We start from the raw sequence: 72089 nt of genomic DNA on the forward strand, positions 1-72089 counted from the left end.
GAGTACCCCGGCAAGGGACGGCGCACAGTAAGGTGAGGGTCTGAGTGCATTCCTCTCCACATCCCTCTCCTATTCACTACACCAACTCCTCTACAAATTCCCCCACTCTCCCTGCCTCCCACTTCTCCTCTCGCTTTACACCCCTCAGGCTTCTCTTCCTACACTGCCTCCCTCTCAGTCTTCCTTTACTCCGCTCTCTTTCAATCTGCCTCCTCCTCTTCTCTACCTCTCCATCCTCATGCTTCTACCTCTCTGTGCCGTTCTCTCTCCTTCCCTACCCACCGTCTACGCCCTCTCTATACTTTTTCCTTCGTCTTTCTCCATACCCGGTTCATCGTTCCCCCACTGTGGCATCTGCGTCTCTCCCTATCCACTTCCTTTCTCTAACCTTTGCTAAATTCATCTTCCCCTTCTCCTCCCATCTCCCTTTCTATCGCCTCCCTTCTCTCTTTCGGAACACCCTCACTCTTCACTCTCCCTTCTATTTACCTCCCTGCCTCCCTACCCATCTCTACCCATTTGCCCTTTCGCACTCTCGCTCTCTCTCCACACAGTCCTTCATTTTCTCTACCCTTCCCTTTGCCCTTTACTACTCTCTCCCTCTGTCGCTATCCAGCTGCTCAATGGGGACAGAGTTTGTTAAGTGTGTCCAGGAAGGATTCCTGTCACAGTGTGTTGACAGGCCGACTAGGGGGAATGCCATACTAGATCTAGTATTAGGTAACGAACAGGGTCAGGTCACTGATCTCTCAGTGGGTGAGCACCTGGGGAACAGTGAACACCGCTCCCTGGCCTTTAGCATCATCATGAAAAAAAATGAATTAGAGAGGCCAGGAAATTTTTAATTGTCGGAAGGGAAAATTATGAGGCTATGAAGCTAGAACTTGCGGGTGTAACATTGGGGTGATGTTTCTGCAGGGAAATGTATTATGGACATGTGGTCGATGTTTATGGATCTCTCGCAGGATGTTATGGATTAATTTGTCCCGGTGAGGAAGATAACGAATAGAAGGGTGAAGGAACCATGGGTAACAAGCAAGGTTGAAAATCTCGCCAGGTGAAGAAGGCAGCATACATGAGGTTTGGTAACAAGGATCAGAAGGGGCTATTGACGAATATAGAGTAGCAAGAAAGGAGCTTAAGAAGGTGCTGAGGAAACCACGAAGGGAACATGAGAAGGCCTTGGCGAGTAGAGTAAAGGAAAACCCAAGGCATTCTCCAAATTATGTTAGGAACAAAAGAATGACAGGACTGAAGGTAGGACCGATTAGGGATAAAGGTGGGAGGTTGTGTCTGGAGTCTGTAGAAGTGAGCGAGGTCCTCAATGAATACCTCTCTTTGGTATTTACCAATGAGGGGGAACTTTATTACGGTGAATACAATATGAGCGAGGTTGATGTTCCAGAGCATTTCGATATTAATGGAGAGGAGGTGTTTGAGTTGTTAAAGTACAGGAGGGCGGACAGGTCCCCGGATCCTGACGGAATATCCCCCAGGTTGCTCCACGACACGAAGGAAGAGATTGCTGAGCTTCTGGCCTGATCTTTATGCCCTCGTTGTCCACTGGAATGGACTGGAGAATTGGAGTGAGGCGAATGTTGTCCCGTTGTTCAAAAAAGTTTGTATGGGTAGTCCGGCTAATTATAGACCAGTGAGCCTTACGTCTGTGTTGGGAAAGCTGTTGGCAAAGATTCTTAGAGATGGGATCTATGGGCATTTAGAGAACCACGGCTGATCAGGGACAGTCAGCATGGCTTTGTGAAAGGCGGATCGTGTCTAAAAAGCCTGCTGCAGTTATTTGAGGAGAAGATTAGGCATATAGATGAGGGTAGTGCAGTGGATGCGATCTAAATAGATTCTGGTAAGGCATTTGACAAGATGCCAAACAGTAGGCTTATTCAGAAAGTCAGAAGACATGGGATTCAGGGAGGTTTAGCCAGGTGGATTCACAATTGGCTTTACTCTCTGGAGAGAAGGCGGATGAGAGGAGACATGATAGAGGTGTACAAGCTATTAAGAGGAATAGACAGAGTGGACAGCCAGCGCCTCTTCCCCAGTGCACCACTGCTCAGTACAAAAGGACATGGCTCTAAGGTAAGGGGAGGGAAGTTCAAGGGCGATATCAGAGGAAGATTTTAATTTTACTCAGAGAGTGGTTGGTGCGAGGAATGCACTGTCTGAGCCAATGGTGGAGGCAGATACACTAGTGAAATTTAAGAGACTACTGAACAGTAATATAAAGGAATTTAAGGTGGGGGGATATATGGGAGGCAGGGTTTAAGAGTCGGCACAACTTTGTGGGCTGAAGGGCCTGAAATGTGTAGTAATATTCATTGTTCTATTAATTCCAGTTACAGAGGTTGGATGGGCAAGCCGGTGTTTCTAGATCGGGGCGACACGGGTGCTGGTGCTTGAGAGGAGAATGAGAGAGGGGCAAATAAATGTGGGTGGGGTAAATAACGCGGAAGCGGTGAGAGTTGGGTAAGGTGGGAGAGAAGTGGCGAGAGGAATTGTGGAGTGAAAGGATTGAGAGAGTAGGGAGTGAGCGAAAGAGAGAGAGAGAAAGTCACGGAACAAAGAAGAGAAGATAGAGTGCACCACTGAAAGGAGAAGTTGGAGAAAGCACTTTACAGCGAAAGGGGGATCCCTCACCTCGGCGGGGTTTTCGGTGTTTGCCTTGGGGTTTGGTTTCACGCAGACAGAGCGTCTGAAGCCCCGCCGATGAGCAGGAGCAGTCCGACACGTAAACCAGGACCCAACAAGGGGATGCGAATCACCAGGGCAATAGGGTGACACAAATCCCTCCGACATTCCATCCTTCCCAAATCCCAATTTCTTTCAATACTTCCTTCCATTCCTTTCCTCTCTCACACCCTTTGACTCCTCACTCCTTCTATCGTCTAAATTATTTTCCCTCAACCCTTCCCTTCTGCACTCTTCTTTCCTCTGTACCACACCCCTACCCTCCTCTCCGTTTCCTATCATTCCTTCTCTCTCTCTTCCTCCCATTCATGCTCCCCACCCTACTTTTCTCCCTCACTCTCACAATCGCCTCCTCCACTATTTATCCTCCCATCTACCTCGTCCCCCCCGGTTTCCCCATCTCCATTACTTTTACTTTACCCTCTCTCCCAACACTCCCTCTTCTCTCCTTCCCTCTGCCTACCCAGTCCACAGCCACACAGTTCCATCTCTCTCTGCCGAAACCCAATCTCCCCCCTCTCTCCCTCTCCGTCTCTCTCCCCACTCTTACTACAGTTACCCCCGCCACTCTCGTATCACTCGAACAGCCACTCGCACACCCTCATACTCCCTCCAGCCCCACTGCCGCTTCCCCACCCCCTGCTCTCTGTTCCTCTCTCTATCAGCTGTTCATCTTGTGTTAGTTGGTGTTGGTCTGCCTCTTTTGTCAACACGGGCTTGCTCTGACAACTGTTGCTTCCCCTGTTCAGCTCAGAGCCACTGAGAATCCTCGACAGGATGGACGACAGTGAGACTTATATGAATGTGGAATTCGCAAAAAAGGACGCACGGTCTCCTTCCCGAGGTGAGTGGGGGCAGAAAACCGGAGGGAGAGAGTTTCAATCTGTGTTAGACCACGAGGGCATGTGATGGGTCGGTGTGGAAGAAACCGCACTCTGTGTCTAACCCTGCTCGTGCATGATGGTACGGTGTGGAGGAAATTTCACTCTGTCTCTGACCCCGTGAGTGTGTGATGGGACAGTATGGCGGGAAATTGACTCTGTGTCTCACCTTGGGAGTGTGCGATGGGGCAGTGTGAATGGAGATTCACTCTGTGCCTGACCCGGGGAGTGTGTGATGGGACGGTGTTGTGGGAGATTCACTCTGTGTCTGACCCCGTGAGTATGTGATGGGACGGTGCGGAGGGAGCTTTACTCTGTGGCTGACCCCGGGAGTGTGTGATGGGACGGAGTGGAGGGAGATTCACTCTGTGTCTGACCCCGGGAGTATGTGATGGGACGGAGTGGAGGGAGGTTCACTCTGTGTCTGACCCCGGGAGTGTGTGAAGGGACGGTGCGGAGTGAGCTTTGCTCTATGTCTCACCTTGGGAGTGTGCGATTGGACAGTGTGAATGGAGATTCACTCTGTGCCTGAACCGGGGAGTGTGTGATGGAAGATGCGGAGGGCGGTTCTCTCTATGTCTGACCCGAGAATTATGCGATGGCGCAGTTCAGTGAAGTTCACTCTGTTTCTGGTCTAGCCCTGGCGATGCTTCACTCGAGAGGGAAGATAACTGTGTCTGACCCCCGGAGTATGTGATGAGACAATGTGAAGGGAATTTCACTATGTGTCTGATTCCGGGAGTGTGTGAAGGGACGGTGTCCCCGGACCAGAGAGATGGAAGTCACTTTCATCTGTTAGTTTGACGGTGTTTATCTGATGGGTCCACTCCTGCCGTGAGATTTTCGGGCAAGAGCGCCATGAATCCTGACGATTCCCTGTTTGAGGATGTCGGAGGTATTGCTCGGACTGGCGACTGGGAGGGAGCACTGTGAGGGGTTGGGGATAGTGGCTTTGGAGGGGCGGAGTGGAGGGAGCGCCCTGGGTGGGCGGTATCGAAGGCCGCTGTGGATCGTAGTGAAGAAAGTGGTGAGGGATGACAGAATGTCATGGGAGGGGCAGTACTGTGGTAGTGTCGTGGTAGGGGCTGTGTGGTGGAAGTGTCACTGAGGAGGGGGTGCTGAGAGGTCGAAGGAGGGAGCGCTGTGGGTTTGCAGATGAATAAGGAAAGTTGTTTAGAGGCGATGATGAGGGAGCGTTGTGTAAAATTTTGTAATCATCTCTCTCCGCTTTTAATCTCCATAATCTCTCCTCTCTCTCCCTTCTCTCTCCTCTGCCTTTTCTCTCTCCGAACTCAAGCCATGTCCCTTCCTTCCTCTTTTTCACCCATTCTCTCCCATCCTGTCTCTCCTGCTCTGTCCCTTCTTTTCCCCATACCACTCTTTGCCCTTTTCTAATCCACTCTCCCCTCCCTCGTCATCATCTCATCGTCCCTCATCTCATCCTCTGTTCCCTTCTCTCCATTCTCCCCTCCCCCCTCAGTACACCTCCTCTCTATCGGCACCTCCTCTCTACCTTCCCGCTCTCTCCTTCTTCTTACCTCTCCATCCCCTGCGCCTGACTCTATCTTTCCTCCCTCACTCTCCACACTCGCTCGCTCTTTTTCCCCACTGTCTACCCATCTCTCAACCTCTTTCTCCGCTTCCCCTTTCTCCCATCCCTCTCTGTTTGCCCGCACTCTCAATCCTCTCCCCCGGCACACTCACCCGGTTCTCCACTCTCACTCTCCCCTTTGCACTGTTCCCCTCTCTATCGCTCCCTTCGTCTCTCCCACTTCGCTCATGCACGGCTGAACCACCCCATCGATCACTTTTACACTCTCTCCCCGTGTTTCTCCCCTCTCTTCTCATTCCCCCTCATTCCCTCTCGCAATCTCCCACCCCACTCACTCCTTCACTTACCTCCTCTCCCTGTATTCTCTCTTACCCTCTCTCTGCATCTCGCTGTCCCCCATTCTCAAACACTCTCTCTCACATTCTCTCTGTTTATCTCCCAGACGGTCTGACCTGCACCTACTCAGAGCTGAACTTTCGGAAAGACAAACCCCTCATCGTGAAGGATGAGGATCCTCCCATCGCCTCGGGACCGGGCGAGTTGCCAATCACTGCACTGACAGGTCAGAATTCATCAATAATGACGTTATTTCCGAGGTGTCACGTGTCATACCCCCTCGTGCCCAAGTTTCTAATGCATCAGCCGCGACTGTTTCTCTGTCAACTCCTCCCATAGACTGACCACCATCACTTTCCCATCTCATCTTAGACCTGTGTGCTTTTTCTCCTCTGTTCCCCAAGCCCAGAGAAAATAACTGTGGGCATTCGCTTTGTCTGTGCCCCTCATGGCTTCAGAATCCCCTGAAAGGTCATTCCAGCGCTACAGGGAATAATGTCGCTGCCAACCCACCCTCTCTTCATAACTCCGTCCCTGGAGTGCAGGCAAAATCTTCCTCTGCACGCTTTCCATAGAACCATAGAATATTACAGCACAGAAACAGGCCTTTTGGCCCTACGAACCATTTTTCTGCCTAGTCCCACTGACCTGCACCTGGGCCATATGCCGGCGGACACCTCACATACATGTACCTGTCCAAATGTTCTTTAAATGTTAACAGTTAGCGCGCATTTACCACTTCACCTGGCAGCTCATTCCACACTCCCACTATTCTCTGTCTGAAGAAATCCTCCACTAATGTACCCTTTCAACTTGCTCTCCTTCACTCTTAACACATGCCCTCTGTTTTTTATTCGTCCTACCCTCATTGGGAAAAGCCTGCTTATATCCATCATAAATTTATATACCACCGTCAAATCTCCCCTCATTCTTCTACGCTCCAGGGAATAAAGTCCTAACCTATTCAACCTTTCTCTGCTTCTCAAATCCCGGCAAAATCCTTGTAAACATTCTCTGCACTCTTTCAACCTTATTAATATTCCTCCTGTAAATCGATGACCAAAACTGCACACAACACTCCACTTTCGGCCTCACCAATGCCTTATACAACCTCATCATAACATTCGACCTCTTATACTGAATACTTTTATTTATTAAGGTCAATAAACCAAAAGCTGAGGAGGGGGCGCTGAGAGGTCGAAGGAGGGAGCGCTGTGGGATGGCAGATGTATAAGGAACTTTGTGTGGAAGCGGTGATGAGGGAGCGCTGTGAGGGAGAACTCTACAATCTTTCCTCTCTCTCTCTCTCCCTTCTTTCCCTTCTCCCTCCTCAGTCTCAAGCCATGTCCTTTCCCTTCTCTTTTTATCCCTTTCTCTCCCACCCACCCTTTTCTGCTCTTTCCGTCTTCTCCCCTCTACCACTCTTTGCCCTTTATCATTAATTCTCCCCTCCCTTGACATCATCTCATCCTGTCAATTCCCTTCTCTCCATTCTCCCCCCTGACTACACATCCTCTCATTCGCTCCTTCTCTCTCTCCTTCTTCCTATCTCTCTGTCTCCTGCCACTGACACTATCTGTTCCACTTTCACTCTCACTCTCCCACTCACTCTCTCCATCCCGCTTTCCCACTCCTTGTCCTCCCTCACTCTGCTCCTCGCTCGCTTTTTCCCCACTGTCTACACATCTCTCAACCTCTTTCTCCGCTTCCCCATTTTCTCTTCCCTCTCTGTTTGCGCACTCTTTCAATCCTCTCCCCCTGGCACACTCCCTGGCACTCTCGCTCTCCCCTTTGCACTCTCCCCCTCTCTATCGCTCCCTTGGTCTCTCCGACTTCGCTCATGCACGGCTGAACCACCCCATCGATCACTTTTTCTTTCATTCTCATTCCCTCTCTTCTCATTCCCCCTCACTCCCTCTCGCTATCTCCCATTCCAGTCACCCCTTCACTTACCTCCTCTCCAGGTACTCTCTTCCCCTCTCTCTGCATCTCGCTTTCCCCCATTCTCTAACATTTTCTCGCCTTGTCTCCCAGACGTTCTGACATCCACCTACTCAGAGCTGAACTTTCGGAAAGACAAAGCCCTCATCGATGAGGATGAGGATCCTCCCATCGCCTCGGGATCCGGCGAGTTGCCAATCACTGCACAGACAGGTCAGAATTCTTCAACAATGATGTCATTTCCGAGATGTCGCGTGACATACCCCCTCGTGCCCAAGTTTCTAATGCATCAGCCGCGACTGCTTCTCTGTCAACCATAAAACATTAGAGCAAAGAAACAGGCCTTTTGGCCTTACTTGGCCGCGCCGAACCATTTGTCTACCTAGTCCCACTGAACGGCACCTGGACCTTATGCCTGCGGACACCTCTCAGACATGTACCCATCCATATTTTCCTTAAATGTTAAAAGTGAGCGCTCATTTACCACTTCATCTGGCAGCTCATTCCACACTCCCACTATTCACTGTGTGAAGAAATCACCCACTAATGTACCATTTAAACTTTCTCCCCAATTTTCTCCCCAAATAGCCCTACCCAATTTTAGGTTTTACTATTGGGCTGCCAATATAAGGAGTATTACTTTCTGGTCCTATTATAGTTATCGTAAAGATTGCCCATCATGGGTCTCCTGAGAAGTTAATTCTGCAAGAAAATTCCTCTATTGTCTCTCTTGTTGGATAATACTTTTCTTTTTCAGCAAATAAAACAACAGATAACATAATTGTTAAACAAACTTTAAGGATCTGGTCTCAATCTAGAAATTTTTTTGGTTTACCGAATTTTTCATTATCATCTCCCATTCTCCTATTTTTTTTTTAATCCCTTCCATGACTGATAAATTCTTTAAAGATTGGGATGAACTAGGTATTAAGTGTTTTGGAACTTATTTATCTCAGGATCTCTTGCTTCATTTGACTAATTGTCAAATAAGTTTGCACTCCCAAAAATACATTTTTACAGATACCTTCAAATTAGAGATTTTCTACGTTTCCAATTAGCTACTTTTCCTATAGGTCCTGATATAAATTTACTGGACGATCTTTTAAATTTAAAATCTTTTGTTAATGGTTCTATTATCCGTATCTATAACTTTTTGATTGATTCTAGACAAGACTTTTTAGATAAAAAAAAAAAGCTTGGGTGAATGACCTAATTTGTCAGATTTCTGATGATAGATGGAATTAAATTCTTAAACGGGTTAATAAATCGTTTTTTCTGTGCTCGTCATTCTCTTCGACAATTTAAAGTGGTTCATAGAGCTTACATTTCTAAACAGAAACTGTCCAGTTTTTATCCGAATGTTTCTCCACTTTGTAATAATTGGAACTCTGCTGATGCCTCTTTAGTTCATATGTTTTGGTTTTGCCCTACAATTGAAAAGTTTTGGCGGGAAGTATTCCATACCTTCTCACAACTTTTTAGGGTTCAATTTGACCCAGATCCCCTTGCTGCCTTGTTTGGTATTATTGCAAATGAAGATATAACTTTAAATACTCCTAACCTACAGGTTTCAGTTTTTACCTCTCTTTTAGCAAGAAGAGCAATCTTGCTTAAATGGAAGGAGTCTATCCCTCCTACATATCTTCAATGGCTACGTGATATTATGTCATTTAAATTTAGAAAAGATCTGCTGCTCAGTCTTAAATTCGAAAAAATATTTTTATGATATTTGGGGACCTTTCCTAAATGACTTTACCAATTTATACAGTTTAAAAGTGCACAGACTTTTAAGGATATTTTTATCTTCTGTTCTTAAGTGAATATGTTTTTTTTCTAATTTTTTCCATTGTCATCCATCAGCTTTTTTCTTTGGTAGTTGGTAGGGGGTTGACTTTTTTATATAAAAAAATTATTTTATGATGTATGACTTACCTTTAATTTTTTGATTACAGAGTGGTATACCATTATGTGTTATGCTACAACATTTTGATCAATTTTATGACAATATATGAATGTACACAAGTTATGTTGAGATGGATCTATGTGTTGCACACAGTAAATCTTGTATTTTTTCTTCTGAATAAAAATGTTGTAAAATTAAAAGTTTCTCCCCTTCTCCCTTGACACATACCCTTTGTTATTTTTCTCTCCACCCTCATTGTGAAAAGCCTGCTTGCATTCACTCTACCTATACCCATCATAATTTTATACACCTCTATCAAATCTCCCCTCATTCTTCTACGCTCCAGGGAACACAGTTATAACCTATTCAACCTTTCTCTGTAACTCAGTTACTCAAGTCTTGACAACATTTTTGTAAACCTTATCTTCACTCTTTCAACCTTATTAATATTCTTCCTGTAAATTGGTGTCCAAAACTGCACACAACACTTCATATTCGGCCTCACCAATGCATTGAACTAGGTTAACAGAACATTCCAACTCTTCTACTTAATACCTGGATTTATAAAGGGCAAAAACCAAAAGATCTCTTTACGACCCTATCTACCCGTGACGCCACTTTTAGGGAATTTTGTATCTGTTATCCCAGATCCCTCTGTTCTACTGCGCTCCTCAGTGCACTACCATTGACCTTGTATTTTCTAGCTTGGTTTGTCCTTCCAAAGTGCAATACGTCACCTTTGTCTGTATTAAACTCCATCTGCCATTTCTCAGACCATTTTTCCAGCTGGGCGAAATCCCCCTGCAAGATGTGAAAACCTTCCTCGCTGTCCGCTGCTGCTCCAATCTTTGTATCATCAGCAAATTTTCTGATCCAATGTACCACGTTATCATCCAGATCATTGATATAGATGTGGCACACCACTAGTCACAGGCCTCCACTCAGAGTAGCAATCCTCCACTACCACTCTCTGGCTTCTCCCACGGAGCCAATGTCTTATCCAATTTACAACCTTAAGGTGTATACTTAGCGACTGACCTTTGCTAACCAACCTTCCGTGCGGGACCTTGTCAAAGGCCTTACTGAAGTCCATGTAGACAACAACCACTGCCTTCCCTTCATGCACTTTCCTGATAACCACCGTAAAACACTCCGATAGGTTTGTTAAACATGACCTACTACACACAAAGCCATGTTGACTCTCCTTAATAATTCACTGTCTATCCAAATACTTGCAGATCGTATCTATCAGTACTTATTTCAATTATTTACCTACCACCGCGGTCAAACTTACCTGCCTGTAATTTACCGGTTTACTTTCAGAGCCTTTTTTTTTAAAGAATGGAACAACATGAGCTACCCTCCGGCACCTCACCCGTAGATACCGACATTTTAAGTATATCTGCCAGGGCCCTTGCAATTTCAACGCTAGTATCCCTCAGGGTCCGAGGGAATACCCTTTCAGGTGCTGGGGATTTATCTACTCCGATTTGCCTCAACATAGCAAGCACCTCCTCCTCTTCAATCTATATTAGTTCCATGGTTTCACCACTTGTTTGCCTTATTTCCTTTGACTCCATGCCAATTTCCATTGTAAATACAGACGCAAAAAATACATTTAAGATCTGACCCATTTATTTTGGTTCCATACATAGCCGACCACTCTGATGTTCAATAGGTCCAATTTTATCCCTTACTATCCTTTTGCTCTTAATATTCCCATAGGAGCTCTTTGGATTAGCATTCACCTTGACTGCCAAAGCAACCTTCTTTTAGCCCTCCTGATTTCTTTCTATTTTTCCCGCCTCTCCGAACCCGGTCTTCCATCTTCCAAAGCTATCTGTCCTCAGGGAGCAAATGTTAAAGTCAGCGTCCAAATCCGCATTAATCAGTCAAATCTGCATAAATCAGTCAAATCTCCTTGGGCCCCACACCATTATACAGAGTAGCTTACAAAGTGGAAACATACCATGCCTTATTTAGTTCCCAAAATATCACGTCCAAACCCCCTGCTCTCGCGACCCATTCTTGTTACTCACTCAAAATAGAGAAACTGCTCCGCCCGTGACCGCAAGAAGCTGCAGAGCTCTGTGGACGCAGCTGAGAACAGCTCCGAAACCAGCCTCCCCTCCATGAACTCTGACTGCACTCCCTGCTGCCTCGGGAAAGCAGCCAGCTTCACCAAAAATCCACCTCCACCCACGCCCAAACATCCCTCTTCTGCACCAACCCCGCGGAAAGGAAGATAGGAAAGCAGTATCGCCAGTACATAGGACAGAACATAGAAATCTACAGCACATAGCAAGCCCTTCGGCCCACAGTGTCGTGCCGACCATCTAACCTACTGTAGAGATTGCCTGGAATTTCCCTAGCCGCAGGACCGCCACATATCCAAGGTGTGAAATAAGAACAAAGTTTCAAACAATGATATAACAACGAGCAAAATGATACAACCTTGACCCTCTGTCTTTTGCCTCTCTCTCTCACCAATACTCTCTCGCTCCCTCTGCCCCCTCCTTCCTCCTGCGACATTTTTCCTCCTCTCACTCTATCCCTCTCTCCTTCACTCTTTCGCTATCGCTCCCACACTTCGAAATCCCGCTTCACTCGAACCTCGCTCTCTCTTCTCCATCCTTCATTCCCTCTCCCATTTTGCTCCCCTTTCCCTTTCCCCATGTTCTCCTAATTCCCGCCCATCGCCCTCGCCTCTCACTCACTTTCCCTTTCCATTCACTCATTCGACCCCTTCATTACTGTTCGGTTTCCCGTCTCTCTCATTTCACTTCACTCTCTCCCTCACCTTCTCTCCCTGTCTCTCAGCCGTCTCTCTCCCCCTCACATAAACCTCTCTCTCCCTACTCTCTCTTACCCTCTCGCTGCTCAATCTCTCTATCCTCACTCGCCCCATTTTCTGACGATCTCTCCTCTTCCGTTTCTCTCTCACTCTTTCATTCTCTCTCTTTCTCTCCCAGACGGTCTCACGTCCACCTACACAGTGCTGAACCTTCCGAAAGACGAACTTCACATCGATGAGGATGAAGATCCTCCCATTGCCTCGGGATCCGCCGAAACATACGTGACTGCACAAGAAGGTCAGAGTTCACATAAATGACGTCATTCTGAAGTGGTCACCTGCCATGCACCCAACTTGTCAAATCCTAATCCATCTGCCCACTCATCATGACCGGCGCGTCAGACGCCTTCTTTAGCGCCCTACCTGTGACATCACTTACTCGGGGAACCGTGTACCCGTATCCCGAGGCTCCTATGTTGTATACAATTTCACGGAGTTGCACCCGTTCACTGTGAAAAGTTGTTCCTCTTCTTCAAGTACAACAGCTCGCCCTTGTCCGAATTAAACTGCATTTGCCACTGCTTTGCCAATTTCCACAGCTGACCGATATCCCCCTGAAATGTCCTCACTTTTAACAAAGCCACCAGCGTTAGAGACGTCTGCAAGCCCCTACAGCAAAGCCAATTGTATATCCAGTTACCCAGCCCACACTGCCTCGCACACTATCTTCTACAGCGGTATGCCATCTCGGACCTTGTTAACAGCCCTGTTAAAGTCTATGTATTCTACATCTGCTATCAGTGCTGTTCTGTCTTTCCCGTTTAAATAGGACCGCTTACTCTCCCTGCGTCTCACACCATCTAGTATCTCCCTCCCTCTGCTATCTTCCAATCCCCCTATATTCTCCTCCCTCCCTTTATAACTGCTCCTTCTCTCCCTACCTCCCTGTCGTCACTCTTCCAGAGCCACCTACAATCTGGGACCTTCTAAATTGACTTTTTAGATTGACCGTACATGATGCCTATCAAACTGCACAAATCAGACAGTCAAATTCCCCTGGGTCCCACTCCTTTCTACAGAGAAGCCTGCAAAGTGGAAACGTTAAACGCCTTATTGAGTTCCCGGCAGAACACGTCTACCTCTCTGCTCTCATGAACTGACTCAACATATAGAAACTATTCCACCAGTGTCCGCAGGAAACTGCAGAGCGTTGTGGACACAGCTGAGCACATCTCTGAAACCTGCCACCCCTCCATGAACTCTGTCTACACTTCCTACTGGCCTGATAAAGCGGTCAGTATAATCATATATACCCCCCCCCCCAACTCACCGCGTGAAGAAAGCATGTCTCAGCAGAACCTTAAAACATGGAACATAGCCCACAATGTCTCAATGTTGTGCCGACCATCTAACCGGCTGTAGAAACTAACCGGAGTTTTCCTAGCGCATAGCTCTTTATTATTTCTGAACTTCAAGAGTCCCTTAAGAAACCCTATTGTATCCACTTCCACCGCCCCCCGATGGCAGTGTATTTCAAACACCCACCATTCCTGTGTAATGAACTTACCCCTGACATCCCCTCGGCATCTATTTCCAAGAACCCTGAACTATACCTCCTCGTGTTAGACACTTCAGCCCTGGAGGAAAAAGCCTCTGACTATCCATACGATCAATGCCTCTCATCATCATGTACACCTCTATCAGGTAACATCTCATATTGCGTCCCTCCAAGAAGAAAAGGCCAATTTCACTCTTGAGGTGACCAGAAATGAACACAGTACTCCAAGTCGGATTTTACCAATGTCTTATATAGGTGTAACTAGGCTCAAGAAGAGAACCAACGACGTAGGTAGGAAACCGGAGGATGTAATGAAAACAGACTACAGGGAGTTAGGAATGAAGTTGAGAAGCAGGAACTCAAAGTTAGTAATATCGGGATTCCTGTCGGTGCCACTAACACTGAGTATGGAAATGGAGCAAGTTGGAGGATAAATGCGTGGCTGAGGGATTAGAGCAGAGGGCAGGCATTCAGATTTCTAGTACATTGGGACCTCCTTTGGGGCAGGCATAACCTGTACAAAAAGGACAGGTTGTACTTGAATCCGAAAGGAACCAATATCCAGGCAGGAAGGTTTGCTAAGGCAGTTGGAGAGGGTTTAAACTGGAATTGCAGTGGGGTGTGAAGGAAACTTGAGAGACGTACAATGGGCTGTTGGCTCTCAAATACAGAAAGCTTGCAGACATTGCGGTACGGAGGAAAGATTATCTCTGACCGATGGAATGAGATGTGTCTATTTCAGTGCAAAAAGTATTATGAACAAAGCGGATGAGCTTAGGGCGTGAATTAGTACTTGGAGCTATGAGGCTGCTGCCAGTAGAGAGACTTGGATGGTTCAGGGGCAAGAATGGCTGCTTAGAATGCCAGGCTATAGATGTTTCAGAAAGGGTGCGGGCGCGGCACTCTGATCACAGACGGTGGCACATCTCCGGAAAAGAAACCAGTCACGGAGAGATGGTGTACTGATGCTCTGTGGGTGAAAGATAGAAACAGGGAGGGGTCAATAACCCTACGGGGTGCTTTTGTTTTTTTTTATGGACCTCCCAATAGTAACAGGGACATCGAGGAGAAGATTTGGAAACATATCCCGGAAAGGAGTAATAATAACAGGGTTGTCTTGCTGAGAGATTTTAATTTCCCAAATATTCATTGGCATCTCACAAGAACAGGGGGTTAGATGGGCTGGAGTGTGTTAGGTGTGTTCAGAAAGTTTTCCAAATACAATACATAGACTAGGCTAAAGAGGAGAGGCTGTGCTTAATCTGGTATTTGGACATGAAGCTGGTCAGGTGTCAGGTCTCCATGTGTGGGAGAGCATTTTGGAGATAGTGATCTATCACCTTTACCACAGTATTGGGGAGGAATAGGAAAAGACACGTTAGGGAAGTGTTTAGTTGTAGTAAGGGGAAATATGAAGCTATCAGTCAGGAACTTGGAAGCATTTTAACGGGGGCACAACTGCGCAAACGCGTGTATATCGGACCGTGAGGCAGCGGGAGTATTTAAAGAGAACGGTTAGACGGACCGGGCGACGGAGTAGAGGGATACACAGTAGGAAGGCTTTGTCTTGAGAGACTTCGGCGAGCAGAGGCTGAGGACGAGCTTCACTCCAAGTGAGGTAAGGCCGTGTAAGTCCCTTTCAAAGTAGAAAGTTTCAAAAGTTGAGGCAAGTATTGGGTAGGTCATGGCAACTGAGATCAGCCCCTTTGTTTTGTTCATTGTGCAGCATGTGGGAAATCAGAGATACTTCCAGTGGCCCTGATGATTATGTGTGCAGGAAGTGTGTCCAACTGCAGCTTCTGGTAGACCGCATTGAGCGTCTGGAGCTGCGATTGGATTCATACTGGAGCATCGCGATGCTGAGAAAGTCGTGAATAGCTCGTTCAGTGAGTTGGCCACAGCGCAGGTAAGTGTTACAGAGGCAGAAAGGGAAGGGGTGGCCACTAGACAGTGTAGCAGTAGGCAGGTAGTGCAGGAATCTACTGAGGTAATCTCCCAACTAAACAAATATACTGTTTTGGATACTGGTGGGGCAGATGTCTCATCAGGGGAAGGCAGCAGCAACCGAGTTCATTGCACCATGGGTAGCTCTGCGGCACAGGAGGGAAGGAAAGTGAGTGGGAGAGCTATAGTGATAGGGGATTCGATTGTAAGGGGAATAGATAGGCGTTTCTGCGGCCGCACACGAAACTCCAGGATGGTATGTTGCCTCCCTGGTGCAATGGTCAAGGATGACTCTGAGCGGCTGCAGGACATTCTGGAGTGGGAGGGTGAACAGTTAGTGGTCGTGGTGCACATAGGTACCAACGGTATAGGCAAAAAAAACAACAAAAAACAAAACGGGATGAGGTCCTACAAGGTGAATTTAGGGAGTTAGGAGATAAACTAAAAAGTAGGACCACAAACGTAATATTCTCTGGATTACTACCAGTGCCACGTTCTAGTCAGTGTAGAAATAGGAGGATATTTCAGATGAATACGTGGCTTGAAAAATGGAGCAAAGGGGAGGGATTGAAATTTCAGGGGCATTGGAGCCAGTTCTGGGGGAGGTAGGACAGGTATAAACAGGACGGTCTGCACCTGGGCTAGACTGGAACCAATGTCCTAGGGGGAGCGTTTGCTACTGCTGTTCAGGAGGATTTAAACTAATGTGGAAGAGGGATGGGAACAAGTGCAGAGAGACAGATGGGTGTAAAATGAGGGAAGAAGCAAAAGTAGTAAGGTGAAATGTAATCGTGGCAGGCAGGCAAATCCAGGGCTAAAAGCAAAAAGGGCCAATTTTCAACATAATTGTATAAGGGCTAAGAGTGTTGTAGAAACAAGCCTGAAGGCTTTGTGTGTCAATGCGAGGAACATTCGTAACAAGGTGGATGAATTGAATGTGCAGATAGTTATTCATGAGTATGATACAGTTGGGATCACAGAGACATGGTTCCAGGGTGACCAAGGATGGGAGCTCAACATCCAGGGATATTCAGTATTCAGGAGGGATAGACAGGAAAGAAAAGGAGGTGGGGTAATATTGCTGGTTAAAGAGGAGATTAATGCAATAGAAAGGAAGGGCATTAGCTTGGAGGATGTGGAATCGATATGGGTAGAGTTCCATAACACTGAGGGGCAGAATAACGCTGGTGGGAGTTGTGTACAGGCCACCTACCAGTAGTAGTGAGATTGGGGATAGCATTAAACAGGAAATTAGAAATGCGTGCAACAAAGCAACAGTAGTTATAATGGGTGACTTCAATCTACATATAGATTGGGTGAATCAAATTGGTCAGGCCGCTGAGGAAGAGGATTTCTTGGAATGTATGCGGGATAGTTTTCTGAACCAACATGTCGAGGAACCATCTAGAGAGCAGGCCATTCTGGAATGGCTATTGAGCAATGAGGAAGGGATATTTAGCAATCTTGTCATGCGAGGCCCCTTGGGTAACAGTGATCAAAATATGGTGGAATTCTTCATTAAGATGGAGGATGACACAGTTAATTCAGAAACAAAGGTTCTGAACTTAAAGAAGGGTAACTCTGAAGTTATGAGACGTGAATTAGCTAAGATAGACTGGCAAATGATACTTGAAGGGTTGACAGTGGATATGCAATGGCAAGCATTTAAAGATCACATGGATCAACTACAACAATTGTTCATCCCAGTTTGGCAAAATAATAAACCAAGGAACCAGTGCACCCGTGACTGACAAGGGAAATTAGGGATATTATCAAGTCCAAAGAAGAAACATATAGAAATTAGGGGGAAAAAAAGCAGCACACCTGAGGACTGGGAGAAATTCAGAGTCCAGCAGAGGACGACAAAGGGCTTAATTAGGAAAGGGAAAAAAAGATTATGAGAGAAAGCTGGCAGGGAACATAAAAACTGACTCTAAAAGCTTTCATAGACATGTGAAAAGAAAAAGATTGGTCAAGACAAATGTAGACCCTTACAGTCAGAAACAGGTGAATTGATCATAGGGAACAAGCACATGACAGACCAATTGAATAACTACTTTGGTTCTGTCTTCACTAAGGAGGATATAAATAATCTTCCGGAAATAGTAGGGGACCGAGGATCTAGTGAGATGGAGCAACTGAGGGAAATACATGTTATTACGGAAGTGGTGTTAGGTAGATTGAAAGGATTAAAGGCAGATAAATCCCCAGGGCCAGATTGTCTGCATCCCAGAGTGCTTAAGAAAGTAGCCCAAGAAATAGTGGATGCATTAGTGATTATTTTTCAAAATTCTTTAGATTCTGGATTCGTTCCTGAGGATTGGAGGGTGGCTAATGTAATCCCACTTTTTAAAAAAGGAGGGAGAGATGAACTGGGGAATTATAGACCGGTTAGTCTGACATAGGTGGTGTGGAAAATGCTAGTGCCGATTATCAATGATGTGATAACAGCACATTTGGAAAACGGTGAAATCATCGGCCAAAGTCATCATGGATTTGTGAAAGGATAATCATGTCTCACGAATCTTATAGAATTTTTTGAAGATGTAACTAGTAGAGTGGATAGGGGAGAATTGGAATGTCTCTATTTGACCCCCCCCCCATTCTCCTGAACTCCAGGGAATACAGCCCAAGAGCTGCCAGACGTTCCTCATACGGTAACCCTTTCATTCCTGGAATCATTCACGTCAATCTTCAGCGAAACTTCTTCAAAGTGAGGATATCCTTTCTAAAATAAGGAGCTCAAAACTCCACACGATACGTTAAGTGTGGTCTCACGAATGCTTTATAGAGCCTCAATATCACATCTTTGCTCTTATATTCTGTACCTCTGGAAATTAATGCCAACATTGCATTCTCCTTCTTTAAAATCGACTCAACCTGCAGGTTAACCTTTCGGGCATCTTGCATAAGGACTCCCAAATCTCTTTAAATCTCTACATTTGGAGTTCTCACCCCGTCGAAATAAAAGTCTTCCGAATTATTGCTTCCACCACAGTGAATGACCATACACTTTCCAACGTTACATTTCATTTGCAACGTCTTTGGCCATTCCCCCCAAACTAGTTAAGTCTCTTTGCGGCTTCTCTGTTTCCTCAACACTACCGTTCTCAACCTATCTTTGTATCATCGGCAAATTTAGCAACAAATCCCTCAAAAGCGCAGTCCAAATCATTGACATGTACTGTAAGTAATGGTCCCAACAGCGACCCCTGTGGAACTCCAGTAGTAACCGGCAGACAGTCACAATAGGATCCCTTTTGTCCCACTCTCCTTTCGGCCGACCAGCAAATGCTCCGCCCGCGCTAGTAACTTCCCTGTAATTCCATGGGCTCTTATCTTGCTAAGCAATCTCATGTGCGCCACCTTGTCAAAGACCTTCTGAAGATGTAGCAATCTTTTAAAGCCAAGACGCTAAATAGTGTTGATTAGCAGAAGGATCCTGGCGTCCAATGTCATTGCTCTTGGCCATGCTTTCTGATAAGGTGGCCAGGAAGGCGGATATCATGCCTGCCATTAACATCTATGGCACTGAGTTCAAAGTAGGAAGTTATGTTGCAACTTGAAACAATCTAACCGGGACGAAACCCACTTGATCACAGGTAAAACGTTCAAACTCCTTGCAGCCATCGGCTGGAATTGAACCCGGTCTCTGGTACTGTAAATCACCACGTTACCTACATTCCCTCCTCTTGCAAGCAGTCACTAAATAAAGAAACACAAATGAGCGACAAAATCCCCACAGCATGTTCATCCCCACTAGACCGTCATATGCCCAATGGGTGAAAATAGGACAAAGCTTGCAAACAATAATACAACCACGAAGAGTAATAACACAACCCTCTCTCATGAATTCTCACTCGCTCCCTCTGTCCCTTTCCTTCTCTGTCCCAGTTTTTCTTCTCCCCGCTTGCGCTATCTCTCTCACACTTCTCACTCCCCATTCAGCCAAAAATTCGGAGCCTCTATACCTCTTCTCCTCCACCACTCCCTATCTCCCAGTTCTCTGTCCCCCGTTCTATACTATCTTTCAGTCTCTCACCCTCGGTCCTGTCTTCCATCGATCCACTCTACCCGACTTTCCCCGTCACTCTTCTCCCTGCCTTTCAGCACACTTTCTCCCTCTCAACTCCCTCTCTCTCCCATTCTCTCTTCCCTTTTCTCTGCTCTGTCTCTCTGTCCAGAATTCTCTACCGGTCTCTCTAGCTTCTGTTTCTACCCCTCTCTCAGATTCTCTCTCTTTCCCTATCAGACGGCCTGAACTCCAGCTACTCTCTGCTAAAGCTCGGGAAAACTGAACTTCCCATCGATGAGGATGAAGATCCTCCCATCGCCGTGAGTCCCGCAGACCTGTCAGTGGCTGCACAGGCAGGTCAGAGTTCACTCTAATGACATCACTCTGAAGCGGTCACGTGTTTTAAGCACAAGTGTTCAAGTTCTAATGCATCTGGTTCCACCACTTCCTCTGACAGCTGGTTTCACAGACGGACCACTGTCTGGGTAAAAAAGAGTTGTCAGTCTTGTCCCCAGTTGCATCATCTACTGCTGTCAAGTTATCCCTGAGCGCTTTGGTCCTGTACGATCCAAGCCGTGAGAAAACAATGACTGTGTGCATTCACCTTGTCTGTGTCCCATGTGGTTTTATACAACTCTGTAAGATCAACTCTGCGCTGCAGGGCATAAAGTCCCAAACTGCTTGACTTAATTCCATTACTCAGTACATGAAATATCCTCGTGCATATCCTCTGCACTGTTGCTAGCTTAGTGGTATCTTATCCAGAGAAGGACGACGGCAAGGGAACACTCGACTGAAAATGTGGCTTCACTAACGTCTTGTACGATTCCAATGCGACCTCCCTACTCCTGTACTCATTGACCTGACAGAAAAAGGGCGGCGCGACAGACGCCTTCTTCACCGCCCTGTCTACTGTGACTCAACTTTCAGAGGACAGTGTACCTATAGCCCTGGGTCCCTCTGTTCTACAATATTCTCCACGGTCCCTGTCTACTGTGACTCCACTTTCAGAGAACCGTGTACCTGTACCCCTGCGTCCCTCTGTTCTACAACACTCCCCAGGATCCCTGCCTATCTGTGACTAAACTTTCAGGAAACAGTTTAACTCTCGCCCTGGGTACATACGTTCGATAACATTTCCCAACTTTCCTCCTGTTGACCGTGTAAGTTTTACGCTGATGATTATCCTCCTGAATTACGATAGCTCGAAATAAATTGCATGTGCTCCAGATCGGCGACTTGCCAGGCTAATCGAGATCCCACTGTAAAAGATAACTGTCTTCACTGTTTAAAACGCCATCGACGTTAATGTTGTCTGCAAATTTACCTGCCGCGTATTGTATAATCTGCTATAAATGGTCGATCTAGTTGGCAAAGATCAATGGTCCCACCACCGACCACCCGTGAACACTGCTAGTGACGTGCTTCCAGTATGAGAGATGGACTGCAACCCTAAACTTTGGATCCTATCTCCGAGCCGGATCAGCCGGAGCAGCCATCCCTCCCTGCGTCGCACATCTCCCAAAGCGGTATACCACATGGGATCTTGTTAAAATCTAAGTATATTACATCCTGCACCTCGACCTGTTCAGTACTCCTCAATCAAATTGGTCAGACAGATCTCCATGGGTTCCGCACCATCTCCAGACCAGTCTACCGTCTGAGCCCTTGTTAAAAGCCTTGGTCAAGTCTCTGTATGGTACATCTACTACCAATTCCTGGTCTGTTCTCCACTGTCAAATCCTCCCGACAAATCTCCCTGGGTCTCACGCCACCTGTCATCTTCTTGTCCAATCTCTCTTCTACTCTCCCTATTTTTCCCTCTCCCGCCCAGTCTCACCGCTCCATTACTTCTCGGTCTCTCTCTACATTCCTGTCTCCCATCTTCCAGAGTGATCTACCATATGGGATCTTGATTCGGGACTTGACAAGCGTCCATTATGTCTATCAATCCGGACATATTAGTCAGTCAAATTCCCCAGTGTCCCACACCATCACACAGAGTAGTCTACCAAGTGAAAAAAAAGAATTATTTTCTTCCCGGTTCACCATGTCTACTACCCTGTTCTCATGAAACGCCCTGGATCCTCACGAAAATATATTTTATTCTGCATTCTGTGATTGAGTAACCTTGTTCTACTCCAATGAAGTGACCTGTATCTATGGATGAGGGTGGGATCTCTCCTGTCTGTGATCTATATAAACGATCTGGATGGGAATGTAGATGGGTGGTTTGGTATGTTTGTAGATGATAGGTTGATGGGTGTTGAGGATCATTTAGAGGACCTGCATTCAATTCCGTAGGACACGGATCAGTTTCTGATATGCGGTGAAGGAATGGCAGATGGTGTTTAACCCGGACAAACGTAAAATGTTTTACCTTGGTAGTCGAAATGTTCAGAGATAACACAAGATCATAAGAGTTTCAGAGGGTATCATTCTCAAATTTGAAATGTTTCCCTAACTCGCTAACTTAGGGAAAGAGGGAATTCATCCTGGACAGCATTGCCGGCCGAAGGGCCTGTTCCTATGCTGTTCTGGCTGTTCTACGATGCAGGATGTTCGAAACACACAAAGCCTTGTTAAATGTCCAGGTTCTCACAAGTCATGGCCGCAGACAGCAGAGTTCCCAGTGCGGATCCATGGATAACACTACCAGTCCCGGACGTCCGCCGGCCTCTGGGTTCTGTGGACAAGCCAGTACGGAGACTCAATTCAAAAAACCTTGTGATTCCCAGTAATCACAATCTTGTTAATAGATCTCCCATGAGAGAGACTTTGTCAAAGGCCCGTCTGCAGTCAACTCTTTATCTCTCCATTGAAACGCGTGATCAACCCGAGATCCCTTTCCCTGTCGGCAGTTAAGGGTTCTGTCGTTAACTGTCTCCTGTCCTTTCACATTTAACGCCCCAAAGGAAAATACCTCACACTTACCTGAGCTTAACTCCGTTTTCCATTTTCCACCCAGATCTGCAACTGATCCAGACCCCACCGAATCTATTGGCGATATTCCGCACTGTCCACAACACCACCGATCTTTGTGTCCAACCATCCATCTCTATTTTCATCCAGGTCCATCACACCCATCACAAACACCGGATGGTCCGGTTGTATATGTATACCATTTCCCACCATCTTTTATCTTTTTTCTCAAAATATATTTTGTTTTAATTTTTTACTGAAAAACATTTCGGAACAGGCACTTCCGGCCATTCAGGCCGCTCTGCTCAACAATTCTCCGAATTATTCCGTTTTCTAATGACTGTTCAATGTACAATAACCAATTAACCAACCTACCGGTATGTCTTTGGACTGTGGGAGGAAACCAGAGCGCCCGGAGGAAATCTACTCGCTCGTGGGGAGAAATTGGAAACTCCTTGCAGTCAGCGACGGGAATTGAACCCGGGTCGCTGGTACTGTAAAGCGCTGCGCACAACATCACGTGCCCGTACCGCCCTTCTCCTTGCCAGCAGCCACAAAACAAAGAAACACAATGGAGTTCACGAAAATCCCCACAACATGTTCATCCCCACAAGACCGTCATTTATCTCATGCGTGAAAAAGGAACAAAGCGGAAAAACCGTAAATCAGTTAGGAAAAATAATAAACCCGTGACAATCTCTCTTTCCTCTCTTTCGCACCCCCTCTCTCTCGCTCCATTGTGTCTTCCCCCTCCCACTTTTTCTTCCCTCACTCCCCCTCGCTTTCCCACTCTGTCCCTGTCTCTCAAACATTCCACTCCCCATTCACACAGAACATCGTTTCCTCTTCTCACGCCGCCATTTCTCCTCCCCTTTCTCTTCTCGTTTTCTCTCCACCATTCTCTCACATTTTTCCACCCATCGCTCCCCTCCCATCATCCCCTTTCCTCTCCTTCTGTTTATCTGAATGATCTCTCCACAGGTCCGCATAAACAGGAGCCGAACGAGAACAGCGGAAATAGACCGGACCGTAAGATCTGCCTACTCTGCCTAGTTACGTTTGTCCTCTTCGTGACAGTGGTCGGGCTCTCGATCCATGGTGAGTCGAACGGACTCCGGTTGGAGTCAGACCGTAAAATAACAGAGTGGAGTGAAATGTGAGTGTAAAACCTCACAGTGACACGGACTCGCCGCGCAACATGTACCTCACCACGTACCTCACCATGACGCTGACACATACCGTTCCGTGACGCCGTGACACTATCACGCCCCTCACCGTGGAACTGACACTACCCTTCCTGGACAGGGACATAACTCCCACCATGGCACAGTTACGTCCACACCATGACACCGACAAAGCAAGTCTGTATCCAGACGGCCAATTCTACGTGGATTCCATGTGTCATGTTCTTCTGGATAAGCCTCCCCTGAGAGCTCAGTCAAACACCCACGGCTCCAACTTAATCGGTCACATTCCGGAGACGTGACAAAATCTCTGGAATCAGAGAAACGCTTGTCATCCCTGGGAAGAAGGGATTTAGACTCTCTGCGATGAGGCTCAATCTAACTGAGACTGAGAGACGGAGGGGGTGATCGTGGTGGAAGGAGAGACCGCGGTTGGTGGGTGGAAGGGAGTCCCAATAGGAGACACAGCTGATTTCACCAACGCAGTAAAAAAGAACATCGTCAATAGATCGAAACGTAGGATCTGCCTACTCCGCCCGTTATGTCCACCGTTATCGTAATTGTTGCCGGGTTCTCGACCCATGGTGTGCCGAACAGGATCCAAATGGAGGCAGGCTGTGAATAAATTGTTATTTTAAAACACCACAGGGACACCGACACACCCTTCACCGTGACATTGAGACACCTACACGTTCCTCAACGTGACAAGTCCAGCTCCGCACCGTGGCAAAGAATCAGCCGTCACTGTAACACCCATTACGTCACTGTAACCTCACTGTATCACCGTGACAGTATCGCCCCTCAATATAACACCGATGCACCACTCACTGAGGCAATTACCCACACCTCACCCTGACACAGGCAAATCCTCACCGTGATAGCAACACCAAAATTCACAGTGAAACCGACATAGTACTCTCCATGACATCGACACACACCTTAGCGTGACACTGTCACACCCACCTCAGCCATAACTTGTCGCTCACCGTGCACAGATACACACCTCTCTGTAAGATCAGGACACCCCAGACCTTCACAGACACTATATCAACTGATATACCACCAGGCCCCTCACTCTGACATTTCTCTGACGTCATTGTGACCCGGCGCACCACTCGCCGGGGCACAGAAATTCCAATCACAGTGACACCGACACGTTCCTCACAGCAACTCGGACATTCCCCTCACGATACTGACGCAGACGCCCATTGTAACATCAGCAAAACCTTCACCGGGACATTGATACACCCCTCAGAGTGATACAAGTTTGCTCAATTTTGCGCCGACGCCTCTACCTGTGCCCCCAACATATAGCCATATAAATATATAACAATTAGAGCACGGAAAGAGGCCATCTCGAACCTTCTAGTCCGTGCCGAAAACTTACTCTCTACTACTCCCACTGACCGGCACTCTGCCCATAAACCTCCACTCGTTTCCTGCTCATACACATATGCAATTTTACTTTAAATGACAATACCGAAACTGCCTCAACCACTTCTACTAGAAGCTCGTTCCACAGAGATACCACTCTCTGAGTAAAAAAATTCCCCCTTGTGATACCCTTAAACTTTAGCTCCCGACTGTCAACTTATGTCCTCCTGTTTGAATATCACCTACTCTCAATGGATATAGCCTATCCACGTCAACTCTATCTATCCCCATCATAATTTTACATTCTTCTATCAATTTCCGCACTTAATCTTATAGGCTCCGAAGAATAAAGACCTAACTTGTTCAAATTTTTCCTGTAACTTTGGTGCTGAAACACGGGTAACATTCTAGCATATAATCTCTGTCCTCTCTCTATTTTGTTGACATCTTTCCTATAATTCGGTGACCAGAACTGTACACAATACTTCAAATTCGGCCTTACCAATGCGCTGTACAATTTTAACATTACATCCCGACTCCTATACTCAATGCTCTGGTTTATAAAGGCCAAAATACCAGAAGATTTCTTTACCACCCTATCGACATGAGATTCCACCTTCAGGGAACTATGCACCATTATTCCTAGATCACTCTCTTCTGCTGCATTCTTCAATGCCTTACCATTTACCATGTATGTCCTATTTTGATTAATCCTACCGAAATGTAGCACCTCACACTTATCAGCATTAAACTCCATCTGCAATCGTTCAGCCCACTCTTCTAACTGGCCTAAATCTCTCTGCAAACTTTGAAAACCTAATTAATTATCCACAACGCCACCTACCTTAGTATCATCGGCCTACTTACGAATCCAATTTACCACCCCATCATCCAGATCATTAATGTATACGACAAACAACATTGGACCCAGTACAGATCCAAAGGCAGACCACTAGTTACCTGCCTCCAACCTGACAAACAGTTATCCACCACTACTCTCTGGCATCACCCATCCAGCCACTGTTGAATCCAATTTAATGCTTCAGTATTAATACCTAACTATTGAACCTTCCTTACTAACCTTCCGTGTGGAACCTTGTCAAATGCCTTACTGAAGTACATATAAACAACATCCACTGCCTTACCCTCGTCAGCTTTCCTCGTAACCTCTTCAAAGAATTCAGTAATATTTGTCAAACTTGACCTTCCACGCAGAAATCCATGTTGATTGTTCCTAATCAGACCCTGTCTATCCAGATAATTATATATACTATCTCTAAGAATACTTTCCATTAATTTATTCACCACTGACGTCAAATAGACAGGGCTATAATTTCTAGGTTTACTCTTAGAACTCTTTTTAAACAATGGAACCACACGAGCAATACGCCAATCCTCCGGCACCTTCCCCGTTTCTAATGACATTTGAAATACTTCTATCAGAGCCGCTTCTATTTCTACACTACCCTCCCTCAAGGTCCGAGGGAATATCCTGGCAGGACTCGGAGATTTATCCACTTTTATAATCATTAAAAGCGCCAGTACTTCCTCCTCTTTAATCCTCATCGTTTCCATAACTTCCCTTATACAATTCAATATCCTTCTCCTCAGTTAATACCGAAGAAAATAAATTGATCAAAATATCCCCCATCACTTTCAGCTCCGCACATAACTGTCGATTCTGATTCTCTAAGGGACCAATTTTATCCCTCAATATCCTTTTGCTATTAATAGAACTGTAGAAACTGTATTTTCACTTTAATTGCCAAAGCAACCTCGTATCTTCTTTTAGATTTTCTAATTTCTTTCTTAAGATTCTTCTTATATTCTTTATATTCCTCGAGCACCTCATTTACTCCATGTTGGCTATATTTATTGCAGATATCTCTCTTTTTCCTAACCAAGGTTTCAATATCCTTTGAAAATCATGGCTCTCTCAAACTTATAACCTTTCCTTTCAACCTAACAGCAACATAAGTATTCTGTACCCTCAAATTTTCACCTTTATTTGACCGCGATTTCGCTATTACATCCTTCGCATAATACAAATTGTCCCAATCCACTCCTTCTAAATCCTTTCGCATCGCCTCAAAGTTAGCCTTTCTCCAATCAAAAATCTCAACCCTGGGTCCAGATCTATCCTTCTCCATAATTATATTGAAACCAATGGAATTGTGATCACTGGACCCGAAGTGCTGCCCAACACTAACCTCCGTAACCTGACCTATTTCATTCCCTAACAGAAGATCCAGCACCGCCCCTTCTCTAGTTGGTACCTCTATGTATTGCTGCAAAAAACTATCCTGCAGACATTTTGCAAACTCCAAACCATCCATCCCTTTTACAGTATGGGCTTCCCATTCTAAATGTTGAAAATTAAAATCTCCTAGAATCACAACCCTGTTCTTACTACAAATATCTGATATCTCCTTACACATTTGCTCCTCCAATTCTCGCTCCCCAGTAGGTGGTCTATAATACACCCCTTTAAGTGTTACTACATCTGTCCCATTCCTCAATTCCACCCAAATAGTCTCCCTAGACGAGCCTTCTAATCTAACCTAACAGAGCACCGCAGTAATACTTTCTCTGACACACAACGCAACACCTCCACCTCTTGTCCCTCCGATTTTATTACACCAGATGCAACAAAATCCAGTAATATTTATTGCCAATCGCACCCCTCCTGCAACCATGTTTCACTAATAGCTGCAACACCATATTTTGAGGTATCAATCCATGCTCTCAGCTCATCCACCTTTCTTTTGCAAAGTTCCAACATTAAAATAAATGTATTTATATTTTCTCCACCTCTTCCTCTCTGTTTATCACTAACAGTACAAAGAGGTTTACTGTCTTCTTTTTCTTCCTTCTCCCATCTACCTGTTCCTATACTCTGGTTCCCTTCCCCACTTGTATCTAGATTCAATCCACTGGAGCCTCTCTAGCAAACCTACCTGCAAGAATACTGTTCTCGTCGAAGGATGATTGAGCTAAAACCGACCCACTCTGCCTCAGTCCACGCGGACAATGGCAGCTGTCTGTGGCGATCTTCCTTTTTAAACTTTTGGCGCACTACGTCACACGCCTGCGCAGTCTAGCCTGTTTGCAGCGATCTTTTAAAAAAAAATACAGCTTCTCTCCGAGCTTCTTTTACCTCTTCCCTCTTCGCCTCTTGCTTAGATTTAAATAACTTTTGAAAACTTCATCTCCTTTTTAAACCTCTGTCGCACTAAGTCACGCGCCTGCGCAGTCTGGCCACTTTGCCCCGATCTGTTACAAAAAAAACACAGCTTCTCTCCGAGCTTCTTTTATCACTTCCCCCTCCGCCTCTTTCTGCGTTTTAAACATGCATACTTACTAAACCAATTTACCACCCCATCATCCAGATCACTAATGTGTATGACAAGCAACATTGGACCCAGTACAGATCCCTGAGGCACACCACTAGTCACCGGCCTCCAAACAGTTATCCACCACTACTCTCTGGCATCTCCCATCCAGCCACTGTTGAATCCATTTTACTATTTCAATATTAATACCTTAACTGTTATTATTAATAATATAAATATCCTTAACTGTGAAACGCTTCACCGTGACACTGACACAACACTCTTTGTGACCCGTTCGGTAGCCTGACGCTGACTCACGTGTCACTATAAACGCTAAACATCCTTCACCATCTCTCTCAGTATCACAGATTCGTCAGTCACTTAAACGAATGCAAAGCGATCTCCCTCACCAGTTCACTGAGATGCAAACGAAGTACAGATCTGTCAACGAAACCAAGGCTCAAATCTGTGAATTGTTGACCAGAAGAAGAGGTGAGGCAGCGTCCCCCTCTTTCACCCGCACCTCATCACAGGGTAGGCATGGAGAGAGGAAGCGTCACTCTGTCTGAATCCGACAGTGTGTGATGGGACTTGACATCTGGACTGTCTGAATAGATGGTTCACTCTGTGTTTGACCCAGTGAGTGTGTGATGGGGATACGTGGAGAATGTTTCACTATCGCAGAATCCAGGAGAGTGTGAAAAGACGCTGTGGAGGTGGATTCACTCTCTGTCTGACCACGGGATTGTGAGACGGAACATTACAGCTTCACACTATGATTGTCTAATGGGACTGTACGGATGGAGCTTCACTCTGTGTCTGACAGTGGGATTGTGTGATGGAAGATCGCAGAAGGACGTTCATTCTATATGATACCAGACTGTGTGATTGGATGTTGTGGAGGGAGTCTGACCTCGGGAGTGTGAAATGGGAGTGTGTGGGCGGAGCTTCGCTTTGCGTGGGAACACAGTGGTGTGTGATGGGACGGTTCAGAGAGAGCGTCACTCTGTGACTCCCCAGTGAGTGTATGATGGTATGTAAGTATAGAGATTCACACTGTGTTAGTCTCGGGAGTGTGTGATGTGACTGTGTGGAGGCAGCTTCCCTCTGTGTCTGACACTTTGTTCTGTGGTGTGTTGAGAATCTGTAGAGGGAGAATCACTCTCCCTCTGACATTTGTCGTGTGTGCTGAGGGAGTTTCTTTCTGTGTCTGACCGCTGGAGTGTCGACCGCTAGGGCCGCGGAGAGCGAGAGGCACATTGTGTCTGACCAAGACTCAGTGTGACTGAACTTTTTAGAGGGATCTAAATAATGTTCTCTGAGTCAGAGAGACGGTCCGCACGGGCGTCCGATAATACAGATAATACATCATATTTGTGTGATGGGACCCTGGAGACACATAGAGAGAGAGAGAGAGAGAGAGAGAGAGAGAGAGAGAGAGAGAGAGAGAGAGAGAGGAGAGAGAGAGAGAGAGAGAGAGAGAGAGAGGGGGGGGGGGGGGGAGAGAGAGATTCACTCTGTGATTGACTTGGGTATGTATGATATCATAGTGTAAGGGGGTTTCACTCTGTGCTTTTACCGTGGATTCTGTGATGGGCAGTGTTGAAGGAGATTTCCTCAGTGTCTGAAAGCGGGTTCCGTGATTCGGAGTAAAATAATGTCTCTTAACCCGGGAGTGTGTGACGGGACAGGGTGCATTGAAATTCTATTTGCGTCTGTCCCTCAGGAAGTTTGTGATAGGATGGTGGGAAGGAGATGTGTAACTGACTCCTGATATCTGTGACGGGACAGTGTTGAGGGAGCCTATACGTTCTGACGAGTCCCGGGAGTGTGTAATGGGCTGCCGTGGCGGGAGATTCAATTTGAGTTTGACGGCAGGAGAGTATGATGGAGCGGTGTGAACAAGCTTCAGTTTGAGTCTGAATACGTGAATGCGTGATAGGACGGTGTGGAGGAAGTTTGTATCTGACCCCGGGAACGACTAACAGGGCAATTTAGAGGGATCCTCAATCTGTGTCTGACCCCGGGAGAGTGTGATGGGACGGTGTGGAGGGAGATTCACTCTGTGTCTGACCCCGGCGAGTGTGTGACGGGACGGTGTGGAGGGAGCTTCACTCTGTGTCTGACCCGGCGAGTCTGTGACGGGACGGTGTGGAGGGAGTTTCACTCTGTGTCTGACCCCGGGAGTGTGTGATGAGACAGTATGGAGGGAGATTCACTCTGTGTCTGACCACGGAAGTATATGTTGGGACGATGTGGAGGAAGATTCACTCTGTGTCTGACACAGGGAGTGTGTGTTGGGACGGTGTGGAGGGAGATTCACTCTGTATCTGTTCCCAGGATGCAATGGACGGACGGAGGAACATTCACTGTTACTTGTTCGTTATTTCCAGAGCAAGCTCTTTCCCAGGAATGGATCAGAATTGAAGTCGGGTGTTATTTCATATCCACGGTTGAAATGTCCTACGCTGAGGCGAAGCAAAATTGTTCTAACTCTGATTCAAAACTTCTTGAAATAAACTCTAGAGAGGAAGAGGTATGTGTCAGATCGGCAGAATATATATCAATTCACCAGCGTGAACATCCGTCCACTTCATCCCATCACACACTCCCGTGGTCAAACACTGAGTGGAGCTAACTCCGCACCGTCCCATCATACACTCCCGAGGTCAAATACAGAGTGAATATCCCTCCACACATTCCCATCACACAGTCACGGGGTCAGACACAGAGAGAATCTCCTTCCACAACGCCCCAGCACACACTCCTGGGGTCAGACACTGAGGGAAGCTCCCTCCATACCGTCACATCACACAGTCCCGGGGTCAGACACAGAGTGAATCTCCCCCCACACCGTCCCATCACACTCTCCCGGGGTCAGACACAGAGTGAATCTCCCTCCAGACCGTCCAGTCACACACTCCAGGGGTCAGACACAGAGTGAATCTCTCTCCACACCGTCCCATCACAAACTTCCGTTGTCAGCCACAGAGTGATTCTCCTTCCACACCGTCCCATCACACACTCCCGGTGCCAGACACAGAGTGAAGTTTCCTCCACCACGTCCCATCACACACTCCCGGTGCCAGACACAGAGTGAATCTCCCTCCACACCGTCCCATCACACACTCCCGGTGCCAGACACATAGAGAATCCCCCTCCACACCGTCCCATCACACACTCCCGTTGTCAGCCACAGAGTGATTCTCCTTCCACACCGTCCCATCACACACTCCCGGTGCCAGACACAGAGTGAATCTCCCTCCACACCGTCCCATCACACACTCCCGGTGCCAGACACATAGAGAATCCCCCTCCACACCGTCCCATCACACACTCCCGGGGCCAGACACAGAGTGAAGTTTCCTCCACCACGTCCCATCACACACTCCCGGGGCCAGACACAGAGTGAAGTTTCCTCCACCACGTCCCATCACGCACTCCCGGGGTCAGACAGAGTGAATCTCCCTCCACATTGTCCCATCACATACCCCTGGCGTCAGACACAGAGTACAGGTCATTGTACAGCATCAGAACACACAATCCTGGTGTCAGAGAGGGAGTGAATCTCCCACTTCACCGTCAGACCTCACAGTGCCGTGGTCAGACAGAGAAGGAGCCTACCTCCCCACCGTCCCTGCACACTCTCCCGAGGTCAGGTATAGGGTGATGCTTCCTCCAAACCGTCCCATCGCACATCTCTGGGTCAGACACAGAGTGAACTTTCTCCCACACTGGCCCATAGCTCCGGGTCATCCTCAGACTGAAGCTTTCTCTCCACGCCACGATCACACACTCCTTTGGTCAATCATGGAGCGAAGCTCCTTGCATTCTCTCACATCACAATGTTCTGCGGACAACCACAGAGTGAACCTCCCTCCACGCTACCCCAATACACCCACCCGTGATCAGATAGGAAATGAAACACTCTCTGCACCATCCCGCCGCACGCTCCTGTGGTCAGGCACAGTATGATGCTCTTTCTAGCCAGTGACGTCACACAATACAGGGGTCAGAAAACTAGAGAAGCTCCCTCCGCACCGTCCAATCACAGACAGCACTGGGTTCAGACACGGGGCGGCACACCGTCCAGGCACGCGCTACCGTTGCCGGTGTCAGACTCACACATGACCACGCCCCACCACCCAACCTGAGCTTCCCATCAGACTCTCGCAGTGTCAAACACAGAGCCCCATCACACACACACGGAGTGAGGGGGTGAGACGCAGATTTAACCTCCCTGCACACCGTGCCATCACACACTCCCGTTGTCAGCCACAGAGTGATTCTCCTTCCACACCGTCCCAGGACACATTCCCGCGGTCGGACACAGAGTGAATCTTCCTCAACACCGTCCCATCACACACTCCTGGCGTCAGACACAGAGTGAATCTCCCTCCACACCGTCACATCACACTGTCCCGTAGTCAGACACAGAGTGAATCTCCTTCCAGACCGTCCAGTCACACACTCCAGGGGTCAGACACAGAGTGAATCTCTCCCCACACAGTCCCATCACAAACTCCCGGGGTCAGCCACAGAGTGATTCTCCCTCCACACCGTCCCAGGACACATTCCCGCGGTCGGACACAGAGTGAATCTTCCTCAACACGGTCCCATCACACACTCCTTGCGTCAGACACAGAGTGAATCTCCCTCCGCACCGTCCCATCACACTGTCCCGTAGTCAGACACAGAGTGAATCTCCTTCCACACCGTCCCATCACACACTCCCGGGGTCAGACACAGAGTGAGGCTCCCTCCACACCGTCCCATGACACACTCCCGGGTTCCGACACAGAGTGAATCTCCTTCCACACCGTCCCATCACACTCTCCCGGTGTCAGACACTGAGTGAATCTCTATCCTCACAGTCCCATCACACACTCCCGGGGTTAGACACTGAGTGAATCTCCCTCTACACCGTCCCTTCACACTCCCTCCGGATCACACACTGAGTGAATCTCACTCGGCACCGTCCCGACCCACACACCCGGGGTCAGACAATGAATGTATCTCCGACCGCACCGTCCCGTCACACACACCCGGTGTCAGACACAGAGTGAATCTCCCTCCATACCGTCGCAACACAGACACTCCTGGGATCAGGCACGGAGTGAATCTCCCTCCACACCGTCCCATCACACACTCCCGGGTTCAGACACAGAGTGAATCTCCCTCCACACCGTCCCGTCACATACTCCCGGGGTCAGACACAGAGTGAAGCTCCCTCCACAGTGTCCCATCACACACTCCCGCGGTCAGACACAGAGTGAATCTCCCTTCACAGCATCCCATCAACACTCCCAGGGACAGAATTAGAGTGACCTAAATTGTGCTCGATTAATCCTTAATGATAATAATTTTATTTCACAGAATTCTATTCACTACGCCTTCGGCGACCCCGGCAGTTCATACTGGATTGGAAAATGCAAAGTGGGGTGAGATTGCACGTCATCCAGGCTCCTGATGATAGAGTAGGCCACAGGATTAGTTTGGGTGGCGTTGTGGATAATGAAGTATGTTATCAAAGCCTGCAGAGAGATTTAGGCCTGTCAGATGAGTGGGATGAAGAACGTCAATTGTAGTTTAATGCTGTTAAATTTGATGTGCTACATTTTGGTAGAAATAATCCAAATAGTACATACATTGTAAATGGTTATACATTGAAGAATGCAGTAGAACAGAGTGATCTAGGAATAATTGTCATAGTTCCCTGAAGGTTGAATCTCATGTGGATAAGATGGTGAAGAAAGCTTTTGGTATGTTGGCCTTTATAAACCAGAACATGGTGTATAGGATGAAATGCTAAAATTGTACAATTCATTGGTAAGTCCGAAATTGGAGTATTGTGTCCAGTTCTGGTTACCGAAGTATAGGAAAGATGTCAACAAAATAGAGAAAGTACAGAGAAGATTTACTAGAATATTTCAGCAGCTAAGTTATAGGGAAATGTTGAACAAGTTAGGTTTTTAATTTTTGGAACGTAGAAAGTTGAGGGGGACTTGATATAAGGCATTTAAAATTATGAGGGGGATAGACAGTGTTGACATGGATAGGCTTTCTCCATTGAGAGTAGGGGAGATTCAAACAGGAGGACAGGAGTTCAGAGTTAGGGGGCGGAAGTTTAACGGTAAAACGAGGTGGAATTACTTTATTCAGAGAGTGGTAGCTGTGTGGAACAAGCTTTCAGTAGTGGTGGTAGTGGCACGTTCGGTATTGTCATTTAAAATTGGACAGGTATATGGACAGGAATGATTGGACTGTTATAGACTGAGTGCAGGCCAGTGGGATTAGGTGAGAGTAAGCGTTCGGCACGGACTAGAAGGACCAAGATGGCCTGCTTCGGTGCTTTAATTGTCATATGTTATATGGTTATATGACACAGGCCCTGGGAGAGAGTGAAGCAGTGGGAGTACTTTGCGGACTGGCACAGATCTGTGGATAGAGAAATTGTCACTGGCATTAGTTAGGGCATTGACAGAGGTCTATGGGAAGAGAGTGGGAAGTGGGAGTGTTTTGCTTTCTGACACTGGTCTCGAACAAGAACGTTGGGCAGTGGGATTATTTTCAGGGCTGGAACGTGCCTTTGGGTTGAGAGTGCGAAGTGGGAGTATTTTGGGGACCGACACGGGTCTTTGCGGAGAAAGTGATGCAGTGTGCGTACATTGGACTGGCACTGATATGTGGGGTGAGAGTGGAAAGTGGGAGTATTTTGCTGTAGAAAGCAGGCCTCCTGAGAGAGTGTGAAGCAGAGGGAGCATTTTGGGGACTAACATGTGTCCTTGTAGAGAGTGTGGAGCTATGGGTGTATTTTAGGGCCTGTGATGAGAAAGTGGGGCACTGGGATTATTCTGTGGTCTGACACCGGTCTGTGTGGAGAACGTGGGGCGCGGTATAAATTTGGGGACTGATGCAGGGCTGCAGGGTGAGACTGGGACAGTGTGAGTATTCTAGAAACTGACACAGGGTTATGCTGGGAAACTGGGTTAATAGGAGATTTTGGGGTCTGCCACAGGTCAAAGGTGAGGGAGTGCGTCAGCGATTTCGGGGATTGACTCGGGATTCTCTGATGGAGGAGCTTTGTCATCTTTGCACTTGGTTCCCCCTCTTTAACAGGAAAGTGGCCTCTAAACTGGTTTACAAAAAGAAGGATGGAAATTTCGAATGCAGTCAATGTAAAGGTAAAGGATGCAAACAAGATCAGCACCGTTTCATTTGTGAGAAGTCTGAACCTTTATGCTCGGATATTCCTGAAAAGATCCGGGATCTCTGTCAACAGCCCGTGGGGATGACTTCAATCAAATGATAACACCCTCGTTCTCCCCATCTCTCTCTCCGACTCTCAACAGCTCATCTTTTCTATCGCTCTGTTATTCTTCATCTCACCTTTTCTTTACTCCCGTTCCTACAAACTCTCTCTCACTCATCCTCCTCCTCTCCCACGTTCTCTATTACATCCTCATTTCATTCGACTCGCTTTCTTGCGTCCTTCTTCCCCAACTCTTCTCCCTTGTCTTCATAATCTCTCTCCCCCGTCTCTACTCGCTGTCTACCACTGTCTCCCATCCCATCTCTTTTTTTTTAAATCTAACTCCTCTCGCTCTCTCGTTACTCTTTCCAGCTACTCTCACCTCAACCATGTCCCTAATGTTCTGGGTAACCCAGTCCTGGGAAAACACAGTGCAGGCATTCACCTTATCTGTGTCCCTCGTGGTTTTGTACACCTCTGTAAGGTCACCGAAAAAAGGTCTCAGAATTCCCAACATCGCTCCATAACTCAGTCCCTCCTACCCCGGCAGCAACCTCGGAAATCTCCCTCTGCAATCTTTCCAGTTCGTTGAGATTTCTCTTAGAGCAAGGCAAGCAGAACTGAACTCCATACTCCAAGTGCGGCGTGACCGACGTCATCTGCAATTGCAACGTGACCTCCGACCCCCGTACTCAGTGTCCTGACTGATGAAGGCCAGCGTGTCAAATGTCCTGTCCACCTGTATCGCATCTTTTCTACCGGATTCACGTTCTGTTTTATTATCTGTGACTTAGACCACCTGAAATTTGTTCTTTTGAGGAATCGGTAGGGCGCAAATATGTAAAATAAATTTCAAATGCAAAAAGCTAATAAATGCCGCACAAATGTGGAGGTGGTGCTGGTGCGTTCAAGAATATGCTGGCGGAGGGGAAGTAGGTGTTCCTGGTTCATTGAGTTTTCAGTCTCCTGTTCGTCATCAACCATCCTTCCCAGCCGACCATCCTCGTCACCGTCATCCACGACTTCCCCTACAGTCCTTCCCGTTGCAGCCACCGCCATCTTATTCCACATATCCTGTCTCTATCACCTCTCCATCCCCTACACTCCGTACCGTCTCCGTTATCTCTTGCTTCCCCAGCTCGTCTCTCCGTCTCCCTGACCCGCTCCATCCCCTGCAGATCTCCACGGTTCCATTAACCCTCTCCCTCCTCTACAAGCCTCCCTCTCTCTCTGTTTATATGGAATTATGGGTAGAAAGGGGGAGAGATGACGTCTGTTGTTAAAGCACCCAGCCCCCTTCCACCGGATATCGATCTCTCGGTTCTGAGCATCTGCACTGTTCTGTGTGAACAGGCCGATCGTTTGGTTCAATAACTCATCAACCCAGTCACTGCTATCTCACCACCATGTCCGTGCTCCCACCAAAACCTCTTCCAATTCTCTCCTGTTCCCTGCACACCCTCTGAACACAAACACACGCACATTCTCCGAGCCGGCACACAATTCAAGACTGCTGGAATGGGGGAGTTTTGGGGATTGGAGAGAGGGAAGGAGCTTCGGAACATGAGAGTTGCTAAAGGGAACCAGGGGGAGTAAGCTTCAGTTTGTGCCTGAACCCGGGTGTGTGCGATAGGACGGTCCGGAGAAAGCATCACCCAGTGTCTGACGTCAAGTATGTGACGGGACGGTGTGGACGGAGCTTCAGTCTCTGTCTGAACACAGGTGTTTTGGATGCGACTGTATGGAGAGATTTTCACTCGGTGTTTGAATCTGTGTGTGTGTGTTTGCGTGTGTGTGTGTGTGTGTGTGTGTGTGTGTGTGTGTGTGTGTGTGTGTGTGTGTGTGTGTGTGTGTGTGTGCGTGTGTGTGTGTGTGTGTGTGTGTGTGTCTGTGTAGAGAGAGAGAGAGAGAGAAAGAGTGGCGGTTAATTGGATTTGAGTGGAAGTTAGAGGGTAGCAGAAATTAACAGGATATCAGTAAAAGCGTGTACACGCGCACTCACGCACGCACACACATACACATAAACACACACACGGGCGCGCACGCATATATATAAGCAGCTTGACGTCCTTGGCACTTTAAAAGCTACCGAAATCTACAAACTACGACAAATGAACTTGTCTTCTGCTGAGCGAACACTGGGGGGCAGCACAGACCCTCGCCTGGAGGCCGCACCACACCGGCCCTCTTTATGCAGCTCCTTCATTTTCTCCGCCATCGAGCAACTCTCTCAGTTTCCACCTGAACCGGAGCGGAACTAATACCCCGACGGGAAGGTTTGCCATTATAAAAGGGGTCGTTGTGGTGTTTAAGCAAGAGTTGCAGGAGGATGATAACAAGAATGTTTCAACAAATAGTTGAGTCATTGATGGGACAGAATTTGTCAGCACTTCAGACAAAGTCAGGAAGCAAAAGTTTGAGCCCGCTGGGACTCATGTTCTGAGGTGCGTACTTTTCAATGCAGGAAGTATTGTACGAAAGGCAGATGAGCTCAGGGTAGGGGCCAACGACTGGAAAGATGATAGTTTAGCCATTAGTAAGTCTTGGTTGCAGGAGAGGAAATCTGTCAGCTCAGCCTTCCTGTTTACCGCTGTTTTAGCCGTGCTACTGTACATATAATTTAGGCTGAGGCGAGGCTTTAATGGCGCAAGTGAGGAATAAGAAAGGTATGAACTCGTTCATGGGGCTACATTATCGACCACCGAACAGTCTGGGGATTTAGAGGAACAAACCAATGGAGAGCTCGGAGTCTGTTGTAAGAGACATCAGGTTGTGACATCGGGTGAGTTTAACATTCTTGGTATTGACTGTGAGCCTCAGACTGTGAAAGGACCACTGGGATAGTGTTCTTATTCAGTTAAGCAAATTTCCCTAATCAGCAGATCAATGTCCCAATGAGAGAGTGCAATACCTGATCTCATCCTATCGAATAGGACACGCCAGGGGACAGAAGTTTGTGTCGGGGAACACTTTGCATCTAGTGATGGCAATGCCATTAGAGACAGGGTAATTATGGAAAAGGATAGATGTAACCTCCAGTTAAGTTTCTCTTTGAGGTGTATAACAATACGAGACGCAAATAGAATATATAGCTTGTATCTTTTACCCCTAGGATGGAAATGTCTAATAGAGCTGAGCCGGACTAGAGGGAAAGAGTGGTGGGAAATTGGATATGAGTTGAAGTCAGAGGGTTTATCTTTTCAAGGATGGGAGTCTTGGATGAGAGAGGCACAAAACTGTGGTTTGATTTGTTTTCAGTTTAATTATCGTTTCCTTCTTTATAATTGCAGTCAGAGCAGCAGCAATACCTGGCAGGAGTGTTGAATGATATAAACAGGTAAGAAGACTTAAACATATGTATGTGCCGGCGGTGCCAAAATTCCGTCACACAGGAATGACCCTGAATACAGCCAGGACCAAGCTGCAAAACACAACACCAACATTCCCACACGGCACAATTCATACATAATATGTATAAAACAGAAAGGGAGCAAGCATATGAGGGATATCAGTGAAATACATTCAAGCAGTATGTACACACACACACACACACACACACACACACACACACACACACACACACACACACACTCACACGCACACACACGCACACACACGCACACACACAAACACACACACACACACACACACACACACACACACACACGCGCGCGCGCGCGGACACACACACACACACACACACACACACACACACACACACACACACACACACACACATTTATGCAGCTTGAAGCCCCTGGTCACTTTGAATGCCACGGTAATCTACAATTGTTCACAACAGAGATGGTCTTCTGCCAAACGAACACTGGGGGGCAGCACAGACACCTGTCTGGAGGTTGCGCCTCACCGCCCCCACTTTGCTCAGCTCCTTCATTTCCTCTCGCATCAGCAACTCTCTCAATTTACACCTGAACTCGATTGAAACTAATATCCCAGCGGTAAGGTTTGCCATCAAAAGATGGGAAGCGTTGGTAAAAACTAGAGTTGCAGGGGATGAAAACAGGAACGCCATTACAGATATTTGACTGGTTGTTGGGACAGACGTTGTTAAGAACACAGACAAAGTAATGAGTCAAAAAGTGGAGCCTGCGGGTACTCATGTTCTGAGCTGCGTACGTTTCAATTCACGTAGTATTGTTCGAAGAGCAAGTGCGCTCAGGTCAGGGGTCAACGCCTCTAAGCCTGACACTGTGGATATTAGTGAAACTTGACTGCAACAGGGACAGTACCGCTTGCTCAAAATTCCAGTTTCCGCTGTTTCAGTCGTGCTAATCTGGGAATATTTCAAGAGCGAAGAGGCGGTTTTACAAGTCAGTGATAACATCACGGCAGTGCCCAGTCTCGTCTCAGTGAGGTTTTATAGTCGGAACTGAAAAATAAGGAAGGTGTGGACTAGTTCATGGGGCTACTTTATCGTCCACCGAACAATCCTGTGGGTTCAGAGGAATAGATCTGTGGAGAGTTCGCAGACTCTTGCAAGAAGCATAAGGTTGTGATAAAGTGTGATTTCAATTTTTTAGATATTGGGTGTGAGCGCCAGACAGTCAAAGGACGAGTTGGGTAGTTTGTCAAATGTTTTCAAGAAAGATTCCTTTATCAATGCGTATAAAGTCCTAACGAGTGTGTGCAACAATTGATATTTTAGTGCCGAATGGGAAAAGGCAGGGAATATAAGTTTGTGTCGGGGACCAATTTGCATCTGGTGATGGTAATGTCATTAGAAATAACTCATTATGGAAATGGATAGGTATGACCTTCGGGACCGCTTCTAAATTGGAGGAAGGCCAACTTTATTGGGGTCAGGAATGATCTGGCAAGTGTAGATTCGGACAGGATGTTCCCTGGCAAAGGTGCTGTAGGTACGTTGGAGCTCACGCGCTATTGAACCTCAGTGTCGAAGGGAAGGGCCCAAACGGTCAATAGTGAGAAGCTTTGAAGGAGAGAGAGACGACAGTGTACAAGATGGTGGTGCCGAGGAACCGACGGACAAAGTAGATTGGGATTGGGACTGGGGCTGACGTTCCCGAGTTCACTAATTCATTTCCGGGGCATAACCAGAGGGCACAGAATAAAGATGAGAGTGGGTGTGCAGAGAGTAGGGAACGATTGGCTGGAAAGAGAAGGGAGAGCGGAAGGGGCGGGAGTATGATAGGGACGGAGTAGGGAAAGGGGAAACAGAGTGGGAGATGGCGATAAGCAGCGGGATAGTTGGGGATAGAGAGCTGCAAAGGAGAGCAGGAGAGAGAATGGGGACGAGGGTAGGCGAGGAGAATGAGGCAGAGATGTTGGGAGATTTGGAGAGGATAGGGGAGTGAGAGTTAGGGAGAGTTGCGGGGGGTTGTGGAAAGACGGGTCGTCACTTGATTCAAAGTGCACCCATGGGATCTTGACAGAGTTCAAGCATCTTTTCAAGAACATCCGGGGACAAAGGAGCAGACTTCTCACAGATGAAATAGTGTCCATCACTGCAGTTGTAAGTCCGTCTGTACGCTTTACACCTAGTGCAGGTGGATTTTCTATCTTTCACCGTATACAGGAGATTAGGTTTCACGTTCCTGTCAAAGAGGGTTAAACAATTGCATAAGAGAGAAAAAAAAATAGCACACACATACTGCTCTGTGTCAGATCCCCAAATATTAAATTTGCCCAGATTCCCCCTCCCCCTGAGTCCACAAAGGATCCCACCGTCGCATACTCTCCTGCAAACGGGTGTCCGGTCCACAAATTAATCGCACTGCCCAAGTACTTCCCGACAGAAACAAATCCTACTGACACACTCACACTCCTCAGCCCCGTGTCAGTACAGTGTACCTACAAGACTGTCTTGCACCCTCCCCAGAGCCATGAAGAAATCCCCAAACTACTCCCATTGCCCCATTCCCACACCACAGTCTCGTGTTATTCCCCAGATAGATCCCACTGACCCACTCCAACACCAGAGACCTGCGCCAGTCCAAAACTCACCGGTCTTCACATTTTCCGATCCAATATGTCCGGTCACGGTTGTGAATAGAGTTGTAAATAAAACTCTGTGAAATGAAGCATCGTCAATAAATGCTTGGAAGGAGACTCTCTCAGTGTATGTACCCGGGTGCGTGAGATGGGACGGAGTGCGGAGACATTGAGAGTGTGTCTAACCCCGGGATTGTGTAATGGGACAGTGTGGAGGGAGCTTCACTCCGGCTGCGTGAGATGGGACGGAATGCGAAGAGATTCACTCTGTGCCTGACTCCGGGAGTGTGAGATTGGACGGTGCGGAGGGAGATTCACTCTGTGTCTGACCCCGGGTGTGTGTGATAGAAGATCAATCAGTGTCTCTAAACCCCAGTGTGGAAGACGGTCGTGTGTTTGTGTGGAAACATACAGTGGTGTCGGACATACCGCTTCATCATTTGAATTTATTTCAAGGAGTCTTGAATCAAAGCTTGAACAATGTTGCTTTGCTCCATCATAAGATGTGTTGACGGTGGATATGAAATAACAGCGGTCTTTATTTCTGATCCAGTTCTCGGAACACGTTTGCTCTGGAAATCAGGAACAAAGAAAAGTCTATCTGCCATCCGGAACGTCAAAAAAAACCCGAGCAGAATGAAGCACAGTCCACACCGTCCCATCACGCATCCTGGGATCAGACGCACAGTTGACCTTCCTCCTCACCCTCCCATACACAATTCCGGGGTCAGACACAGAGTGAATATCTCTTCACACCGTCCCATCACACACTCTCGGCGTCAAACACAGAGTGAATCTCCCTCCACACCGTCCCATCACACACTCCCGGTGTCAGACACAGAGTGAATCTCCCTCCACAACGGCCCATCACACACGCTCGCGTTCAGACACAGAGTAAAGCTCCAACCACCCTGCTGCACCTCCAGAGTCCGATACAGGGTGATGCTCCCTCCTCACCCCCCAATTCACACATTCCCGGGTCAGGCACAGAGCGAAACTTCCTCGACATCGTCCTCGCACAGACACCCTTAATCAGAAACAGAGTGAATTTCCCTCCACAACCGTCATATCACACACTCCCTGTGTCAGACAAAAAATGAATCACCCACCACATTGCCCTATCACACACTCCCGGGGTCAGACACAGAGTGAATCTCCCTCTGCACTGTCCCAACACACACTCCTGGGGTCAGTGAGAATAAATTTCCCTCTACACCGTCCAATCACCCACTCCCGGGGTCAGAAACAGAGTAAATCTCCCTCCACACTGTCCCATCACACATTCCCGGGGTCAGGCACAGAGTGAAGTTTCCTCCACTACGTCCCATCACACACTCCCGGGGTCAGACAGAGTGAATCTCCCTCCACACTGTCCCATCACATACCCCTGGAGTTAGACACAGAGTACAGGTCATTGTACAGCATCCGAACACACAATCCTGGTGTCAGAGAGGGAGTGAATCTCCCACTGCACCGTCAGACCTCACAGTGCCGTGGTCAGACAGAAAGGAGGCTACCTCCCCACCGTGCCTGCACACTCTCCCGAGGTCAGGTATAGTGTGATGCTTCCTCCAAACGGTCCCATCGCACATCTCTGGGTCAGACACCGAGTGAACTTCCTCCCACGCTGGCCCATAGCTCCGGGTCATCCTCAGACTGAAGCTTTCTCACCACGCCACGATCACACACTCCTTTTGTCAATCATGGAGTGAAGCTCCTTGCATTCTCTCACATCACAATGTTCTGCGGACAACCACAGAGTGAACCTCCCTCCACGCTACCCCAATACACCCACCCGTGATCAGATAGAAAATGAAACACTCTCTGCACCATCCCGCCGCACGCTCCTGTGGTCAGACACAGTATGATGCTCTTTCTAGCCAGTGACATCACACAATACAGGGGTCAGAAAACTAGAGAAGCTCCCTCCGCACCGTCCAATCACAGACAACACTGGTTTCAGACACGGGGCGGCACACCGTCCAGGCAGGCGCTACCGTTGCCGGTGTCAGACATACACATGACCACGCCCCATCCCAAATGCACTGAAACCCAACCACCCAACCTGAGCTTCCCATCAGACTCTCGCAATGTCAAACACAGAGTCCCACGGAGTGAGGGGGTGAGACGCAGAGTTAACCTCCCTCCACACCGTCCCATCACACACTCCCGGGATCAGACACAGAGTGAATCTCCCTCCACACCGTCCGATCACACACTCCCGGGGTCAGGCACAGAGTGAATCTCCCTCCACACCGTCCCATCACACACTCCCGGGGTCAGACACAGAATGAATCTCCCTGCACACCGTCCCACCACACACTCACACGGTCAGACGCAGAATGAACCTCTCTCTCTCCACGGACCCATCACACACTCCAACGGTCAGACAGAAAGAGAAGCTGCCTCCACACGGTCCCATCGCACACACCCTAGTCTAACACAGCGTGAATCTCCCTCCTCCCATCCCATCACACAATTCTGGCGAGTCAGAGTGTGAAGCTCACTCTCAACCGTTCAATCACACCACACAGTCCTCACATACAATGCGAAATTCCTCTCACACCCTCCCATGGCAAACGCACGTGGGCAGACTCCCTCCGCAACATCCAATCACAGAATGCGTTGTCACACAGAATAAACGTTCCTCAACACCGTCCAATCACACACTCCCGATATCAGACACAGAGTGAAGCTGTCTCTCCACGGTCCCATCACAAATCCCTGGATTCAGAGTGAAACTCTCTTTCCACGGTGCCATAACACACTTCAGGAGTGAGACATAGGATGAATCTCTCTGGACACTGTCCCATCACACAGTCCGATGGTCAGACACAGAGTAAATCCACCTCCACACAGTCCGATCGCACACTTCTGGGGTGAGACAGAGACTCTGGCTCTCTCTCCAAGATAACATCACACATCCTGATTCACACACAGAGTGAAGCCCCCGCTGCCCGGTCCCATCACACACTTCCGGATTCAGAGTGAAACTTTCTCTCCACGGTGACATAACACATTTTGGAGTCAACTCTCTGGCCAGTGCCCCATCACACAATCCCGTGGTCAGACACAGAGTGAATCCACCTCCACAGCATCTTTTCACACTGTCCTGGGTTCTATGATACAGTGAAACTTCCTCCACGCAGCCCCATCACACACTCACCGGGTGAAACACAGAGTGAATCACCCTCCATACCATCTCTTCAAACACTCCCGATGTCAAACACAGAGTGACGCTTCCTTTCTCCACGCTTCCTGTGATGAGGAGCGGGAATCTGTGAATTGTTGACCAGCAGAAAAGGTGAGACATCATCCCTCTCTTTCACCCGCTCCTCGTCACAGGACAGGCATGGACAGAGGAAGCGTCACTTTGTGTTTGACATCGGGAGGGTGTGAGGAGATGGTATGGAGGGTGATTCACTCTGTGTTTGACCCGGTGAGTGCGGGATGGGGCTTCGTGGAGGAGGTGTCAATCCATCACTGAATCCAGGATAGTGTGATAGGACGTTGTGGAGGTGGATTCACTCTGTGTCTGACCATGGGATTGTGAGACGTAACATTACAGCTTAAGTCTATGTTTCACTCCCGGAATGTCTGATAGGACAGTATGGATCCAGCTTCACTCTGAGTCTGACAACGGGATTGTGTGATGGGACGGTGCCCAGAGTGATTCACCGCATGTCTGACACCTGAAGTGTGTTATGGCACCGTGGAGGCAGCTTCCCTCTTTATCTGACACGTTGTTCTGTGGTGTGTTGAGAGGCTGTCGATGGAGTATCATTCTCCCTCTGACATATGCCGTGTGTGCTGAGGGAGTTTCTTTCCGTGTCTGACAGCTGGAGAGTTTGATGGGTCCGTGGAGAGAAAGATTCACTCGGTGTCTGACCCCAGGAGTGTGTGATGGGACGGTGTGGAGGCAGATTCACTCTGTGCCTGACCCGGGGAGTGTGTGATGGGACGGTCTGCAGGAAACGTCAATCTACCTCTGACCGCTGGAATGAGGCCATGTAGAGAGAGAGTAACCCACTGTCTGACCCAGACAGTACACGCCGAGGCTTTGAAAGGGAACTAAACTCTCTGTGTGACTCCGGGAGTTAGTCATAGGACGGTGGGGAGGGAGCTTTACTCTGTGTCTGACCCCGGGAGTGTGTGATGGAACGGTGTGGAGGGAGAATCACTCTGTGTCTGATCCCGGGAGTGTGTGATGGAACGGTGTGGAGGGAGAATCACTCTGTGTCTGACCCCGGGAGTGTGTGATGGAACGGTGTGGAGGGAGAATCACTCTGTGTCTGACCCCGGGAGTGTGTGATGGGACGGTGTGGAGGGAGAATCACTCTGTGTCTGACCCCGGGAGTGTGTGATGGGACGGTGTGGAGGGAGATTCACTCTGTGTCTGATCCCGGGAGTGTGTGATGGAACGGTGTGGAGGGAGAATCACTTTGTGTCTGATCCCGGGAGCGTGTGATGGAACGGTGTGGAGGGAGAATCACTCTGTGTCTGATCCCGGGAGAGTGTGATGGAACGGTGTGGAGGGAGAATCACTCTGGGTCTGACCCCGGGAGTGTGTGATGGGACGGTGTGGAGGGAGATTCACTCTGTGTCTGATCCCGGGAGTGTGTGATGGGACGGTGTGGAGGGAGAATCACTCTGTGTCTGATCCCGGGAGTGTGTGATGGAACGGTGTGGAGGGAGAATCACTATGTGTCTGATCCCGGGAGTGTGTGATGAAACGGTGTGGAGGGAGAATCACTCTGTGTCTGATCCCGGGAGTGTGTGATGGGACGGTGTGGAGGGAGATTCACTCTGTGTGTGATCCCGGGAGTGTGTGATGGAACGCTGTGGAGGGAGATTCACTCTGTGTCTGTTCCCGGGAGTGTGTGATGGGACGGTGTGGAGGGAGATTCACTCTGTGTCTGATCCCGGGAGTGTGTGATGGAACGGTGTGGAGGGAGAATCACTCTGTGTCTGACCCCGGGAGTGTGTGATGGAACGGTGTGGAGGGAGAATCACTCTGTGTCTGATCCCGGCAGTGTGTGATGGAACGGTGTGGAGGGAGAATCACTCTGGGTATGACCCCGGGAGTGTGTGATGGGACCGTGTGGAGGGAGATTCACTCTGTGTCTGATCCCGGGAGTGTGTGATGGAACGGTGTGGAGGGAGAATCACTTTGGGTCTGACCCCGGGTGTGTGTGATGGGACGGTGTGGAGGGAGATTCACTCTGTGTCTGATCCCGGGAGTGTGTGATGGAACGGTGTGGAGGGAGATTCACTCTGTGTCTGTTCCCGGGTGTGTGTGATGGGACGGTGTGGAGGGAGATTCACTCTGTGTCTGATCCCGGGAGTGTGTGATGGAACGGTGTGGAGGGAGAATCACTGTGTGTCTGATCCCGGGAGTGTGTGATGGAACGGTGTGGAGGGAGATTCACTCTGTGTCTGTTCCCGGGAGTGTGTGATGGGACGGTGTGGAGGGAGAATCACTCTGTGTCTGATCCCGGGAGTGTGTGATGGAATGGTGTGGAGGGAGAATCACTCTCTGTCTGATCCCGGGAGTGTGTGATGGAACGGTGTGGAGGGAGAATCACTCTGTGTCTGATCCCGGGAGTGTGTGATGTAACGCGGTGGCGGGAGTTTCTGTGTCTGTCCGCAAGAGTCTGTGATTTGACAGTGAGGAGCGTGCAGACTGAACTCGTGAGTGTGTGATGGGGCCGGGGCGAGAGAGAGCGCCTCACTCTGTGTCTGCACCAGGTGTTTATGATGTAAAAGTGTTAGGGATTTGCACTCAGTGTTTGCCGCTGGATTCTGTGATAGAACAGTGTCTGGCAACGGGTTGCATGATTGGAAATTGCGGAGGGAGCTAACTCATGTGTCTCACTCCGAGTGCACGTGACGAGACGGCGAGGATTGAAATTCCCACAAGATGTCCGTGATAGGATGGCGGGAAGGAGTTTTGTAACTGACTACTGAAGTTTGTGATGGGACGGTGTTCAGGGAGCTTCTCTCTGTGTCTAAACCCGGGAGTGTGTGATAGGAAGGTGTCGAAAGATTCTTACTACATATCTCTCTCCCGACGGATGCAACGGACGGATGGTGGGAGATTCACTGTTAATGGTTCGAAATTTCCTTTCCCAGCCCATTCCCAGGACTGGATCAGAATTGAAGACGGTTGTTATTTCATATCCACGTTTGAAACGTCGTATGATGAGGCGAAAGAAAATTGTTCTAACTCTGATTCAAATCTCCTTGAAATGAACTCAAAACTGGAAGAGGTAAGTGTCAGATCGGCGGAGATATATCCACACCAGATTGAAGCTCCTCCACTTCACCCCATCACACACTCCATCTCAGACACAGAGTGAATCTCCCTCCACACCGTCCCATCACACATTCCCGGGGTCAGACACAGAGTGAATCTCCATCCACACCGTCCCAACACACACTCCCGTGGTGAGACACAGAGTGAATCTCCCTCCACACCGTCCCATCACACACTCCCGGGGTCAGACAGAGAGTGAATCTCCCTCCACACCGTCACATCACACACTCCCACGCTCAGACACAGAGTGAGTCTCCATCCACACCGTCCCATCACACCCTCCAGGGGTCAGACACAGAGTGAATCTCCCTCTACTCCGTCCCATCACATTCTCGCGGGGTCAGACATAATTTGACGCTTCTTAAATTGTGCTTGAATTCAATCATTAATGATTGCAATTTAATTTTTTCAGATTTTTGTTAAGAAAGCTGTCCGCGAACAACGGAGATCCTACTGGATTGGAAAATGCCTAGCCGAGTGAGATTTGGGGTTACACAAGTTTTTTGAGGAGAGAATACGTCGTGGGATTAGATTGGGGATCGATACAGTCTGCGGGAAGGGAGTCGGCAATGGCTTTATTTGGGGGACTGACACAGGCAGTGGGAACGTTATGTGCAGTGGGATTAGTCTGCGGACTGACACGGGTTGTGAGAGGGTGCTGGCAGGGGGATTATTTTGCGGAATGAGAAGTTCTATGGGGAGAGTGTTGGAATTGGCACCATTTTGTGGACAGAAAGCGGTCTGTTAAGAGAGAGTGGGGCAGTTGGAGCTGTTTAGGGACTGACAGAGGTCTCTCGGGAGAAAATGTGTCAGTGGGAGTATTTTTGGAAGGGACTCTGTGGAGAGGGAGTGGGACACTGGTATTAAGATGGGAGACACAGGTCTGTGGGAAGAGAGCGGGCAATTGGATTCGTTTGTGAACCGACACGTACTGTTGGTAGAGTGTGTGTAGTTGAATTATTTTGGGGACTGACTTGGAATGTCGGAAGAGAATGGGAAGTGGCAGTGCTTTGGTGGTTGGCACAGGTCTGTAAGGAGACGTTTGGGCAGTGGGATTATTTCCAGGACTGACACGGGCCTGTGGGGAGAGAGTGCGAAATGCGAGTGTTTTGGGGACCGACACGGGGCGGTGCGGAGAGAGTGGGACAGTGTGTTTTCCTTGGACCGACACTGATCTGTGCGATGAGAGAGGGAAGTCAGAGTATTTTGGGGTATAAAGCAGGCCTGTGGGTGACTATGAAGCAGTGAGTGTATTTTGGAGACTAACATGAGTCCATGGATGAGGCTGCAGCTATGGGTGTATTTTAGGCCCTGTGGGGAGCGTTGGGGCTCTAGGATTATTCTGGGGTCTGACACCGGTCTGTGGGGAGAATGTGGGGCATGGCATTAATTTGGGGACTAACACAGGACTGCAGGGAGAGAGTGGGACACTGTGAGTAATCTGGAGACTGAATCAGGGCTGTGCTGGGAAAGTAGGTTGCTGGAAGATTTGGGGGTCTGCCACAGGTCAACGGTAAGGAAATGCATCAGTGATTTTGTGTTCTGACTCAGGGCTCTCTGCTGAGGAGTGTTGTCCCTTTTCATCTTGTTTCCTCCTTCTTGACAGGAACCTGGCCTCTAATGTCGTGTACAGGAAGAACGATGGAGAGTTCGAATGTAGTGAATGTGAAGATCACGGTTGCGAAACTGATCAGCACCGTTTCATCTGTGAAAATTCTGCACCTTTGTGCCCTGATATTTCTCAAAAGTTCCAGGATCTCTGTCAAAAGCCCGTGGGGCAGACTTGAATCAAATGACAACACCCTCTTTCTCCCCATCTCTCTCTCTCTCTCCGACTCTCACTAACCCATCCTCTCCTCCCTACCCCCCTTGCCCTATTCTGCTCCCTTCTTCTACCGCTGTCTTACTGGCCACCTCGCCTTCTCTTTACCCTCGTCCCTCTAAACTCTCTCTCTTTCATCCTCATTTTCCTTCCTCTTACTTTCTTGCCTCCCTCTCCCCCAATTCTTCTCTCCTCTCTTCACACTCTCACCCCCGATTCTCTACACCCTCTTCACCCTTTCTTCCCATCCCACTCTTTCAGTTGTCTAAACCCACTCCATCTCTCTTTTCACTTTCCAGTTACTGTCACCTCAATCATGTCACTGAAGTTCTCAATACCCCACCCCTGGGGAAAGAGAGAGCACGCATTCACTTTATCTGTGTCCCTCGTGGTTTTATACACCTAAAAATTCCCGACCTCGCTTCATAATGCAGTCCCTCGTGTCCTGGTAAACCTTCCTCTCCAGTCTTCCCACCTCATTGGCATCTTTCCCACAGCAGAGCGACCAAAACCGAACTCCATACTCCAAATGTGGCCTGACCCATTACTTCTACAACTGCATAGTGACCTCCGACTCCCGAACTCAGTGTCCTGACTGATGAAGGTCAGCGTGTCATATGTCCTGTCCACCTGTATCGCATGTATTCTACCGGATTCACGGTCTGTTTTATTAGCTGTGACTTGTACCACGTGAGCTTTGTTCTTTTGATGGATCAGTAGGGCGCAAATATGTAAAATCAATGTCAAATGCAAAAGATAATAAATGCCGCAAGAATGTCGACATGGTGCTCATGCATTCAAAAATATGACGGCTGAGGGGAAGAATATATTCCGGAATCGTTGGCCTTTCAGTCTCTTCGGCCACTTCCCCGATGGTCGTAATGAACTGAAAGGTTGTGCGGGGGTGAGCGGCCTTAGTGATGGATGTTCCCTTCTCAAGGCATTGCATCTTGAGGATGTCCCCGATGCCGGGGAGGGTTATGCCCGTGTTGGAGCTGGTTGAGTCTACACAACTCTGCCGCCTCTGGCGAACTTGTGCGTTGCAGCCTCCACACCAGGCGGCCATCAACAAGTCAGAATGCCTGGCGATGTCCATTTGCTGGTCTTCAACGAAAGGCCAAATCTTCTCAAACTGCTGACGTTGTAATCAATCTGTAACGAGAGAACTATGGATGGTTGGGATGGTGATGAAAACACTTACTGAGACTCCGACTCGAAATAAGGGATATTGGAAACTTGGTTCGGAAAGACAGAGAGATCTACAATAGATATAGGCAGCATGGAGTAAATGAGGTGCTCGAGGAATATAAAGAATGTAAAATAAAAAAAAAATTACAGGTTGATTTGGCACGTAAGCTGAAAATAAATCCAAAGGGTTTATACAGTTATATTGCTAACAAAAGGATAGTGAGTGATAAAATGGGTCCCTAAGAGAATCACAGTCGACAGCTGTGTGCGAATCAAAACAGGACATACATATTAAATGGTAGGGCATTGAGGAATGCAGTAGAACTGTGTGATCAAGGAGTGATGGTGTTCCCTGAATGTGGAATCTCATGAGGATAGGGTGGTGAAGAAGGCTTTTGGTATGCTGTCTTTATAAATCAGAGCATTGAGTACAGGAGTTGGGATGTAATGTTAAAATTGTGCAAGGCCAAATTTGGAGTATTGTGCCCAATTCTGGTTACCGAATTATTGGAAAGATAGATAGATAGATAGATAGATAGATAGATACTTTATTCATCCCCACGGGGAAATTCAACTTTTTTTCCAATGTCCCATACACTTCTTGTAGCAAAACTAATTACATACAATACTTAACTCAGTAAAAAAAAAAAAAAATAGAGGAAGTACAGAGAAGATTTTCCAGAATGTTACCTTGGTTTTAGTACCTAAGTTACAGAAAAAGGTTGATAAAGTTAGTTTTTTTTTTATTCTTTGGACCGTAGAAGGTTGAGGGGGGACTTGAGAGAGGTATTTAAAATTATGAGGGGGATAGATGGAGTTAACTTGACTAGGCTTTTCCATTGACCGTAGGGGAGATTCACACAAGAGGACATGAGTTGAGAGTTAAGGGGCAGGAGATGTGGACAGGAAATGAATGGAGGCTTATGGGCTGAGTGCGGGTCGGTAGAACGAGGTGAGAGTAAGCGTTCGGCACAGACTAGAAGGACCGAGATGGCCTGTTACTGTGCTGTAATTGTTATATGGTTATATGGTAAAATATAAACTTCACTGCTCCTCTAACCCAGGGACTGTGTGATGGGACGGTGTGGAGGGAGAATCACTATGTGTCTGATCCCGGGAGTGTGTGATGAAACGGTGTGGAGGGAGAATCACTCTGTGTCTGATCCCGGGAGTGTGTGATGGGACGGTGTGGAGGGAGATTCACTCTGTGTGTGATCCCGGGAGTGTGTGATGGAACGCTGTGGAGGGAGATTCACTCTGTGTCTGTTCCCGGGAGTGTGTGATGGGACGGTGTGGAGGGAGATTCACTCTGTGTCTGATCCCGGGAGTGTGTGATGGAACGGTGTGGAGGGAGAATCACTCTGTGTCTGATCCCGGGAGTGTGTGATGGAACGGTGTGGAGGGAGAATCACTCTGTGTCTGATCCCGGGAGTGTGTGATGGAACGGTGTGGAGGGAGAATCACTCTGGGTATGACCCCGGGAGTGTGTGATGGGACCGTGTGGAGGGAGATTCACTCTGTGTCTGATCCCGGGAGTGTGTGATGGAACGGTGTGGAGGGAGAATCACTTTGGGTCTGACCCCAGGAGTGTGTGATGGGACGGTGTGGAGGGAGATTCACTCTGTGTCTGATCCCGGGAGTGTGTGATGGAACGGTGTGGAGGGAGATTCACTCTGTGTCTGTTCCCGGGTGTGTGTGATGGGACGGTGTGGAGGGAGATTCACTCTGTGTCTGATCCCGGGAGTGTGTGATGGAACGGTGTGGAGGGAGAATCACTGTGTGTCTGATCCCGGGAGTGTGTGATGGAACGGTGTGGAGGGAGATTCACTCTGTGTCTGTTCCCGGGAGTGTGTGATGGGACGGTGTGGAGGGAGAATCACTCTGTGTCTGATCCCGGGAGTGTGTGATGGAATGGTGTGGAGGGAGAATCACTCTCTGTCTGATCCCGGGAGTGTGTGATGGAACGGTGTGGAGGGAGAATCACTCTGTGTCTGATCCCGGGAGTGTGTGATGTAACGCGGTGGCGGGAGTTTCTGTGTCTGTCCGCAAGAGTCTGTGATTTGACAGTGAGGAGCGTGCAGACTGAACTCGTGAGTGTGTGATGGGGCCGGGGCGAGAGAGAGCGCCTCACTCTGTGTCTGCACCAGGTGTTTATGATGTAAAAGTGTTAGGGATTTGCACTCAGTGTTTGCCGCTGGATTCTGTGATAGAACAGTGTCTGGCAACGGGTTGCATGATTGGAAATTGCGGAGGGAGCTAACTCATGTGTCTCACTCCGAGTGCACGTGACGAGACGGCGAGGATTGAAATTCCCACAAGATGTCCGTGATAGGATGGCGGGAAGGAGTTTTGTAACTGACTACTGAAGTTTGTGATGGGACGGTGTTCAGGGAGCTTCTCTCTGTGTCTAAACCCGGGAGTGTGTGATAGGAAGGTGTCGAAAGATTCTTATTACATATCTCTCTCCCGACGGATGCAACGGACGGATGGTGGGAGATTCACTGTTAATGGTTCGAAATTTCCTTTCCCAGCCCATTCCCAGGACTGGATCAGAATTGAAGACGGTTGTTATTTCATATCCACGTTTGAAACGTCGTATGATGAGGCGAAAGAAAATTGTTCTAACTCTGATTCAAATCTCCTTGAAATGAACTCAAAACTGGAAGAGGTAAGTGTCAGATCGGCGGAGATATATCCACACCAGATTGAAGCTCCTCCACTTCACCCCATCACACACTCCATCTCAGACACAGAGTGAATCTCCCTCCACACCGTCCCATCACACATTCCCGGGGTCAGACACAGAGTGAATCTCCATCCACACCGTCCCAACACACACTCCCGTGGTGAGACACAGAGTGAATCTCCCTCCACACCGTCCCATCACACACTCCCGGGGTCAGACAGAGAGTGAATCTCCCTCCACACCGTCACATCACACACTCCCACGCTCAGACCAGAGTGAGTCTCCATCCACACCGTCCCATCACACCCTCCAGGGGTCAGACACAGAGTGAATCTCCCTCTACTCCGTCCCATCACATTCTCGCGGGGTCAGACATAATTTGACGCTTCTTAAATTGTGCTTGAATTCAATCATTAATGATTGCAATTTAATTTTTTCAGATTTTTGTTAAGAAAGCTGTCCGCGAACAACGGAGATCCTACTGGATTGGAAAATGCCTAGCCGAGTGAGATTTGGGGTTACACAAGTTTTTTGAGGAGAGAATACGTCGTGGGATTAGATTGGGGATCGATACAGTCTGCGGGAAGGGAGTCGGCAATGGCTTTATTTGGGGGACTGACACAGGCAGTGGGAACGTTATGTGCAGTGGGATTAGTCTGCGGACTGACACGGGTTGTGAGAGGGTGCTGGCAGGGGGATTATTTTGCGGAATGAGAAGTTCTATGGGGAGAGTGTTGGAATTGGCACCATTTTGTGGACAGAAAGCGGTCTGTTAAGAGAGAGTGGGGCAGTTGGAGCTGTTTAGGGACTGACAGAGGTCTCTCGGGAGAAAATGTGTCAGTGGGAGTATTTTTGGAAGGGACTCTGTGGAGAGGGAGTGGGACACTGGTATTAAGATGGGAGACACAGGTCTGTGGGAAGAGAGCGGGCAATTGGATTCGTTTGTGAACCGACACGTACTGTTGGTAGAGTGTGTGTAGTTGAATTATTTTGGGGACTGACTTGGAATGTCGGAAGAGAATGGGAAGTGGCAGTGCTTTGGTGGTTGGCACAGGTCTGTAAGGAGACGTTTGGGCAGTGGGATTATTTCCAGGACTGACACGGGCCTGTGGGGAGAGAGTGCGAAATGCGAGTGTTTTGGGGACCGACACGGGGCGGTGCGGAGAGAGTGGGACAGTGTGTTTTCCTTGGACCGACACTGATCTGTGCGATGAGAGAGGGAAGTCAGAGTATTTTGGGGTATAAAGCAGGCCTGTGGGTGACTATGAAGCAGTGAGTGTATTTTGGAGACTAACATGAGTCCATGGATGAGGCTGCAGCTATGGGTGTATTTTAGGCCCTGTGGGGAGCGTTGGGGCTCTAGGATTATTCTGGGGTCTGACACCGGTCTGTGGGGAGAATGTGGGGCATGGCATTAATTTGGGGACTAACACAGGACTGCAGGGAGAGAGTGGGACACTGTGAGTAATCTGGAGACTGAATCAGGGCTGTGCTGGGAAAGTAGGTTGCTGGAAGATTTGGGGGTCTGCCACAGGTCAACGGTAAGGAAATGCATCAGTGATTTTGTGTTCTGACTCAGGGCTCTCTGCTGAGGAGTGTTGTCCCTTTTCATCTTGTTTCCTCCTTCTTGACAGGAACCTGGCCTCTAATGTCGTGTACAGGAAGAACGATGGAGAGTTCGAATGTAGTGAATGTGAAGATCACGGTTGCGAAACTGATCAGCACCGTTTCATCTGTGAAAATTCTGCACCTTTGTGCCCTGATATTTCTCAAAAGTTCCAGGATCTCTGTCAAAAGCCCGTGGGGCAGACTTGAATCAAATGACAACACCCTCTTTCTCCCCATCTCTCTCTCTCTCTCCGACTCTCACTAACCCATCCTCTCCTCCCTACCCCCCTTGCCCTATTCTGCTCCCTTCTTCTACCGCTGTCTTACTGGCCACCTCGCCTTCTCTTTACCCTCGTCCCTCTAAACTCTCTCTCTTTCATCCTCATTTTCCTTCCTCTTACTTTCTTGCCTCCCTCTCCCCCAATTCTTCTCTCCTCTCTTCACACTCTCACCCCCGATTCTCTACACCCTCTTCACCCTTTCTTCCCATCCCACTCTTTCAGTTGTCTAAACCCACTCCATCTCTCTTTTCACTTTCCAGTTACTGTCACCTCAATCATGTCACTGAAGTTCTCAATACCCCACCCCTGGGGAAATAGAGAGCACGCATTCACTTTATCTGTGTCCCTCGTGGTTTTATACACCTAAAAATTCCCGACCTCGCTTCATAATGCAGTCCCTCGTGTCCTGGTAAACCTTCCTCTCCAGTCTTCCCACCTCATTGGCATCTTTCCCACAGCAGAGCGACCAAAACCGAACTCCATACTCCAAATGTGGCCTGACCCATTACTTCTACAACTGCATAGTGACCTCCGACTCCCGAACTCAGTGTCCTGACTGATGAAGGTCAGCGTGTCATATGTCCTGTCCACCTGTATCGCATGTATTCTACCGGATTCACGGTCTGTTTTATTAGCTGTGACTTGTACCACGTGAGCTTTGTTCTTTTGATGGATCAGTAGGGCGCAAATATGTAAAATCAATGTCAAATGCAAAAGATAATAAATGCCGCAAGAATGTCGACATGGTGCTCATGCATTCAAAAATATGACGGCTGAGGGGAAGAATATATTCCGGAATCGTTGGCCTTTCAGTCTCTTCGGCCACTTCCCCGATGGTCGTAATGAACTGAAAGGTTGTGCGGGGGTGAGCGGCCTTAGTGATGGATGTTCCCTTCTCAAGGCATTGCATCTTGAGGATGTCCCCGATGCCGGGGAGGGTTATGCCCGTGTTGGAGCTGGTTGAGTCTACACAACTCTGCCGCCTCTGGCGAACTTGTGCGTTGCAGCCTCCACACCAGGCGGCCATCAACAAGTCAGAATGCCTGGCGATGTCCATTTGCTGGTCTTCAACGAAAGGCCAAATCTTCTCAAACTGCTGACGTTGTAATCAATCTGTAACGAGAGAACTATGGATGGTTGGGATGGTGATGAAAACACTTACTGAGACTCCGACTCGAAATAAGGGATATTGGAAACTTGGTTCGGAAAGACAGAGAGATCTACAATAGATATAGGCAGCATGGAGTAAATGAGGTGCTCGAGGAATATAAAGAATGTAAAATAAAAAAAAAATTACAGGTTGATTTGGCACGTAAGCTGAAAATAAATCCAAAGGGTTTATACAGTTATATTGCTAACAAAAGGATAGTGAGTGATAAAATGGGTCCCTAAGAGAATCACAGTCGACAGCTGTGTGCGAATCAAAACAGGACATACATATTAAATGGTAGGGCATTGAGGAATGCAGTAGAACTGTGTGATCAAGGAGTGATGGTGTTCCCTGAATGTGGAATCTCATGAGGATAGGGTGGTGAAGAAGGCTTTTGGTATGCTGTCTTTATAAATCAGAGCATTGAGTACAGGAGTTGGGATGTAATGTTAAAATTGTGCAAGGCCAAATTTGGAGTATTGTGCCCAATTCTGGTTACCGAATTATTGGAAAGATAGATAGATAGATAGATAGATAGATAGATACTTTATTCATCCCCACGGGGAAATTCAACTTTTTTTCCAATGTCCCATACACTTCTTGTAGCAAAACTAATTACATACAATACTTAACTCAGTAAAAAAAAATAAAATAGAGGAAGTACAGAGAAGATTTTCCAGAATGTTACCTTGGTTTTAGTACCTAAGTTACAGAAAAAGGTTGATAAAGTTAGTTTTTTTTTATTCTTTGGACCGTAGAAGGTTGAGGGGGGACTTGAGAGAGGTATTTAAAATTATGAGGGGGATAGATGGAATTAACTTGACTAGGCTTTTCCATTGACCGTAGGGGAGATTCACACAAGAGGACATGAGTTGAGAGTTAAGGGGCAGGAGATGTGGACAGGAAATGAATGGAGGCTTATGGGCTGAGTGCGGGTCGGTAGAACGAGGTGAGAGTAAGCGTTCGGCACAGACTAGAAGGACCGAGATGGCCTGTTACTGTGCTGTAATTGTTATATGGTTATATGGTAAAATATAAACTTCACTGCTCCTCTAACCCAGGGACTGTGTGATGGGACGGTATGGAGTCCGCTTCACTGCTCCTCTGACCCCGGGACTGTGTGATGGGACGGTATGTAGTGCGCTTCACTGCTCCTCTAACCCAGGGACTGTGTGATGGGACGGTATGGAGTGCGCTTCACTGCTCCTCTGACCCAGGGACTGTGTGATGGGACGGTATGGAGTGCGCTTCACTGCTCCTCTGACCCCGGGACTGTGTGATGGGATGGTATGGAGTGCGCTTCACTGCCGCTCTGACCCAGTTGGAACTGGAACTGGATGTACTCGGGATCATTCGGGAAGCTGATGGGGTGACAGGGAGAACATATTTACGACCACGGTACAGGAAACGTGGTGACAGACAGAAAGGTGAAAGGGGGTAAACAGCCAGAGACAGTGAAAAGACACCTTGTGGCCAACCCGCTCAGTAACAGGTAGACCACTTTGGGTACTTCTGGATGGGAGGAGAGAGGTGCAAATGACATGTACACATTTGATTTTCCCAAAGGAAGAGTCACCTTAAAGAAATCGCGACGGCACAGTGCAGCTATTATTAAAGGTACTATAAATGAAATGACTTTGAGAGTCACCACAACCCCAAATCGACCGACACTATCAAATTCATGTGCACCCATACGCGCCGACATGCACCTAAACCTGACCGCATCCCCAATCGGCAGGCACCCGTGTGCACCACAAATCCATACTGACGTCCTGTGCACCCATATTGGTTTCTAATCTTGTGCAACCTCCCAATCAGATACCACCATCAGTTACGTATGTGGTTCCAAATCCACCCATCACTGTGCACACGTACTCGCCGAAACTCTCCTAAAGAGAGCAAATCTGTGTGTACCCCCAAATCCGCTGATTTCACTAAATCAAAATCGGTTGCCACCCATATATGCCGAAGCAGCCCTAAATCTGCGCAAGCCCCAAATCTGTGCGCACCCCAAACCCTCTGACACCCAAGAGGCATAATGGATTTTTCCAGACATTTCAATCAATTCAGAAAATGACCTTCTCGACGTTAGCAAGCCATATGTGCCCCAAAATCCTTTTGCAGATCGGCGACACACCCAAATCTGCGTGTCAACCCAAATCCGTGTGCAGCCCCGTATTCAAGACTACACCCCTAACTGATCACTAAAATCCGTCCGCACCCCTACATCTGCGCACATCCTCAAATACGAGAGCACCCCACAGGCATATTAGATGACCCAGACGGATAATCATCGCAAACACAAAATGGCTGTCTGCTAAAAACCACCACGTATCCCAAAGTCACCAAATCGATATGCGCTCACAAAAACGTGGAGACTCGCATATTCGCCAACTACCCTAAATTTGCGATCCCTAAAAAGGTGCGCACCCTTATATCGGAGCACTCCCCTAAATCAGTTTGCTACACTTTATTATAGAACGCTCCTAAATCCAGGCACAACCCTATTTGGCACAACATCCATTCGAACCAGAAGACGGTGTGCAACCCATATTCGACGACAAGAAATAAAATTGCGCAATCGCAAGTTCAGTGCGCACCCTAAACCCGCGGACTCCGCCACTTGTACATCAGATTTTCCCGGAGCAACAATCAATAAAAAAAAACAGTTGAGAAAATGGCAGCCTCGACATTAATAATCCGCACGCAAATTTTGATCCGTCAACTCACCAAATCTGTCTGTGTCCCGTGATCGAAAAGGCAACCCAAATCAGCGAGCATCACCAAATCCATGTGCATCGTCAAATTGGTGCGCATCACCAAATCCTTGCACAGCCCAAACACGCTGAAACCCCCACATTCATTTGTGGGGCTCTTTGTTCACAGATTTTGTCATCTTGTGCATGTCTGAAATTTTCCTTTTGAGATAATCTAATTAGCGGGTGTGTGTTCACGGTTTTGAAGTTTTGGGGATGCATTTGCATTTGGAGATGCACACGGATTTCTCACGTATTTGGGGTGCCTGCGGTTTGGAGGTGTGCCGAATCTCAAAGTTGTTTCATTTCCATCACGTGAATAATGAATTTAATTTGAAATTTGACATGGAGTATTTTAAATGATACTTCCTCTGGGATAGACTAATGTGGAAGTGGGTTTCTCCGCAGGTATGAAATTCACATGAATTTTGGGTGCGCTCCTAGGTGATGTGGTGCACATATTTGAGGTGTACATGGATTTGGGATTGTGTACGTGTAAACACGGATTTGGGGTGAGATAAAGATTTGGGCGTGCTGGCGGATCTGAAGTTGCACATGAATTATGGGCTGTGTGCGGATTTTAATGTCGAGGCATCCATTTTATGAGTTCTTGAAAGGATTCCAAACTGCATGTCAGGATGTTAGCGAGTTTGGGGTGCGCACTGAATTGGGTCGTGCAGATATTGGGCCGTGTCGGAGAATAAGGGGTGCCCACTGCTATGGTGTGAAGTTGGATTTGGGAATGCGGACGGATTTAAATTGAGTCCTCTAATATATGGAGTGAGCACTGATTTTGGGTGTGCGTAGATTTAGGGTTTGGCGGCAAATATGCACAAGGATTTGGGGATACACGCCAATTTAGGGGTCTGTAGTCAATTACGGGGACGTAATTAGATGTTGTGATGTTCGTATATTCCGGGGGCTGTTTGTTTACCAATCAACAGTTGCAATCATATTTTCGGGTGGTGCGAATTTTAAAAGTTGAAACAGCCATTTTCTGAACTGTTGGACATGAATTCTGCTTTGGAATTATCTATTATATATGTGGTGTGTCAGTGTGTTTGGAGTGCGCACTGATTTGGTGATATGCACATGTTTTGTGGATTCATGGCCGGCAGTATTGATTTATCGATGCAGAGCCTCTGCTAAAGTAAATTCCGATAATCCGGAGCGCTGGGCAACTTTACAGACAATTAGTCTAATTCTTAATCAATACTGTAACATATTTTAATTTACATTTAAAGGTAAATTTAGAAATTGCTGCAATTTAAGAGAATGCGAAAAAAAGAACCGCCGGTGAGATTTAAGGAAGAAACTTAGACATCACTCGAAATTTAGTCTCAAACATGGCCGTGCACACGTATTTGGGGATACACATAGATTTGGGTGTGTTGGCGGATCAAGATTTGCACGCGAATGTGTTGAGTGCGGATTGTTAACGTCGAGGCTGCCATTTTCTCAACTGTTTCGAATGCATCTTGCTCGGAAAAATCTCATGGGCATGTGGGGGTGTCAGCCGGTTTAGGGTGCGGGCTGCACCTGGTGCTGGGTATTGCGTGTCAGCGAAAATGGGTTGCAGAGGGTCTCGGGGTGCACATGGATGCACACGGATTTTGGGGTTTGTTCTTGTTATGGGGATGCGCTCGTATTTGGGGATAACATATTTGGCCCTCCCCTGTGCATAGAATTCAACTGGAGATTTACCCAACTCCTTGAGTCGGCTGAATGCGATTAACTGGTTCAAAGGTATATACAGTCTTGTATGCTGTACATTACTGCCCCATATAACTGAATACCAAACAAAACGGGGAATGGGAGGTTGATTAATCCAAATGCTGTATCTGGGAGCTCATAAGGATTTGGGTTGATCTGTGTGTGTGTCGGCGGATTTGGTGATGAAAGTTTACTCTCACCTAGACCCACCCACCTACCTGCACTCAGCCCATAACCCTCCATTCCATACCTGTCCATATGCCTATCCAATTTTACTTTAAATGACAATATCGAACTTGCCTCTACCACTTCTACCTGAAGCTCGTTCCACACAGCTACCACTCTCTGAGTAAAGATGTTACCCCTTGTGTTACCCCTAAATTTTTGCCGCTCCTCTTGTTTGAATTTCCCCTACTCATAATGGAAAAAGCCTGTTCACGTCAACTCGATCTATCCCCCTCATAATTTTAAATACCTGTATCAAGTCCCCCCTTAACCTTCTAGTGTGTGTGTGTGTGTGTGTGTGTGTGTGTGTGTGTGTGTGTGTGTGTGCGTCCGTGTGTGTCTGTGTGTCTGTGTGTGTGTGTGTGATGAGCCGGACCAGAGGGAAAGATTTGCTGGAATTGGATTTGAGTGGAAGTCAGAGTGTTTATCTCTTTGATTATTCAAGGAGGAGATTCTTCGGTGAGAGAGGGCACAGAAATGTTGTTTGATTTGTTTTCAGTTTAATTATTGCTTCTTTCTTTATAATCCCACAGTCAGAGTAGTAATGATTGACAGGAGAATTGAATACTCCTTTGCGAGATGTGGGAAGGCAGGGAGACCTCAAGAGTTCCTGACAACTTCACCTGTAAGAAGATCATCCAGCTGCATCTTCTAACACACTGTGTTACAGAGTTGGACCTGAAACTGGATAAACTCGGAAACATTCGGGAAGCTGAGGGGTTGATAGGGAGCACATATAGAGAGGTAATTACACCGAATGTGCAGAATACAGGAAACTGGGTGACAGTCAGGAAGGTGAAAGGGTTTAAACAGCCAGAGCCGGTGCAGAGACCCCTTGTGGCCAATCCGCTCAATAACAGGTAGAGCTCTTTGGATACTTCTGGATGGGAGGAGAGAGGTGCAAATGACCAAGCAGGGGAAAGTCTCACCGGTCAGGTCTCTGGCACTGACTATGGTTCTATGGCTCAGCAGGGAATAAGGGGTGAAATCTGGCGAGCTGTATCGATGGGATTGTCTTTGTTCGGGGAACGGAATAAAAGTTACTGTGGACGAGAACGAGATTCCTCGATGGTATGCGGCCATTATCGTCGCCAGTATATAGATAGAAAAAGGGAGCCGGTTCTGCAAACTTATGTATGTGCAGCTGTGGCCAAAATTAGAAAGAACACTCAGTTTAAAATGTGGGTAAAATGTTAGGGTTGGAACGAGTGCTTCAGATATGTGAATCGCTGGGCTCTCTTCCTCGGAAGGTGCGACCTCTACAGACAAGACGGATTCATTTCATTTCAATTCAATTCAATTTAAGTTTAATTGCAATTCCATCAACATGACCGTCAGGGCCAAGCTGCTAAACACAATCCCATCTGTCACACGAGGCACAAAGCACACATAATGTGTATAAAATAGAAAGATAGCAAGCATATGTATGATATCAGTAAATACATTCTCGCTTTATATACACGCGCACACAAGCACACGCGCGTGTCAGCATGTACATAATCAGCTTGTAGTCCTCGGCACTTCTGCCGAGCGAACGCTGGGAGACAGCACAATGTCCCGACTCTCGGCCGCGCCACACCGCCCCACGTTGTGCAGCTCCTTCATTGTCTCCGCCATCGAGTAACTCTCTCAGTTTACACCTGAACCGGAGTGGCACTAATATCCCAGCGGGAAGGTTTGCCACTAAAAACAGGGTCGTCGCGGTGTTTAAGGTAGAATTGCAGGGGGATGATAACCAGAATGTTTGAACAGATAGTGGAGTCATTGTTGGGAGAGATGTTGTAAAGACGTCAGACAAAGTCAGCGAGCAAAACGTTGAGCCCGTTGCGTCTCATCTTCTGAGCTGCGTCCATTTCAAAGCAGTAAGTACTGTACGAAAGGCAGATCAGCTCAGGATAGGGGACAACGACTGGAAAGATGACAGTTTAGCCATTAGTAAGACTCGGCAGGTCTGTTGGCTCAACCTTCCAGTGTACCGCTGTTTTAGTCGTGCTACTGCATATACAATTTAGGCTGAGTCGAGGCTTTAAAGCTGGCGCTGAGGAATTAGAAAGGTATGAACTCGTTCATGTGGCTCCATTCTCGAACACCGAACAGTCTGGGGATTTAGAGCAACAAACATGTGGAGAGTTCGGAGTCTGTTGTAAGTGACATCAGGTTGTGACATCGGGTGAGTTTAACATTCCTGGTATTGACTGTGAGCTTCATATTGGGAAAGTTTTTATTATCGCTTCTGTGGCTCAACAGGAGGCGTGCGAAATGTGGCGACCTTGATCGATAGGGTTGTCTTTACTAGGGGAACGGAAAAACGGTACTGAGGTAGAGAACGAGATTCCTCGATGGTATGCGGTCGTTATCATCACCAGTGTATAGGTGGGAATAGGGAGCCGGTTCTTCAAACTTATATGGATGGAGGTGTGGCCAAAATTGGAAAGAACATTCAGTTTAAAATGCGGCGAAAGAGTTCGGATTGGAACGAGATAGTCACTGGACTATTTCCCTCGGAAGGTGCAAACTCAACAGAGGAGACGGTTCCATATCATTGCAATTCAATGCAATTTAAGTTTAATTGCAATTCCATCAAACATGTATGCCCATGAATACAGCCAGGACCAAGCTGCTAAACACAATACCAGCTGTGACACGAGGCACAAAGCACACATACTATGTATAAAATAAAAAGATAGCAAGCATATGTGGGATATCAGTAATATAACTTACATGCATTATGTACGTGCGCGCACACGGACCCGCGCGCGCGCCACCAAGATCTGCAACAACTGAACTTGTTTTCTGCCGAGAAAACGCTGGGGGGCAGCACCGAGTCCTTTCTGTCGGCCGCGCCACACCGCCCCACGTTGTACAGCTCCTTCATTTTCTCCGGCATCGAGAAACTCTCTCAGTTTACACCTGAACAGGAGTGGAACTAATATCCCAGCGGGAGGGTTTGCCAGTGAAAAGAGGTCGGTGTGGTGCTTAGACTAGAATTGCAGGGGGATGAAAACACGAATGCCTTAACAGACAGTGGAGTCACTGTTTGGACAGATGTTGTAAAGACCTCAGACAAATTCAGGAAACAAATTATTGAGCCTGCTAGGACTCAAGTTCTGAGCTCCGTACTTTTCAATGCAGGAAGTATTGAGGTTTATGTTACAATGAGACGCAAATCGACCAGACAGCGTGTATCTTTTACCCCCGGGGTGGAAGTGTCTTACAACAGAGTTCCCGCAGTAAGGTGAGAGTAGGTATGTTCCCGGGAGGTGAGTGTGGCAAGTGTTGTTTTTTTCTCACAGAGATTGGTGTGTGATGGGAACGCGCTGCCGGGTGATGGGTGGAACAAGGAATTTGACGATATATCGACAGAGGGAAGGATCAATTCACGTACGGCATAGGCTAGGATAAAGAACACACCGAAGACACATTCAAAGGGACACTGAAAAACCCCTTACAGTGCTTCACCCACACAACCCTCATCGTGACGCAAACACGCCCCTCATGGTGACACGGACTCACAGACAGACCCTGCACTGCAACACGAAAACCTCATCGCCGTGTGCATAACTCTCTCCCTCTAAAATACATCCACGACTCCGTCAAACACCCCCTCACCTATACACTCCTCGTTCTGTCACTCCCCCCTCAACTACACCACTCGCGTCTTCATCACCCTCTCTCCCTAACAATCTAACCAGACTCTGTGACACCATCCCTCCCCTGCACACTTACCCGTCTTCGTTATCCCCTACTTTCACTATGTCCCTCCCCGTCTCCCTGACTCGCTGCATCGCTTGACCCCATCCAGTGTTCGTCAACCAATCCTTCTGCTACACTGCCCCCTGTCTCTGTCACATCTTACCGACACTACACTCATCCCGTTATTATAAGCCCTCCCTCCCTTACAGGCAACCGCCATCACCGTCACTCATTCCCTCCCCGACCCATTTGCCTTCTTCTTTATCCCCTACCTTCCTTGCGTCCCTCCCTGTCCCCATTATCTGCTTAATCCCCTAACATTATTCTCATCTCCGTCGCCACCCCATTAGCCTCCCTTAAAAGGAAATTATAACGAGTGGTGTTGCACCTCCCCCTTCCACCGGATATCTATCACCAGGTTCTGAACATCTCCAAAACTCAGCATGCACAGGCCGGTCGTGTGTTTCCAGACCTGCATCAGTGACTGAAGTCTAACCACCGTTTCCGTGGCCTCCACTCTCTTCCTCTCCCTCTTCCCTCAGCACTCCATCCGGTCACAGACACACAAACACACACACACACACACACACACAATTCCACACTAACGGAACGCCGACGTGTTGGGTATTGATGAGTGGGGAGACCGGGCGAGGGAGAGAGCTAAACATTTTTTTTTCTGACTCCTGTACAGTGTGCTGCTACGCTGCGGGAGGTGCTTCACATGTCTGACCCCGGGAGTGTGATGGGATAATACTTCGGGAGCTTTACGATTGTCTGACCCGGGAGTGTGTGATGGGTCGGTGTGGAGGGAGATTCACTCGGTGTCTGATCCCAGGAGTGTGTGATTGGTCGGTGTGGAGGGAGATTCACTCTGTGTCTGATCCCAGGAGTGTGTGATTGGTCGATGTGGAGGGATCTTCAATTTGTGTCTGACTCCGGGAGAGTATGATGGGACGGTGTGGAGGCAGATTCACTCTGTGTTTGACCCCGGGAGTGTGGGATGGGACGGTATGGAGGGAGATTCACTCTGTTTCTGACCCCGGGAGTGTGTGATGGGACGGTGTGGATGGAGATTCACTCTGTGTCTGACCCCGGAAGTGTGTGTGATGGGACGGTTTGGAGGGAGATTCACTCTGTGTCTGACACCGGGAGTGTGTGATGGGACGGTGTGGAGGGAGCTTCACTCTGTGTCTGACCCTGGGAGTTTGTGATGGGACTGTGTAGAGGGAGATTCACTCTGTGTTTGACCCCGGGAGTGTGGGATGGGACGGTATGAATGGAGATTCACTCTGTGTCTGTCTTTGGGAGTGTGGGATGGGAAGGTGCGGAGGGAGATTCACTCTGTGTCTGACCCCGGAAGTGTGGGATGGGACGGTGTGGAGGGAGATTCACTCTGTGTCTGTCTTTGGGAGTGTGGGGTGGGACGGAGCGGAGGGAGATTCACTCTGTGTCTGACCCCAGAAGTGTGTGATGGGACGGTGTGGAGGGAGATTCACTCTGTGCCCTACACCCGGAATGTGTGAGGGGACGGTGTGGAGGGAGATTCACTCTGTGTCTGACACCGGGAATGTGTGAGGGGACGGAGTGGAGGGAGATTCACTCTGTGTCTGACCCCAGAAGTGTGTGATGGGACGGTGTGGAGGGAGTTTCACTCTGTGCCCTACACCCGGAATGTGTGAGGGGACGGTGTGGAGGGAGATTCACTCTGTGCCTGACACCGGGAAAGTGTGAGGGGACGGTGTGGAGGGAGATTCACTCTGTGTCTGACCCCGGGAGTGTTTGATGGGGCGGTATTGAAAATAAAGAATCTCCCTCCACACCATCCCATCACACACTCCCGGGGTCAGACACAGAGTGAATCGCCCTCCACACCGTCCCATCACACACTCCCGGGGTCAAACACAGAGTGAATCTCCCTCCACACCGTCCCATCACACACTCCCTGGTCAGACACAGAGTGAATCGCCCTCCACACCGTCCCATCACACACTCCCGGGGTCAGACACAGAGTGAATCTCCCTCCACACCGTCCCATCACACACTCCCGGGGTCAGACACAGAGTGAATCTCCCTCCACACCGTCCCATCACACACTCCCGGGGTCAGACACAGAGTGAATCTCCCTCCACACCGTCCCATCACACACTCCCGGGGTCAGACACAGAGTGAATCTCCCTCCACACCGTCCCATCACACACTCCCGGGGTCAGACACAGCGTGAATCTCCCTCCACACCGTCCCATCACACACTCCCGGGGTCAGACACAGAGTGAATCTCCCTCCACACCGTCCCATCACACACTCCCGGGGTCAGACACAGAGTGAAGCTCCCTCCACACTGTCCCATCACTCACTCCCGGGGTCAGACACATGGTGAAGCTCCCTCCAAACCGTCCAATCGCACACTCCCGGGGTCAGACACAGAATGAATCTCCCTCCACACCGTCCCATCACACACTCCCGGGATCAGACACAGAGTGAATCTCCCTCCACACCGTCCCATCACACACTCCCGGGGCCAGACACAGAGTGAATCTCCCTCCACACCGTCCCATCACACACTCCCGGGGTCAGACACAGAGTGAATCTTCCTCCACACCGTCCCATCACACACTCCCGGGGTCAGACACAGATTGAAACTCCCTCCACACCATCCAGTCACAAGGTCTCAAGGTCAGACAGAGGGTAAAGCTCCCTCCACAGCGTTGCTGTTATTTCTGCTCACTTCCACCGGATGTCGATCTCAGTTTCTCTACGTCTCTGCGAGTACAGGTCAGTCGTGTGGTTTCTCAACGCTTCCAGCCGGTGACTGCAAAGTCACACCCCTCCACAGCCCGAGCTGCCCTCCCCCTCTCTCCACTGTTTGACCTCTGGTCTCACACACGTATTATCTCTGAGAGAGAGACACTGTTGGAGTCGACAGGAAGTGAAAAACTGGTGATTTGTGAGAGGGAGAGAAAAGGGAGATTCGTTCTGTTTCTGAAACCGTTACTGTGTTATCGGATTGTGAGGCGGCAGATTAACTTTGTGTCTGACCCCGGGACCGTGTGACTAGACGGTGTGGAGGGAGCTTCACTCTTTGTCTGATCCCGGGTGTGTGTGATGGGGCGGTGTGGACGGGAGCTTAATGCTGTGTTTGATCCGGGAAGAGGGTGGTGGGACAGTGCGCAGGAAATCTTCGTTCCGTCTCTGACACCGCAAGTGTGTGATGGAACGGTTTGGAGGGAAGTTTACTATGTGTCTGATATGGGCTGTATGTGACGGGACGGTGTGGAGGGAATTTCACTCCGAGTTTGGCCCCGGGAGTATGTGATGGGAGTTTGACTCTGTGCTTAACCCCTGGTGTGTGAGATGGGATGGTGTGGAAGCAACTTTACTCTGTGTCTAAAGCTGTTTTTTCGAGCTAGGACTGTGCTTTGGGATGTTGACTCTGTGTCTGATCCCGGGAATGTGTTTGGGAAAAAGTGTTTTGGGATCTTCTATTTATGTTTGACAACAGGATTATTTGACAGGGCAGTGCAGAGGTAGTTTCGCTCTGTCTCCAACCCAGCGAGTCTGTGAAATCGGACGGGAGGAGTATATCTTCACTTTAGAACTGAAGCCGTGAATGTGTGTTGGGCCGGTGGGAACGATTCCCTCAACCCTGTCTGACTACAGGCGGATGTAATGGACGCTGTTCAGAGAGATTCACTGTCCATTGGTCCTATTTTCCAGAGCAGACGATGGGCCGAAGCAGCATTGCACTAACTCAGCTTCAAAGCGTCTTGAAATAAGTTCAAAAGAGAAAGAGGTATGTGTGAACTACAACAGACTGAAGCTCCCTCCACTCCATCCCATCACATAATTCGGGTATCAGACGCATAGAGAAGCTCCCCCTATACCATACCGTCCTATCACGTACTCCCGGGGCCAGTCACACCGCGAAGCTCCCTCCACACGGTTCCACGACACACTCCCGGGGTCAGACACAGGGAGAAGCTCCTTTCACAACGTCACATTACACAATCCCGGTGACTAACACAGGGTGCAACTCCCTCGGTACCGTCCGATCACACATTCCCTGTGTCTGTCACACTGAGAAGCTCCCTCCACACGGTTCCACGACACAATCCCGAGGTTAGACACAGGGTGAATCTCCCTCCACACAGTCCCATCACACACTCCCGGGGTCCGACACAGAGTGAATCTCCCTCCGCACCGTCCCATCACACACTCCCGGGGTCAGACACAGAGTGAATCTCCCTCCAAACCGTCCCATCACACACTCCCGGGGTCAGACACAGAGTGAATCTCCCTACACACCGTCCCATGACGCACCTCCGGGGTCACACACAGGGTGCATCTCCCTCCACACAGTCCCATCACACACTCCCGGGGTCAGACACAGAGTGAATCTCCCTACACACCGTCCCATGACGCACCTCCGGGGTCGCACACAGGGTGCATCTCCCTTCACACCGTTCCATCACACACTCCCGCGTTCAGACACATGGTGAATCTCCCTCCACACCGTCCCATCACACACACCCGGGGTCAGACACAGAGTGAATCTCCCTCCACACTGTCTCATCACACACTCCCGGGGTCAGACACAGGGTGAATCTCCCTACACACCGTCCCATCACACACTCCCGGGGTCAGACACAGAATGGAGTTCCCTCCAAACGGACACATCACACCCTCCCGGGGTCAGACAAAGAGTGAACCTCCCCCCACACCGTCCCAAGACACAGCTCCGGGGTCAGACACAGAGTGAATCTCCCTCCACACCGTCCCATGACGCACCTCCGGGGTCAGACACATGGTGAATCTCCATCCACACCGTCCCATCACACACTCCCGGGGTCAGACACAGAGTGAATCTCCCTCCACACCGTCCCATCACACGCTCCCGGGGCCAGACACAGAGTGAATCTCCCTCCACACCGTCCCATGACGCACCTCCGGGGTCAGACACAGGGTGAATCTCCCTACACACCGTCCCATCACACACTCCCAGGGTCAGACACAGAATGGAGCTCCCTCCAAACGGACCCATCACACCCTCCCGGGGTCAGGCACAGAGTGAACCTCCCCCCACACCGTTCCATCACACACTCCCGGGGTCAGACACATGGTGAAATTCCCTCCACACCGTCCCATCACACACTCCCGGGGTCAGACACATGGTGAAACTCCCTTCACACCGTTCCATCACACACTCCCGCGTTCAGACACATGGTGAATCTCCCTCCACACCGTCCCATCACACACACCCGGGGTCAGACACATGGTGAAACTCCCTTCACACCGTTCCATCACACACTCCCGCGTTCAGACACATGGTGAATCTCCCTCCACACCGTCCCATCACACACACCCGGGGTCAGACACAGAGTGAATCTCCCTCCACACTGTCTCATCACACACTCCCGGGGTCAGACACAGGGTGAATCTCCCTACACACCGTCCCATCACACACTCCAGGGGTCAGACACAGAATGGAGTTCCCTCCAAACGGACACATCACACCCTCCCGGGGTCAGACAAAGAGTGAACCTCCCCCCACACCGTCCCAAGACACAGCTCCGGGGTCAGACACAGAGTGAATCTCCCTCCACACCGTCCCATGACGCACCTCCGGGGTCAGACACATGGTGAATCTCCATCCACACCGTCCCATCACACACTCCCGGGGTCAGACACAGAGTGAATCTCCCTCCACACCGTCCCATCACACGCTCCCGGGGCCAGACACAGAGTGAATCTCCCTCCACACCGTCCCATGACGCACCTCCGGGGTCAGACACAGGGTGAATCTCCCTACACACCGTCCCATCACACACTCCCGGGGTCAGACACAGAATGGAGCTCCCTCCAAACGGACCCATCACACCCTCCCGGGGTCAGTCACACCGCGAAGCTCCCTCCACACGGTTCCACGACACACTCCCGGGGTCAGACACAGGGAGAAGCTCCTTTCACAACGTCACATTACACAATCCCGGTGACTAACACTGGGTGCAACTCCCTCGGTACCGTCCGATCACACATTCCCTGTGTCTGTCACACTGAGAAGCTCCCTCCACACGGTTCCACGACACAATCCCGAGGTTAGACACAGGGTGAATCTCCCTCCACACAGTCCCATCACACACTCCCGGGGTCCGACACAGAGTGAATCTCCCTCCGCACCGTCCCATCACACACTCCCGGGGTCAGACACAGAGTGAATCTCCCTCCAAACCGTCCCATCACACACTCCCGGGATCACACACAGGGTGCATCTCCCTCCACACAGTCCCATCACACACTCCCGGGGTCAGACACAGAGTGAATCTCCCTACACACCGTCCCATGACGCACCTCCGGGGTCGCACACAGGGTGCATCTCCCTCCACACAGTCCCATCACACACTCCCGGGGTCAGACACATGGTGAAACTCCCTTCACACCGTTCCATCACACACTCCCGCGTTCAGACACATGGTGAATCTCCCTCCACACCGTCCCATCACACACACCCGGGGTCAGACACAGAGTGAATCTCCCTCCACACTGTCTCATCACACACTCCCGGGGTCAGACACAGGGTGAATCTCCCTACACACCGTCCCATCACACACTCCCGGGGTCAGACACAGAATGGAGTTCCCTCCAAACGGACACATCACACCCTCCCGGGGTCAGACAAAGAGTGAACCTCCCCCCACACCGTCCCAAGACACAGCTCCGGGGTCAGACACAGAGTGAATCTCCCTCCACACCGTCCCATGACGCACCTCCGGGGTCAGACACATGGTGAATCTCCATCCACACCGTCCCATCACACACTCCCGGGGTCAGACACAGAGTGAATCTCCCTCCACACCGTCCCATCACACGCTCCCGGGGCCAGACACAGAGTGAATCTCCCTCCACACCGTCCCATGACGCACCTCCGGGGTCAGACACAGGGTGAATCTCCCTACACACCGTCCCATCACACACTCCCGGGGTCAGACACAG

At 48.6% G+C, this 72089-nt stretch overlaps 1 protein-coding gene across 1 annotated transcript; it reads left to right on the forward strand.

The window, feature by feature from the left end:
* The first annotated feature begins 3456 nt into the window (after window positions 1–3456).
* LOC140720465 (uncharacterized) lies at window positions 3457–36539 on the forward strand. The gene is made up of 10 exons (XM_073035314.1): window positions 3457–3547; window positions 5579–5698; window positions 7507–7626; window positions 12289–12408; window positions 19865–19984; window positions 23531–23647; window positions 28800–28931; window positions 30833–30975; window positions 33816–33880; window positions 35559–36539. Exons 1-10 carry the CDS (start codon window positions 3481–3483, stop codon window positions 35746–35748), a joined length of 1194 nt encoding a protein of 397 aa, XP_072891415.1. The 5' UTR covers window positions 3457–3480; the 3' UTR covers window positions 35749–36539.
* Window positions 36540–72089: the final 35550 nt, after the last annotated feature.

The sequence above is a fragment of the Hemitrygon akajei genome, unplaced genomic scaffold (assembly GCF_048418815.1).
Source record: "Hemitrygon akajei unplaced genomic scaffold, sHemAka1.3 Scf000043, whole genome shotgun sequence".
Taxonomy (NCBI): domain Eukaryota; kingdom Metazoa; phylum Chordata; class Chondrichthyes; order Myliobatiformes; family Dasyatidae; genus Hemitrygon; species Hemitrygon akajei.

Coding starts and splice junctions, on each gene's coding strand:
- LOC140720465 (XM_073035314.1), top strand. CDS start 3,481: ATGGACGACAGTGAGACTTATATGAATGTGGAATTCGCAAAAAAGGAC. Junction 12,409..19,864: donor ATACGTGACTGCACAAGAAG/GTCAGAGTTCAC, acceptor TTTCCCTATCAG/ACGGCCTGAACTCCAGCTAC. Junction 28,932..30,832: donor ATTGTTGACCAGAAGAAGAG/GTGAGGCAGCGT, acceptor CGTTATTTCCAG/AGCAAGCTCTTTCCCAGGAA.